Source organism: Erythranthe guttata, chromosome 4, assembly GCF_056151865.1.
Source record: "Erythranthe guttata isolate IM_541 chromosome 4, IM_541, whole genome shotgun sequence".
Classification (NCBI taxonomy): Eukaryota; Viridiplantae; Streptophyta; class Magnoliopsida; order Lamiales; family Phrymaceae; genus Erythranthe; species Erythranthe guttata.
In genome coordinates, this window is record NC_142536.1 from 15,856,131 (window position 1) to 15,914,841 (window position 58,711).

The following is a 58,711-nucleotide window of genomic DNA, read 5'->3' on the forward strand; positions in this document are numbered from 1 at the left end:
TAGATTAGTAATTTAACTTTGTAAGTTTTTCCAATATTACATATTTGCCATTTTCTGGCTGGCCAGATTCTGGCCAAGTAGCTTTATCCAATAGTTATTACTTATTAGTAATCCCCATTAATTAACTGAAATGCTAATTGTAGCGGGACTTTTACTGAAATTGGCTTATTTGCAGCGGTAGTTCTCATTTGTCAATTTTCTAACTTTCTAAAAAAACCGAAACTCTCTCAACTAAAAAAGGTCGAAAACTTAAAATTTGAAGCTCGTTCGACAAATTAAAAAACGAACAACAACTTCTTCGATGGGTAATCCGGATAACTTTTATATGGTAAAAAGAATAAAAAAAAAAAAAAAAAAACTAAAAGTTGGTGTAATCGTGCTGTGTAGCACGAAAAGTATCCAAAAAAAAGAATAAAATTGGACTTACCCGTGCTGTACAGCACGGGAACTTGGGCATCAAATTTTTTTTTTTTCTTTTTTTTTTTACTTTTTTCCTTTGTATTATTAATTTTAATAATTTGGTAGGGTGATGATGGTGATTTTGACAAAAAAAATGACGATGATGTACAAACGATTACAATATTCCGAATATGTGTTATCATATTTCTCAAATAATTACAAAATTCGATTTTTAGAAAAAAAATATTAAGAAAAGAAAATATATTAAAACTTTAAGTTCCCGTTCTGCAGAACACGGCTTCAAGTTCCCGTGTTCTGCAGAACGGGAACCTCATATTTTTTGAGTCCTCCATTCTGCAGAGCACGGGAACATGGAGATTATTCAAGTTCCCGTGTTCTACAGCACGGGTGATTCATATTTTTTTTTATTTTTATTTTTCGAAAATAAAAATTCAAAAAATCAGTTTGAAGGTCCCGTTTTCTGGAGCACGAAATTTTGAATCTACCGTTTTCTGGAGCACGGAAACTCGAAGAAAATTCGAAGTTCCCGTGCTCTGCAGAACGGAGGATTCAAGCCGTTTGAATCTCCCGTTCTGCAGAGCACGGAAACTTGAAATTTCTTCGAGTTTCCGTGCTCCAGAAAACGGGAGATTCAAATTTTTTTACGAAATTCGAATTTCTAGAGAGTGTTTGGAATAGGAGAGAGAAATTGAAAAAAAAAATTAAATGAAAAAGGTACCGCTGCAAATAAACCAATTTCAGTAAACGTCCCGCTGCAAATAACAAAACCCTTAATTAATTTATAAAAAAGGACTAATTTTTACACACTCTCTCTCTCTCTCTCTCTGTCTCTCTCTCTTAGGGTTTTTCTTTGTATGGTCTGATGTTTTAGTAATGCAATTTAATTTGTTTATTTGTTTTTACTTTTTAATTATATTTTAAACTTATACGTATGAGTATGACCAATTAATATTTGGAATTAGAATATGGAACTGATGATGTTGAAGATTTTGCTTTGATCTCACCACTTTATTTTTGGCAGTCATCTTAATTATTTATTAATTCCCAACCACCACAATTCCAGGTGTATTCAATTATATTTGTGCAGCTAATTGATTTTGCAACGATTTTTGTTAACATTTTCCACAATTTTTAGAAAAAATAAAAATAAATAAATTAAATCTCAAAATAAGACCTAATAACCAACCTTGTGTTCCATTCAATTTGTTAGAAAGAGAAACGTGAGGCTGTAATTAATGTTCCGTTAATTTATTCAAGTGGGCTAATTAAACTTTCATTCCCAGTCTTTTTTTTTTATACAAAGCTAGTCCTCACTTAACATCACCTAATTTTAATTATTTTTATAATAATATTGCAATAATGAAAACTCTCGACAAGCAAAATAGGCACCCGGTGTATATATATATAACGAGACGTAGTATCTAACTCCCGGCAAAATAAATATATATATTAAATCAGGTGGGTGGACGACAACAACCATCTAAAGTTTATTTAATTTCTCATAATAGAAAGCCTAAATTAATTAGATGGAATGTAAGACTAAAATTCAATCAAGAGAAAAATAAGACTAAAATTCAATATAATGAAGAGAAAAATAAGACTAAAATTCTAAAATTCAATCAGGAGAAAAACATAAACGACATTGAAAAGTACTGAAAACGAAAACTAGCGGTAGCACGCCTAATGAGTTAATCCTAGCCGGTTTCTACCAAATAAGAGAGGGTGATAATGACATACACCAAGATGCATACGTCGTAAATAAGCGGATAGTTGATTAAAAAAAAATTCAATTTCCAACCGTTGAGCGCCTTCAGCAAGTGGAACATGTTGCTTCCTATGTGCAGGACAGAGAAGCCAACCGTCATAGCATAAACAAACCACGTCATCATCGGGTTATTGTCAACACGATATCGACACAAAACCAAACACACCGATATAATCGATGTGAATGGCGCCACCCACAACAAACTTGTTCGATGCTTCGGTCCACCTACTCCCATTATCAATGCGATCTCTACACCCATTGTCACACATACCACAATCACCTGATTCATATAAATAATAAATAATTTTTTTTGTACAAAATTATTGAATATATATATATATATATATATATATATATATATATATATATATATATATATATATATATATATATATATATATTGATGGAATTTTTTTTTTATTTTTTTTATATAAGTAATTACTTGCAGCAAACTAAGTAAGCAGATGGCTCGTCCTCCAACTTGTGCTTCCGCAACCATCTGTGGACGCTCCCAACCAGTTTCTTCATCTCCCTCTCCTGCCATCTCTTCGATTTTTTCTCCTCTTTTTTTTTTTGATATTTTCTATTTTTTTTCGAGTACGTATTTAATTTGATTGATGATAGTAACTCAGTGTATATATATAGACCAATTTTGATTATCTGTTTTTAGGTATTATTTTGTATCTTAGGCAGCATGACCAATATTTTTGGAATGAGAACCATCAACTTGAGTAGTAGATTCTGTTTTCGATTTTTTGTTTCCTTTTTGGCATAGATTCTATCAGTGTTCTAAATAGCGGTCGTGGCGGTCGATATATCGGCCGCCATATCGGTATCGGTTATAAACCTTTACGATTTTATTGAGGCGGTTTAGAATATCGGTTTTTTACGGCGAGGCGGTTTGCGGCGGTTTTTTGGCGGGTCAAACCGATATATCGGTCAACAAATCGGTTTTGTTTTTGTTTTTGTTTTTTTTTTTAAATTTAAATTAAAATGAAAATATGTTTTGATTTTTTGTTTTTCTCCAATTCTTTCAACTTCCAAAACCAAACCAAGTACTATCCCGCAATTTATGCTTTGTTGTATTTATATTAATTGTTGATGCGAAAGACTTGCGTAGTATTTGTATTTCGTAAGAATCTTTTATTATATTATGATCTTATTATTTTTAAATTTTTGTTATTTATTGAGTAATTAGAATTATATAATAACATATGAATGATAGGATATAATTATGTTTAAATATTCGTTTATATATATTTTGAGTATTTACAAATAATATTTAGAAATATATTACACTAAATTTAAAAACTGATATATTTCCGATTTATCTCCGATAAATCACCGTCGCACCGATTTATCGTGTGGCGATCCCTAACCGCCACGTACTCGATAACCGCCTTTTAGAACCTTGGATTCTATTTCCAACAACCACAGTAGTTCTACATGAATTATATTTGGTACCTAGTTTCTTAATTTTACGCATGCATGCATGGCATGCAAATTAATATTTTTGGAAAAACCCCCCAAATCTTCTTTTGTTATACGGAAAGGTACAACACATATTTCACTATTTGATATAAACGCATACTCGCCTTTCCTTTCTTTTATAATTCCGAAATTGTTCTTTCCTCTACAAGTACACCCATCCCCGTTTTTCCTTTTTCCTTTTTTTTTTAAATTATTTTTTGGGCCCATCGAATACTTCTATTGGGCCTCCTAAATCTGGCCCAATAACTACCCTAAATAAATTAGACCAACATTAATTTCAAAAATTTCTCTCTCTTTCAGACGTGATGTGACTGCTATAGTAAAATATATATCTTCACTAAAAAACAGATAAACATCACTTTATTTTTATTTTTTTTTTCTTTTAAAATACTTTTCTTTAACACATTTAAACATGATTTGACTCCTACAGTGTATTTTGTCTCCTTCCAAAATATAAACAAATATTACTTTCATTCTCAATTCTTCCCCTAAAACATATTTCCTAAAAATGTAATCAAAATAAGTTCCGAAACGCTTCAAAACATTGTCTAAATAAACTTTCTTGGTAATATTATATATATGATTAGATCTACAGATAGCATTATAAATTGATACGTATAAATACACTATACAGATAATAACAAGTACTGAAGAATTCCTGAAATTAATAGAAATAATATAAGGGTTAAATACAAAAACACCCCTGTACTATGGAGTTTGTATCATTTACCCCTCTGTACTACACATAAATACAAAAACCCCCCTGCTATTACATTTTTTCCAAATTTTGACGAAAATACCCCTGCTAAACCTATAAATATAAGGGTTTGTTTGAGCCATTTTTCACTATATTTTTTAACATTTTCGGTCAATTTTACTTGAAAAATTTTTTATTTTTTTATTTTTTCCTTCAAAACATTTAATTACTTAGACTTTTTGTTTAATTTTCTGAATAAAAATCTTTTATTTTTGTCATTTTGAATTTCTTCATTTTTTTCTTAAATGCCTTCCGGTAGTTCAAATTCTCAACAATAATAGGATTGTAAAGATGTTTGTAATCTTAGGATGTTTGAATTAACGGAAGACATTTAAGAAAAAATAAATAAAGAAACTCAAAATGACAAAAATAAAAGGTTTTATTTAGAAAAAAAAATGTAAGCAATTAGATGTTTTTGAAGAAAAAAATATAAATACCAAAATTTTCAACATAAAATTGACTGAAAATGGTAAAATATATAGTGGAAAATGGCTAAAACTATATATATATACCCCTATGTTATAAAAACATGCTTAAAATCCCCTCTATAGTTAACGGCGTTAACTTTTAACGGAAAAGGGGATTTCGTGCACAGTAAAATGAAACGCAAGGGGATTTCACGCAAAAAAAAAATATACAAAGAATTTTGGCGCAGGTTTTCCTTAACATAGGGGGGTTTTATGTTGTTTACCCTATTATAAGTAAAAACAAATTAAATCCAATCAAGAGATAATATTTTACAATTAATGCAATGAGAATTATCTCTAACATTTAATATATATATATATATATATATATATATATATATATATATATATATATATATATATATATATATATATATATATATATATATATATATATATATATATATATATATATTAATGTTAATGTGAATCACAATTCACAATACATATTACTGGTAAAAGGATTTAGCCGTTTAATTAAAATTTTTATTTATTTATTTTTTGTTACAATTGTTTAGCTGTTTGTTATTTTGAGACAAGTTAATTGCATGTCATTTGTCGTAATGTGTCGTGTGTCTTGCACCGGTCCGTGTCGTTAAATAAATCATGAAGTAACTGGAAAATCTTAAATATTCATCTCAGGCAAAACTTATACAATCCAAAAACTGTAACCTACTGTTCTTTTTTTTTTTTAGAGAACCTACTCTTCTTTTGTAAGCAACATATATAGTAAATCAAGTGCTTAATGGTTAATTCCCATTTAATACAAATAAAAAAAAGGAAAAACGGGGATGGGTGTAGTGGAAAGAACAATTTTGGAATTATAAAGGAAGGGAAATGCGAGTATGCGTTTATATCAAATGCGAGTATGTGTTGTACCTTTCCGTATAACAAAAGAAGATTTGGGGGGTTTTTCCAAAAAAAATAATTGCCATGCCATGCATGCATAAAATTAAGAAATTACATACCAAATATTAATTATTGTGGTTGTTGGAAATAGAATCTATGCCAAAAAGGAAACAAAAAATCGAAAGCAGAATCTACTACTCAAGTTGATGGTTCTCATTCCAAAAATATTGGTCATGCTGCCTAAGATACAAAATAATACCTAAAAATAAATAATCAAAATTGGTCTATATATACATTGAATTACTATCATCAAATATCAAATTAAATACGTACTCGAAAAAAAGTAGAAACGATCGAATATCGAAGAAAAGATCGAAGAGATGTCGGGAGAGAGAGATGAAGAAGCTGGTTGGGAGCGTCCACATATGGTTGCCGACGCACAAGTTGGAGGACAAGCCATCTTCTTACTTAGTTTGCTGCAGGTAATTACTTATATAAAAAAAAATTAAAAAAAATATTCCATCAATATATATTTATATTCAATAATTTTGTACAAAAAAAAATTATTTATTATTTATATGAATCAGGTGATTGTGGCATGTGTGACAATGGGTGTGGAGATCTCACTGATAATGGGAGTAGGTGGGCCGAAGCATCGAACAAGTTTGTTGTGGGTGTCGCCGTTCACATCAATTATCTCGTTGTGTTTGGTTTTGTGTCGTTATCGAGTTGACAATAACCCGATGATGACGTGGATTGGTTATGCTATAACGGTTGGCTTCTCCGTGCTGCACATGGCTAGCAGCTCGTTCCACTTGCTGAAGGCGCTCAACGGTTGGAAATTGAAGAATTTTTTAATCAACTATCCACTTATTTACGCCGTATGCGTCTTGGTTTCTGTTATTGTCAACCTTTCTTGTTTGGTAGAAGGTGGCTAGGATTAACTCAACGATCGGCCATCTTTTGTTATGCATGCTACCGTTATTTTTCGTTTTCACTTTTCAATTTCGTTTATGTTTTTTCTCTTGGTTGAATTTTAGTTTTATTTTTCTCTTCATTATATTGAATTTTAGTCTTATTTTTCTCTTCATTATATTGAATTTTAGTCTTATTTTTCTCTCGATTAAATTTTAGTCTTACATTCCCATCTAATTTATTTACGCGTTTCTATTATGAGAAATTAAAAAAACTTTTTCCAACCATTATAATTACATCTACACACAATATAAATCGATCGATACGTAGTATAAAATAAATAATATAGACGTGACAAAATAAATCAGATACGTATACAACAAACTATATACAAATTAATAATAACAAGTACAAGAATTGCTTGGAAATAATGATATAAAAAAAATAAACAAAAATATTGGAGCAGAGTTCAATAATGAAATAATGTCTTTGGCCTCTTCACTCTGTTCTTCTATTTTTCTTCTCTGTCTGTCTAAATGTATCTATATATGTATGTATATAAGTGCACGCTAATTGTCCAGCTGTGAGTTTTTTTCCAGTGCATTACGGTGCACCAGACCGAAACTTTCCCCCCCAAATAGCTAGTGTGTCTTTTTTCAATTAATTTATATTTTTTGTAAAATAAAATTAATAATGGGCCACAGCTGTTCGGAATTGAGGACTATATTCATTGGATTATTATTCTAGAAGGGCTTGCTAATATTATGGGTGTAAAGCCCATTCATTTAGTTTATTATATTTATTCAAAAAAAACAAATATATATATATATATATATATATATATATATATATATATATATATATATATATATATATATATATATATATATATATATATATATATATATATATTTATTTATTTATTTATTTATATATATTCAATATTGATCGCCACTAACGAGGAAAATGCAATTCATTAAATCGGTTCGTATTTCCATCAGTATTAGTGTTAATATTAGTATTTAAGTGTGCCTCATTTAATTGAATTTTAGGTTAAACAAGCGTCAGCCCACCTAGAACACCGACCTGAGGTCATAGTGTAACACCTTATTGCTTGATCTCAAATCGTCGTGCGACGTAAGAGTGAAAAGACGTTTTTCTCCTTACTAGGATTTCATTTCATATGCCTTTTTAATAGAACCGGATGTTTTCCCAATTGTGTCAATGCCTATTCCCTGAACTAAAAGAAAAATCCGTGAAAAGACACTATAAGGGGTTGGTGTAAGACGAAAACAAACCTCAGAAGATTTTTGATAATTACCGAATAGATCGGGATTCTCTAAACTAAATTCATTTTTCATATGATTAAAATTTTCATCCCAACTTTTGGAATTCTGATTCCGTTTCAGAATTTTTTGTGTTGTAACTGAATCAAACATTGGATTTCAATTTATGATCAAATTTTAAATTTCGACCGATTCCACCGGTTTATTCGAAAACTACATTCAAAAAATCTATATTTAATATATAAAAAAATATGTAGTCTCAATGAATAACATGACAATTTTTGCTAATATATAATATATATAAGATGAATATTTTCTTGACAATTAGAAAATCTAACATGTAGGGATAAAGGATCGAATGCAAAAAAAAAAAAAAAAAAAAAGAAAAAAAAAAGAAAAAACACCTAATTATATATATAAGCCACAACGACCATGAGAATACTAAATTGAATTAGAGTGAATGTAAATACTATTGGGACACCACCAATTCAAGATGATTATCATGATGAGGTGTAATTACTGCAAGTGATGCTTCGTTATCTTGAATACATTCGAAAATGGCGTTGGCTTCGATATGGTCGAATAATAACCTGACCAACATGTTCCGACTCCACGCGCGCACGCAGCTTTGGCACCCACTATGGAGTAAAACCATCACAATAACTTTTTCGACGATAAGAATAAAACAAACCGTAGCCATAACAACTGCAGCGACAGCCATAGGAAGAACCTCCGGTTTTTTAAATTTTTTTACGAGAAAAGTCATAGAGCGAGCGAGAAATATCGACCCGATGAAAACCACAATCCGGATGTCCATATAAATGTAATACTCGTTCATCAACTCTTTCTTTGTATCTGAATCTGCAGTACGTACACATAAAACATCAAATTTATATATACATATTATTGTAGTGTACGTACTGTACTTGGTGCATGCATGTTTGATAGCCTCTTAATGGACATGTATACTTATTCGGTCAGCAATATCCCATTAAGCTTGTTTGGTAAGTATGTCTGAATAAAGCCATCTACTTCTTATTGATTCGGCCTAAAATTAATCACTTATTCGGTAAGAGCTTGCTCTGAATCCACTTGGGACAAATATAACCTTTCTTTTATTTTCTTCACAATGTCTTACGCCAAACTATTAAAGGCAATAAATGGGTGTCAGATGTTTCAAAAAGCCCATTTAACAAAACAATTAATGTAAATCTAATTTTTCGTTAAATTATTATTATAATGAAATATAATACACCCCCAACCCCACACACACACACACACACACACACACATATATATATATATATATATATATATATATATATATATATATATATATATATATATATATATATATATATATATATATATATATATATATATATATATATATATATATATATATATATATATATATATATATATATATATTTCCTTCCACAATTGGTATTGTGGAATTTAATTTGTTTCCTTTTTTTTCTTGTGCAATTTTTGTTAAATCTTTTAAATTATGTTGAAAATTTTATTTATTTATATTTGTCAACATTATAGGATTTGAATTTACAACTTTTATTTATGTGTAAATAAATATAATATATAATTAAAAGTTACATAGTTATTTTTTTTTTTGATCTCTTTTTAATTTAATAATTTATAATTATAGTAAATAAATATATGTTCAATAATTATGAGGGTTTATATAGTAAAATTACATTATTTAGATACAATAACGTTAATGTTATCAAACAAGCTTAAACATTCAGCATTCAGTATTCAGTATTCAGACACTGCTCTTAACGATTCAGCAATATATTCAGCATTCAGTGTTCAATGCTTAATTCAACCAAACAGGCCCTAATGACCACTGAGTTTGCTCTATTTGCTGTTGATGAGGTTTCTGTGTACGAATGAAGAATATATTAAGTAATGGTAAATGGTATATAGCTAGTGATGAGTTATAACTAGTAGATATAGTTAAATTGAATTAATTACCGTGAGACGAGCGATGTCGTCTAGTTTGGAGAATATCGTCGCGATAGACAGTGCCGTATAATAAGCTGACGAGTGTGTTCCGACTCCATGCGCTCAAGATATCAAAACGTCCAATATGTAGCAAATACGTAAAATAAGCTTTTCCGACTCCCTGAATAACACTAATCGCGGCCAACACGGTTCCGAGGGCAAGCACATAAGCATATAGTTTGTTGAATAATATTAGTCCATACACCGAAGTCGAAATAACTAGCATTGAGATCAAAAATTCCCAAAGCATGTTATACAGCATATGCCAATTCTCTTTCATTAACTCCCCTTTAGCTTTTGAATCTGCACCATCAACATAAATCCCTTTCAATAATTAATTATTAATCGTTGTTTAATTTAATTTAATTAATTAGCAATTAACGACTTACCAATCACAAGCGAGGAGGAGATTGGCCTTGTTGTTGTTATTGTAAGGTTTCCCGCCATTGTGTGTGCAGTACTGCGTGTGTTATCAAGAATTGCAGATTTTTGTTAATCTAATTTGGACAAGAAGAAAAATTATTGGATTTTCCTAGAGATTAATGGCAATCATGAACACATACAGCGTAGTATATATATATATATATATATATATATATATATATATATATATACTAGTGATGGAACACCGCGCAAGGCGCGGTGCTTGGTCAATTTTTTCGTAAGTTATAAATTTCTATCTCTCATGGCTCGTAAAGATTTAAAAGGACGAAAATTACTATTTAATAGCAACAAAGACAAAACATAAGATAAAAATCCCGTAATGGATGTGTGAAACTCCTCGGCGGCATTGTTGATGATTTGATGTGGTGCGCCGCCCTCCCCTTTCTCCTCTTGTATTTCAGTTCATGGGTAAAGAGACAACTAAACTCTCGATATGCAAATATTTTTTTAACACATTATGGTTAAAAAGTAGAAAAATCCACACAATGAAGTAGAAAAATCCCCACAATATTAAAAAGTCTACTAAGGCAGTTCAACACCAACACAACACACAACGAAGTAGAAAAATCCACACAATTTTATTGAACAAACAAGTACTCAAGGGCCTTCAACTCAGAAACTATTTCCATCTGAGTTATATATGTAATTATACGATAAAGACACGTTCTTCCATCTGAGTTATCCTTGTCCAACACCCCACACGTCAACCAGAAAAATGAAATGATAAATCACAAAAAATAATAAAAATTAACAGCTGTAACTAAATAGAAACCGATACAAGCATGTGTGGGCATGTCTCAGGAAATATAAAAAAGAATTATACGATGCCAACAATGATCACGAGAATTCTTACCACTACCAAATCAAAGTACAGTCCCAAGAAAAAAAAAAAAAAAAAGCAACAATTTAATCGTTTCATAAGATACTAAGAAGTGTGATTTTTTTTTTTTACCAAGGCATCGACCAATCATTTGGATCTATAGAAAGCATAAAGAAACTACTCACAGATTGAAATATTTACCATCACAAAAGGCTAGGGTTCAATATTCTTTAGCATACGTCAATTTACAACCTGAAATGAGTTTGACTAATCAACAGTAGGTTTCGTTTCAAGACTAAATTCGCGTGGAGTAATTAACCATGATCTCGGTCATTATCGGGTGCGGCTGGTGAAAAGTCCAAAAAGTCCTCTTGGTTGTTTATAAAGTACATTCTAATCGGGGATCTGTGTCTTTCCCGGTAAAGCCGTATCCAATCCAAACTTGACAGATTTAACGACACGAATCGTGCGCACGTTACTCGTGCCACAATATGCTACCTGTCAAAGTCAATACGTACACAAAATCGGCAAGCTGAAGTCGAAAAAATTTCGTCTTTATGATCGAACTCCTTTAACACTTGACCTCATATATTTCACACATCCCTTACACAAAGTTGAAAATCGAAAGGTTCTAATCGGGCGCCACCCCAGCAAGTCTAACTCTAGTGTTCTACAATGCATATCAAAAAACCAATAACTCAGGGATCAATAATATACATTCAGCTCAGGAATATCAGTTCGTCGTAGTATCAGTCTCGTAGCCCCGACTCGACTACACGCAAAGAAAATAAAAAACTTCTTAAATTCGTTCATATGCCATAATCAACATTGCTACACAAAAGCAAGCAATGAACACAAAATCCACCACATGCAACAAAAAGAAAAAAAAAAAAAAAAAAATCCACAGAAGAAACAGCTGAAAACACGCGGATGAATCATACCCTAACAAGAAATTAAAACGGTGTGTGAAGAGAAAATAAAACCTACCCGGTGCAATAACCACACCCGATTCGAAGTTCACATTCTCTGTGTTGTCTTCTTCCTCCTGGTTCTCCGGGGACTCTGCCCCGTAGTCGTTCCGGTCGAGATCATGAAGGCGCCCGAGTTCAAAAGCGGGTCGGGACGTCGGGTCACCAGTGGGTTTCCCGGTGGGGCGTGCCGTCGGGTCTTCAGCTTGGGGAACCGGGTCTTTGGGCTGGGGTTCGGACAATTTTTTGTAGAAATTGAGAGGAAACTGGAGAAAGGGTTACTAAGTGCGAGCGAGCAAAAACGTTTTGGAATAACGATGACAAATATCGGAGAACGGGAAAAATAGGGGAGAGATTTTCCGCGCAGGAGCTTTTGACTTTTGAGAGAAACTGAGGTGAGAAGAAAAAAAATCGAAAAGGAAAAAAAAAGAAGCAGGTGAAGCAGGAAGATTTAAAGTGAGAAAATAAAGGGAAAAGAAAAAATTGAAGGCAGCGGATTGGAAGATGGAAAGCGAACGACGTCGTTTGGTGTATAAACGGGCCAAATGGAAAAGGAAAAGAATTTGGGGGCGAAAGAAGGGGGCGATGTACATATATATATACTTTTATATATATATACTAGGGGAATCACACCGCGTCACACGCGGTACTTAATGCCCAATATAGATCACATTACATGACTCCATATAACAAGTGTAAAGAAAGAAACATTACTGACTAATACAAGTACAATTGCCAATGGCAAAATGATTTATAAAAGAATAAGAAACATATTACTACAAGATAAATTAAAAATTCAGCATTTTAATCTAACTTCTAAAGAGTTCCACCAATATGTTGTCAAAGACATGCACATCAGCAACCAAACTAACTCAGCTACATAGGAACTCAAGCTACATATTTCAGATAGCATTACATATCCAAATATATACATATAACAGATAGTATCAATAAAAAGGGAGTGAAATATACGCATAGGTCATCATGCCCGAGTAAGCACGAAGTGGTCTCTATTAGCATTTCCAAGCATATCAGCAGCAAAAGTCTAACAGAAGGCAAAATGAGCTAATGAAGCAAAAACACATATTTCTATCTAATTGGGTTTTGAGCAGATACAGATCACTGACATACTTGTGAATGTGCTTGAGCTGATTGAAACTTCTGCAAAACCAAGTTTGAAGACCCTTGTAAAAAAAAACCAAAAAAAGTTAACCATATAACAACTGTTTCGAACGTGAATTTTGAGAAATAATTTAGTCAAGGATTCGGAAGCGGATATTTATACATGCAGGTAAAAAAAGAAGAGTAAAACAACACGAAAAAAAAATTAAAATACTCATAGCACCACAAAAAAAAAAATTATTCCATAACAACTGAGATCCAAATACAGGGGTGATACCTAGAAACACCACTACAACCTTTCATTATACGTGTTTTACCTGATTTGGACGGGAGGCAGGAGACATAGTGAGAGGGTTGACGGAGGCGGAAGGAAGAACTCATCAGCCGAACATCCTACCATAAGAGCATACATACCTGCACTCAAAGCGTTTCCATCCATTAATACACAAAAAAAGAATGGACATGAAAAACAAAACATCCGATACTCAAGAAAGAAAAACACAAAATTCTATGACTCAAACTACAAAACACAAATATCTCACCAAAATGAATAGCTAAACAAGATTAATCAAGAAAGAAGTGCAAGAAAAAAATAAGGAACAAAAATTATGAAGATATACACAAATATCACACTAAAATGAATAGCTAAACAAGACTAATGGAAAAAGAAGTGCACGAAACACATAAGATTCGTGCATTGGGATCCATCAAGTGAAATGTTGAAAGACTCCGTTAAATAGTTCATTCTTTTTGTACTATGTGCAGATGTAGCCATTTATGTGACAAGAGCTACGCAATTTCAACAAAATTTCCACCCACACAAACCAAATAATTAATATAAACACAGTAGAAGAAAAACAAATTATTAACCTTGAGATGACACAAACATTGGTGAAAATAAAGTGGAAGACCTGCAATGGGAACAAACACCTAGGAAATCTAAGTACACCCTTTCTCAGAGAAGGCTATCAAAACAAGATAAAGTTTTGTTCATGTATACTCCAAAACAAAATCATGTTTTGTCCACGTATGCTGAAAAATAAATAATAAAAAATAAAATTCAAACACACAAGCAATAGTATTGAAATATAACTCTTCAACTTTCACAAAGAAGATTTAAAGTGAGAAAATAAAGGGAAAAGAAAAAATTGAAGGCAGCGGATTGGAAGATGGAAAGCGAACGACGTCGTTTGGTGTATAAACGGGCCAAATGGAAAAGGAAAAGAATTTGGGGGCGAAAGAAGGGGGCGATGTACATATATATATACTTTTATATATATATATATATATATATATATATATATATATATATATATATATATATATATATATATATATATATATATATATAGGCACATATTTTTCCTTTTGGTACGTATTTAATTTTTCATATTTAATTTTCCAAAAAACAATTCTAATTTATGCATGATAATAATATCAATTCTTACCATATAAAATAGTGAAATATGTGTTGTACCTTTCCAAAAAAAATTAATTGCCATGACATGCATGTATGCTTAAAATTAAGAAACTACGTACCAAATATAATTCACGTAGAATTATTTGTGGTTGTTGGAAATAGAATCTATGCCAAAAAGGAAACAAAAAATCGAAATCAGAATCTACTACTCAAGTTGATGGTTCTCATTCCAAAAATATTGGTCATGCTGCTTAAGATACAAAATAATACCTAAAAATAGATAATCAAAATTGGTCTATATATACACTGAATTACTATCATCAAATATCAAATTAAATACGTACTCGAAATAAAGTAGAAAATATCGAAGAAAAAAGGAGTAAAGATCGAAGAGATGGCGGGAGAGGGAGACGAGCGTCCACATATGGTTGAAGAGAACGAAGAAGCGGGTTGGGAGCGTCCATATATGGTTGAAATGGCGGGTTGGGAGCGTCCACATATGGTTGAAATGGCGAGATGGGAGCGTCCACATATGGTTGAAGAGATGGCGGGAGAGGGAGATGAAGAAGAGCGTCCACAGATGGTTGAAGAGATGGCGGGAGAGGGAGATGAAGAAGCTGGTTGGGAGCGTCCACAGATGGTTGCCGGAGCACAAGTCGGAGGACGAGCCATGTTCTTACTTAGTTTGTTGCAGGTAATTACTTATCAAAAAAAAAAAAAAATCCATCGATATATATTTATATTCAATAATTTTGTAAAATTTTTTTATTTATTATTTATATGAATCATCAGGTGATTGTGGCATGGGTGACAGTGGGTGTGGAGATCTTATTGGTAATGGGAGTAGGTGGGGCAAAGCATCGAACAAGTTTGTTATGGGTGGCGCCGTTCACATCAACTATCTCGGTGTGTTTGGTTTTGTGTCGTTATCGAGTTGACAATAACCCGATGATGACGTGGTTTGGTTATGCTATGACGGTTGGCTTCTCTATGCTGCACATAGGAAGCAGCACGTTCCACTTGCTGAAGGCGCTTAACGGTTGGAAATTGAAGAATTTTTTAATCAACTATCCGCTTATTTACGCCGTATGCGTCTTGGTTTCTGTCATTATCAACCTTTCTTGTTTGGTAGAACGCGGCTAGGATTATTAACTCAACGATCGGCCATCTGCATGTTTTTATGCGTGCTACCGTTATTTTTTCGTTTTCAGTACTTTCCAATTTCGTTTATGTTTTTCTCTTGATTGAATTTTAGTTTCATATTTTTTCTCTTGATTGAATTTTAGTCTTTTATTTTTCTCTTGATTGAATTTTTGTCTTATTTTTCTCTCGATTGAATTTTAGTCTTACATTCCATCTAATTTATTTACGCCTTTCTATGTATTATGAGAAATTAAATAAACTTTTCCCAACCATTATAATTACATCTACACACATATACGTATTTAATAAACTATATAGACATGACAGAAAGACAAGAATTGCGTGAAAATAATGATATAAAAAATTAAACAAAAATAATGGAGTAGAGTTCAAACAATACTAGAGCTGAGATAAAAAAAAAGGTTAGGAGATTTAATTTAAAAAAATACATATATATGCTCATGTAGAAAATGTTAACAAAAATCGATGCAAAATCAATTTACCTGCACAAATATAATTGAATACACCTGGAATTGTGGTGGTTGGAATTGAATAAATAATCAATTTACCTGCACCAAAAATGAAGTGAGATCAAAGCAAAATCTTCAACTTCAGTTCATATTCTGATTCCAAATATTGGTCATACTCATACGTATAAGTTTAAAACATAAAAAAGTAAGCATTAACCATATATATATATATATATATATATATATATATATATATATATATATATATATATATATACTAGGGGGGTGGCAGTTTGCCCATTATGTACGGATAACTTTGAGGGCAATGTAAGTTGGGGCTTGCAAGTTTTTAAACTGCTGTTCATGGTTGGATTATGATTGATCCAAATAATGAGTTAATCATTTTCAGCAAAGCAGAACAAAATAATGTCTCCACATATCTACGATAGAAAATTAAAACCCATAACTAAAACATTGATCAGAGGGCTCAGTTCATATCGAAGAAACACGACCCCAACCGAGTTTGAGCATATCAAACTGCATTACGTGAATACCTCGTCCCAAACTGCATTAAAATTTTCAGATGTAAGTCTATGTTAGCCTAATCAAAACACCTGTTTTGCAATGTAAATAAAATTTATATCAGTACAAAGCATACACAGAAGAACTACCTAAGTGAGCAAACATTGCATGTTGGGAATTTAAATCAATAATAAGAAGCAAATTATTCATAATTTTCAAGAATATTGCGTAACAGTCAAGAAAACGCGACGAAAAAAAACGCAATCTTTTTACGATGACCTCAAGCAATTTCGGATTACTTTCAAGCTAAAAACATTAATGGTATGAACAACCATGATAGAATACTAAATTTGCTTTAAATGCTAATAAGTCAAAAAAACATATTCAAAAGAAAAATAAATTGCTTAAATCCCAATTAAGTCATAAATTATATTCAAAAGAACAACCTCCAGCTGTTGTTCCAGTTAACTGCAATTATATATGAAAAAATATATGTATAGCTCATAAACAACAAAACAAGAAAATAAGCTTGAATTTCAGAGCAAAAAAATGGGTTTTCGAGTTTTGGTTTTCTGATTTCAGGTTTCGGATTTTCGAGGTTTTGCTTTTCGGATTTCGGGTTTTGATTTCGGTTTAGTTTCGGTGAATTTCAGATCCACAAGGCAACTCCTACTAATCGAAAAATTTGACTCTCCAACTAAAATTTGAAGGGCTCTACTCTAAATCACACTATCCTTATTGAAAAAGCAAGCCCAAAAAAAAAAAAAAAAAAAAAAATCACGAACAAGAAAAATCAAATTCTCCGATTTTCACATATGCATGAACAAGTCAAAAATCATATTCAACTCATGATTTTGGTCAAATTCTCTACCCTTTCTAAATCAACAAACAAGAACATAATCACGATTATCAAATCAACACGGCAATTCCCACTTATCGAAAAATCTAATCCTCCAACTAAAAAAAAAAATCATTTATTGGAAAACAAAAAAAAAGAAAAAAAAAAAAAAACAAGCATCTGATTTTTCACATACCCTTGCATGAATGAACTCTTCGATTCTCCCTTCATCGAACTGCCCCGACAATTTAGGCCCGAAAGAGACTTAAAAGTCTGGATTTCGTCTTCCCGATTAAAGAAAAGAAAAGATGGACAGAAAATTATGAATAATTTGCTTCTTATTTTGGAGGAAAGTAGCTGTTAGGGGGAGGGGGGAGGGGGTAGCTGGGAATTCTTGAGATGGTCGACGGAATTTCTGGAAGCGGAGGAGGAGGCGCGGCGGAGCAGGTGGAGGAAAGATGCGGTGGGAAGCGACGCTGGCGGAAGAGGCGGTGGGCGGCGACCAGGGCGGCGGACGAGGCGGCGGCGGGAGTGGAAGTGGGCGGGAGTCAACGATTGCAGGCCTCCCGCTCCCATGGCTGTGAGAATTGGACGGCAGAGGAAATCGAAATGAAAGACGAAAAAGGCTCTGAGAGAAGAAGAGGGGCGGAGCGGTGGTCAGCATTCGCATCGGAAAAGGGAGAGGAGAACACAGCTGTAGAAGCAGGAGGAAAAAGAAAGAAAAAAAGAGAGCCGGGCCCACATATTTGCATTATAGGCTTGTAAAAGAATAAAAAAACATCTGGGCCCACCGAAGATGGCCGATTGCAATCGTGCATAGTAAAATTAAATGGAAAGTAAATTAAGAAAGCCACCTGATTGGTGGAGCTTCACCGAACGGCGTCGTTTTACATGGAAGTTGGCAGAAAGAAAAAGGAAAAAACGGAAATGGAGAGTAAAATAGAGGGCTTCGACGCTTATATATATGTACTATATACTAATTTTTCGTGCATGTGTATTATCTACTTATTTTCCAGAAAAATATACAATAATACTTTTGCATGAAAAATTCAAACTATAGAACAAATATGGCATGCATGGGGAAGGTGCATGTAGTAGACGTAGTCGGTACTAATTAATACGGCATACATAATTAATTACAACACCTATTTTATTCATTTTAATTTGTGTATATATTGTAAGACCAAAACTAGTTGACTATAGTCATATTCAACTATAGTCATATTCGGCGTAGTAAATTTGTGTTGTACATACCTTTCCAAAAAAAATTAATTGCCATGCCATGCACGCATGCTTAAAATTAAGAAACTACGTACCAAATATAATTCACGTAGAACTATTTGTGGTTGTTAGAAATAGAATCTATGCCAAAAAAGAAACAAAAAATCAAAAGGAGAATCTACTATTCAAGTTGATTCAAAAAATATGGTCATGCTACCTAAGATACAAATTAATACCTAAAAATAGATAATCAAAATTGGTCTATATATATGTACTGAATTACTATCATCAAATATCAAATTAAATACGTACTCGAAAAAAAGTAGAAAAGATCGAAAAAAAAGGAGGAGAAAAGATCGAAGAGATGGCGGGAGAGGGAGATGAAGAAGCTGGTTGGGAGCGTCCACAGATGGTTGCCGAAGCACAAGCTGGAGGACGAGCCATCTTCTTACTTAGTTTGCTGCAGGTAATTACTTATCAAAGAAAAAAAAAATATTCCATCAATATATATTTATATTCAATAATTTTGTAAAAATTTTTTATTTATTATTTATATGAATCAGGTGATTGCGGCATGTGTGACAATGGGTGTGGAGATCTTACTGGTAATGGGAGTAGGTGGGCCGAAGCATCGAACGAGTTTGTTGTGGGTGGCGCCGTTTACATCATTTATATCGGTGTGTTTGGTTTTGTGTCGTTATCGAGTTGACAACAACCCGATGATGACGTGGTTTGGTTATGCTATGACGGTTGGCTTCTCTATGCTGCACATAGGAAGCAGCACGTTCCACTTGCTGAAGGCGCTTAACGGTTGGAAATTGAATTTTTTTTTAATTAACTATCCGCTTATTTACGCCGTATGCGTCTTGGTTTCTGTCATTATCAACATTTCTTGTTTGGTAGAAGGCGGCCAGGATTAACTCGACGATCGGCCATCTTTTGTTATGCGTGCTGCCGTTATTTTTCGTTTTCACTTTTCAATTTCGTTTATGTTTTTTCTCTTGGTTGAATTTTAGTTTTATTTTTGTCTTGATTGAATTTTAGTCTTATTTTTCTCTTCATTATATTGAATTTTAGTCTTATTTTTCTCTTGATTGAATTTTAGTCTGACATTCCATCTAATTTAGTTACGCCTTTCTATTATGCGAAATTAAATAAACTTTTCCCAACCATTATAATTACATCTACACACAATATAAATCGATCAATACGTATATAATAAACTATATAGACTTGACAGAATAAATCGATACGTATAAAATAAACTATATACAAATTAATAATAACAAGTACAAGAATTGCTTGGAAATAGTGATATAAAAAAATAAACAAAAATAAACAATACTAGAGCTGCAGAAACATTGATCACTTGGAAGATAAGAGAATGGCATTAAGAATTTTATAAATCTGAGTCGTTTTTTTAATCAAATCCCATAATAATGGATATAATATATATTAACACCATGTATAAGTTTAAGACATAAAAAAGTATACCATTAACCATATATAAATATATACTACTGGTCTGGTTCGAATTTGGTGCAGGTGTATTATCTACGGTTTTCGGGCGAGATTCGATCTGCCGTTGCACATTTCACACACTGAAGGTGCACAACGGTTGGAAATTTCATTTCCACTTGCGCAGCTTATGCTCTACCTTGCTTTTGTTTTATCTCACTGTTCAACTCTTAAGTAACCTAGGCCCTCGGCACTTGACCATGCTTAAATTTTAATTTGAACTCTTCTAACTAATTTCATATTATTATATTATATTATATTATATTATATTATATTATATTATATTATATTATATTATATTATATTATATTATATTATATTATATTATATTATATTATATTATATTATATTATATTATATTATATTATATTATATTATATTATATTATTCTATCTTTTTTTTTTAAATATATATATAGTTCTCCTTGTTCGAACTGTGTTGAATCTGGGATTATGTACTGTTCGATTTGGTTCATGATGTTTTTTTTTAATGGGATTTTTGGCTTACATTTTGATTTGCTCCAAAATGGTGGACATGATGACGTGTGATCCTTGGAAGATATTTTGGATGATAGCTTGTCGGGATACCGCCGGAGGGGTACCTGCAACGCCCGGAGGGGTTTCCCGGCGTAGAAGCTCCGACAATCAAGTCAGTTTTTATTCAGAGATAATTGATTGTGATATGTAAGAGAAAGCATAGAAGTGAAAGGTTGAGAGTAACTCCCTATTTATATGTGAGGATACTTGATGGGCAAGAAATAAGCAAACTTGCCATAACTCCTCTTCTTGGGTCTGATATGATTTTGGGCCTAATACAAGTGAAAACTCAATCCAAGGCCCAATAAATGATTAGGAAACCCCATGAAGACAATTTGGTCCGTATCAACTACTCTCCCCTACTCCGAAGTCTAAAAGGCGTGATTAGACTAGGAGTATTATTCACGTGTTGTCGTTTTGCGTTACATCGTTTTTTCTCTGATTGTATGACTTGTGCGCTTATCTCGCCATGTTGCTTGAATGGCTCTAGCAATTTACCTGTTTGATTTGATAAGTTATTTTTGCCCATTTTAACAACTCATTTTTGCTCGAATTAACAACTCATTTGCGTGTTTAACGCCTCGTTCTTGTGCAATTTAACGCCTCATTTTCGTGCGATTTAACGCCTCATTTTTGCTCGATTAACGACTCATTTGCTCGATTTAACGACTCATTTTGCGCGATTTAACGCCTCATTTTTGGCGATTAACGCCTCATTCTTTTCTCGATTTAAACGACTCACTTGCTCGATTTAACGACTCATTTTTTGTGATTTAACGACTCATTTTGCGCGATTTAACGCCTCATTTTTGCATGATTTGACCGCCTCATTTTTTCTCGATTAAACAACTCATTTACTCGATTTAACGACTCATTTTGCGCGATTTAACGCCTCATTTTTGGCGATTAATGCCTCATTCTTTTCTCGAATAAACAAATCATTTGCTCGATTTAACGACTCATTTTTTGCGATTTAACGACTCATTTTGTGCGATTTAACGCCTCATTTTTGCGCAATTTGACCGCCTCATTTTTTCTCTTAAAGCGCCTCAGTGTTATTTATTTCGCACAAAGTGCCTCGACGTTGCTTATCTTGCACAAAGCGCCTCAGTGTTGCTAAATGATCAACCCCTTTTAACGACTCGTATTCTTCGAAAATCAAATTTAACCGAACTCAAGGGTTTTTCACATTTGTTTATCTGACTCATTGTCCCTTACCCCACACATGTATAACTATACGTCGGACATAAATTCAAGCAACATCTCGCAAGGATATTAGAAGAGGTTCGAGCTTTCATAGATTCGTGTTCGAGGTGGAGATGCGAGCTAGGAGAGAGCCCCATTTTAAGTTAGAAATATGAGCTCCGATAAACCTGGTGGTGTTAACACTTAATCGCCTCGACTCGTAACGATCTCTTGCCGAGGTGGAAACCTCACATCGTCATAAAGATATGGCTTGTATCCTCTCTTCTCACATAATCTCCTCTCGTAATAAATGAGAGCGACAAAAAGTCCATTTACTCGAAAAAAAGTAGAAACGATCGAAAAAAAAGGAGGAGAAAAGATCGAAGAGATGTCGGGAGAGGGAGATGAAGAAGCTGGTTGGGAGCGTCCACAGATGGTTGCCGAAGCACAAGTTGGAGGACGAGCCATCTTCTTACTTAGTTTGCTGCAGGTAATTACTTATATACAAAAAAATTAAAAAAAATATTCCATCAATATATATTTATAATCAATAATTTTGTACAAAAAAAAATTATTTATTATTTATATGAATCAGGTGATTGTGGCATGTGTGACAATGGGTGTGGAGATCTCACTGATAATGGGAGTAGGTGGGCCGAAGCATCGAACAAGTTTGTTGTGGGTGTCACCGTTCACATCAATTATCTCATTGTGTTTGGTTTTGTGTCGTTATTGAGTTGACAATAACCCGATGATGACGTGGATTGGTTATGCTATGACGGTTGGCTTCTCCGTGCTGCACATGGCTAGCAGCTCGTTCCACTTGTTGAAGGCGCTCAACGGTTGGAAATTGAAGAATTTTTTAATCAACTATCCGCTTATTTACGCCGTATGCGTCTTGGTTTCTGTCATTATCAACCTTTCTTGTTTGGTAGAAGGTGGCTAGGATTAACTCAACGATCGGCCATCTTTTGTTATGCATGCTACCGTTATTGTTCGTTTTCACTTTTCAATTTCGTTTATGTTTTTTCTCTTGGTTGAATTTTAGTTGTATTTTTCTCTTCATTATATTGAATTTTAGTCTTATTTTTCTCTTCATTATATTGAATTTTAGTCTTATTTTTCTCTCGATTAAATTTTAGTCTTACATTCCCATCTAATTTATTTACGCGTTTCTATTATGAGAAATTAAATAAACTTTTTCCAACCATTATAATTACATCTACACACAATATAAATCGATCGATACGTAGTATAAAATAAATAATATAGACGTGACAAAATAAATCGGATACCTATACAACAAACTATATACAAATTAATAATAACAAGTACAATAATTGCTTGGAAATAATGATATAAAAAAATAAACAAAAATATTGGAGCAGAGTTCAATAATGAAATAATGTCTTTGGCCTCTTCACTCTGTTCTTCTATTTTTCTTCTCTGTCTGTATGTATGGATCTATATATGTCTGTATATAAGTGCACGCTAATTGTCCAGCTGTGAGTTTTTTTCCAGTGCATTACGGTGCACCAGACCGAAACTTTCCCCCCCAAATAGCTAGTGTGTCTTTTTTCAATTAATTTATTATTTTTGTAAAATAAAATTAATAATGGGCCACAGCTATTCGGAATTGAGGACTATATTCATTGGATTATTATTCTAGAAGGGCTTTCTAATATTATGGGGTGCCCCATTCATTTATTTTATTATATTTATTCAAAAAAACAAATATATATATATATATATATATATATATATATATATATATATATATATATATATATATATATATATATATATATATATATATATATATATATATATATATATTCGTATTTCCATCAGTAATAATGTTAATATTAGTATTTAAGTGTGCCTCATTTAATGGAGTTTTAGGTTAAACAAACATCAGCTCACCTAGAACACCGACCTGAGGTCATAGTGTAACACCTTATTGCTTGATCTCAAATCGTCGTGCGACGTAAGAGTGAAAAGACATTTTCTCCTTACTAGGATTTCATTTCATATGCCTTTTTAACAGAACCGGATGTTTTCCCAATTGTGTCAATGCCTATTCCCTGAATTAAAAGAAAAATCCGTGAAAAGATACTATAAGGGGTTGGTGTAAGACGAAAACAAACCTCAGAAGATTTTTGATAATTACCGAATAGATCGGGATTCTCTAAACTAAATTCATTTTTCATATGATTAAAATTTTCATCCCAACTTTTGGAATTCTGATTCCGTTTCAGAATTTTTTGTTTTGTAAACTGAATCAAACATTGGAATTCAATTTATGATCAAATTTTAAATTTCGACCGATTCCACCGGTTTATTCGAAAACTGCATTCAAAAAATCTATATTTAATATATAAAAAAATATGTAGTCTCAATGAATAACATGACAATTTTTGCTAATATATAATATATATAAGATGAATATTTTCTTGACAATTAGAAAATCTAACATGTAGGGATAAATGATCGAATGTAAAAAAACACCTAATTATATATATAAGCCACAACGATCATGAGAATACTAAATTGAATTACAGTGCATGTAAATACTATTGGGACACCACCAATTCAAGATGATTATCATGATGAGGTGTAATTATTGCAAGTGATGATGCTTCGTTATCTTGAATACGTTCGAAAATGGCGTTGGCTTCGATATGGTCGAATAATAACCTGACTAACATGTTCCGACTCCACACGCGCTATGGAGTAAAACCATCACAATAACTTTTTCGACGATCTGAATAAAACAAACCGTGGCCATAACAACTGCAGCGACAGCCATAGGAAGAACCTCCGGTTTTTTAATTTTTTTTACGAGAATAGTCATAGAGAGAGCGAGAAATATCGACCCGATGAAAACCACAATCCGGATGTCCATATAAATGTAATACTCGTTCATCAACTGTTTCTTTGTATCTGAATCTGCAATACGTACACATAAAACATCAAATTTATATATACATATTATTGTAGTGTACGTACTGTACTTGGTGCATCCATGCATGCATGTTTAACTCACCAATATTAATCACCACTGAGTTTGCTCTATTTGCTGTTGAGGCATCTGTGTACGAATGAAGAATATATTAAGTAATATGGTAAATGGTATATAGCTAGTCATGATGAGTTATAACTAGTAGATATAGTTAAATTGAATTAATTACCGTGAGACGAGCGATGTCGTCTAGTTTGGAGAATATCGTCGCGATAGACAGTGTCGTATAATAAGCTGACGAGTGTGTTCCGACTCCATGCGCTCAAGATATCAAAACGTCCAATATGTAGCAAATACGTAAAATAAGCTTTTCCGACTCCCTGAATAACACTAATCGCGGCCAACACGGTTCCGAGGGCAAGCACATAAGCATATAGTTTGTTGAATAATATTAGTCCATACACCGAAGTCGAAATAACTAGCATTGAGATCAAAAATTCCCAAAGCATGTTATACAGCATATGCCAATTCTCTTTCATTAACTCCTCTTTAGCTTTTGAATCTGCACCATCAACATAAATCCCTTTCAATAATTAATTATTAATCGTTGTTTAATTTAATTTAATTAATTAGCGATGAACGACTTACCAATCACAAGCGAGGAGGAGATTGGCCTTGTTGTTGTTATTAGGTTTCCCGCCATTGTGTGTGCAGTACTGCGTGTGTTATCAAGAATTGCAGATTTTTGTTGATCTAATATGGACAAGAAGAAAAATTATTGGATTTTCCTAGAGATTAATGGCAATCATGAACACATACAGCGTAGTATATATATATATATATATATATATATATATATATATATATATATTGGCGCATATATTTCCTTTTGGTACGTATTTAATTTCTCATATTTAATTTTCCAAAAAACAATTCTAATTTATGCATGATAATAATATCAATTCTTACCATATAAAATAGTGAAATATGTGTTGTACATACCTTTCCAAAAAAAATTAATTGCCATGCCATGCACGCATGCTTAAAATTAAGAAACTACGTACCAAATATAATTCACGTAGAACTATTTGTGGTTGTTGGAAATAGAATCTATGCCAAAAAGGAAACAAAAAATCGAAATCAGAATCTACTACTCAAGTTGATGGTTCTCATTCCAAAAATATTGGTCATGCTGCTTAAGATACAAAATAATACCTAAAAATAGATAATCAAAATTGGTCTATATATACACTGAATTACTATCATCAAATATCAAATTAAATACGTACTCGAAATAAAGTAGAAAATATCGAAGAAAAAAGGAGTAAAGATCGAAGAGAGGTCCACATATGGTTGAAATGGCGGGATGGGAGCGTCCACATATGGTTGAAGAGAACGAAGAAGCGGGTTGGGAGCGTCCACATATGGTTGAAATGGCGGGATGGGAGCGTCCACATATGGTTGAAGAGATGGCGGGAGAGGGAGATGAAGAAGAGCGTCCACAGATGGTTGAAGAGATGGCGGGAGAGGGAGATGAAGAAGCTGGTTGGAAGCGTCCACAGATGGTTGCCGGAGCACAATTCGGAGGACGAGCCATGTTCTTACTTAGTTTGTTGCAGGTAATTACTTATCAAAAAAAAAAAAAATTCCATCGATATAAATTTATATTCAATAATTTTGTAAAAAAAAATTTATTTATTATTTATATGAATCATCAGGTGATTGTGGCATGTGTGACAATGGGTGTGGAGATCTTATTGGTAATGGGAGTAGGTGGGGCAAAGCATCGAACAAGTTTGTTGTGGGTGGCGCCGTTCACATCAACTATCTCGGTGTGTTTGGTTTTGTGTCGTTATCGAGTTGACAATAACCCGATGATGACGTGGTTTGGTTATGCTATGACGGTTGGCTTCTCTGTGCTGCACATAGTAAGCAGCACGTTCCACTTGCTGAATGCGCTCAACGGTTGGAAATTGAAGAATTTTTTAATCAACTATCCGCTTATTTATGCCGTATGCGTCTTGATTTCTGTCATTATCAACCTTTCTTGTTTGGTAGAATGCGGCTAGGATTATTAACTCAACGATCGGCCATCTGCATGTTGTTATGCGTGCTACCGTTATTTTTTCGTTTTCAGTACTTTCCAATTTCGTTTATGTTTTTCTCTTGATTGAATTTTAGTTTCATATTTTTTCGCTTGATTGAATTTTTGTCTTTTATTTTTCTCTTGATTGAATTTTGGTCTTATTTTTCTCTCGATTGAATTTTAGTCTTACATTCCATCTAATTTATTTACGCCTTTCTATGTATCATGAGAAATTAAATAAACTTTTCCCAACCATTATAATTACATCTACACACACATACGTATTTAATAAACTATATAGATATGACAGAAATACAAGAATTGCGTGGAAATAATGATATAAAAAATACTAGAGCTGAGATAAAAAAAGGTTAGGAGATTTAATTTAAAAAAATACATATATATGCTCATGTGGAAAATGTTAACAAAAATCGATGCAAAATCAATTTACCTGCACAAATATAATTGAATACACCTGGAATTGTGGTGGTTGGGAATTAATAAATAATTAAGATGCCTGCCAAAAATGAAGTGAGATCAAAGCAAAATCTTCAACTTCAGTTCATATATATTCTGATTCAAAAAATTGGTCATACTCATACGTATAAGCTTAAAATATAAAAAAGTAAGCATTAACCATATATATATATATATATATATATATATATATATATATATATATATATATATATATATATATATATATGCGTTGTTATGCGTGCGTGCTACCGTTATTTTTTGTTTTCACTTTTCAATTTCGTTTATGTTTTTCTCTTGATTGAATTTTAGTCTTATTTTTCTCTTCATTGAATTTTAGTCTTACATTCCATCTAATTAATTTAGGTCTTTGTATTATGAGAAATTAAATAAACTTTCTCCAACCATTATAATTACGTCTACACACAATATAAATCGATCGATACGTATATAAAATAAATAATATAGACGTGACAAAATAAATCCATACGTATAAAATAAACTATATACAAATAATAACAAGTACTTAAGAAATTAAACAAAAATATTGGAGCAGTCCCATTACAATGGATATAATATGTATTAACACCATGCGTAATTAATTAATTAATTGCATGAAAATCATTTAATTTAATTAGTCATGCGTAAAAGCAACCACATGCGAGATTTAGAAACCCAGCCATGCCAAAAAGGAAACGAATTAAATCAAAGCAAAATCTTCATCTTCAGTTCATGATATATATTCTCATACCAATATTTGTCATGCGTAAGATTTAAGAAAAATAAAATAATAAAAAAAAAACTTGATTATCTATATATATATATATATATATATATATATATATATATATATATATATATATATATATATATATATATATTGCATTAGTAAATCAAACGTCACATCAAATACTCGATCAGACAAAACGGAAAAAAAAAAAAAAAAAGATGGCGGGAGAGGGAGATGAAGAAGCTGGTCGGCGTTGTTGTCCACGGAGGGTTGCCGTACAACAAGTTGGAGGACGACCCATCGTCTTACGCAGTTTGGTGCAAGTAATTATTAATTTATTTTTTAATCAATATTTTCATAATTTTTTTATTTTTTATTTATTTACTTTGATACACCAATGGTCAGGTTTTTGTGGCATGTTTGACATCGGCTATGGAGTTGGTACTGGTAAATGGAGTAGTAGATCATGCAAGGAAGGTTCGAGTAAGTTTGATGGTGATGGCGCCGCTGACATCAGCTATCTCGGTGTATCTGGTGTACTGGAAATACGCGTGTCGTCGTGGCATGCTCATGAAGATGGGGGTGGAAGTAAGACGTGAGTATGAGAAGTGGTCGGTATTGGGCGAGGTTTTTCCGGTTATCTTCTGTCTAGTGCAAATAGGAAGCAGCATCTTCCGGTTATTGAAGTTCTTCAAAGGTTGGAAATTTGGGAATACTTTTGACATATTTCCAGCTAGTTATGCTTTCTTCTTGTTGATTTCAATCACTTTCTACCTCATCTTCGAGGATCTACCCAATTGGATCAAGTCTAGGAAAGAATCTATCCCTTGATTTAATATAGTTACTTTGCTGCAAGTTAGATGCTACATCTCATTATATATATACGGGTGCTTATTAGCCGTAGCACCCACTGTTACGTTATATATTAGACTAAAATTCTTGATTGAATTTTCTCTTGATTGAATTTTCTCTTATTAGCCGGAGTTCTTCAAAAACACGAAGAACAATGGCAGAATCTCACCGGAGAACAACCACACTTCTCGTAACGAGCTCTTTTTACTCACGGCCTTCGTCGGGATTATGTCACGATGACACGTGTACTTTCGGTACATCAGATACACCGAGACTGCTGATGCCAGCGGCGCCGCCACCGCCATGACACTTGTTCGGAGCTCGAGCTCGGCCGAGTACTCCAGAAACAACGCCAAACATGCCACCATCACCTGCAAAAATTAGATTGAATATTATTATTATTGATGAAAAATGAAGAAAAAGAAAAAAAGAAGATTACCTGCTGCAAACCAAGAAAGAAGATGGCCCGTCCTCCAACTTTTGCCACCCCAGAGCCCACCACAACGCACAATCTCTCTCTCTCTCTCTCTCTCTCTCTCTCTCTCTCTCTCTCTCTCTCTCTCTCTCTCTCTCTCTCTCTCTCTCTCTCTCTCTCTCTCTCTCTCTCTCTCTCTCTCTCTCTCTCTCTCTCTCTCAGACTCACAAATTGTCTAATTATTGAAGGGTAATTATTGGGCCAGATTTAGGAGGCCCAATTTTAAGTATTGGCTGAGCCAAAGTCAAAGGAGAGACCGTCAATTTAGAATCATGTCTTGTTGTATAATACTTTCATCAATATATTCAATATACATTTTCGTAATATTTTTTATTTTTGGCTGTGATATCAATCAAGTGATTGTGGCATGTTTGACGTTGGTTCGGTACTGGTAAAAGGGAGTAGGTGCGCCAAATCTTCGAACAAGTTTCGTGTGGATGATGGCGGCACTGACATCGATCAGCAATCTCGGTGTTTTTAGTGTACTGGAAATACGCACGTCGTCGTGATATCATCATGATTGTTTTTTTTCCGTGTTCGTATGGAATGGTACTATTCATTTTTTTTATTTTTTTTTCCTTTTCTTTATGGAATTTTAGTTACATTCCATGTAATTAATTTAGGCCTATTATGAGAAATTAAACAAACTTTCTCCAACCATTATAATTACATCTACAGATAGCATTATAAATTGATAAATATAAAATAAACTATACAGATAATAACAAGTACTGAAGAATTGCTGAAATTAATAGAAATAATGTAATGTATATAAAAAAAACAATGGAGCAGAATTCAAACCGTAGCTGCATAAAGACAGAGAGAAGACAATGGCACAACAAAGAATTTCAAAAAACAGCAGAATTAAAATCGAGCGCAAAATATGTCGGAACAAGTACCGATATTCACAAAAAAGAAACACGATCGGAGAAAACAGACAACCTAAAGACGAAAATACAACAAAAGAATTTACAGCAAGTCCGAGAAGTCATAATCTGCTATCTCTTTTTTCATCAATGTAAACAATATATGGTCTTTCCTCAAAAGTCCTATTTCCTAAATTCATAACAACCTTCTTCTTCTTCTTCTTCTTCTTCTTATTATTATTATTATTATTATTATTATTATTATTATTATTATTATTATTATTATTATTATTATTATTATTATTATTATTATTATTATTATTATTATTATTATTATTATTATTATTATTATTATTATTATTATTATTATTATTATTATTATTATTATTATTATTATTATTATTATTATTATTATTATTATTATTATTATTATTATTATTATTATTATTATTATTATTATTATTATTATTATTATTATTATTATTATTATTATTATTATTATTATTATTATTATTATTATTATTATTATTATTATTATTATTATTATTATTATTATTATTATTATTATTATTATTATTATTATTATTATTATTATTATTATTATTATTATTATTATTATTATTATTATTATTATTATTATTATTATTATTATTATTATTATTATTATTATTATTATTATTATTATTATTATTATTATTATTATTATTATTATTATTATTATTATTATTATTATTATTATTATTATTATTATTATTATTATTATTATTATTATTATTATTATTATTATTATTATTATTATTATTATTATTATTATTATTATTATTATTATTATTATTATTATTATTATTATTATTATTATTATTATTATTATTATTATTATTATTATTATTATTATTATTATTATTATTATTATTATTATTATTATTATTATTATTATTATTATTATTATTATTATTATTATTATTATTATTATTATTATTATTATTATTATTATTATTATTATTATTATTATTATTATTATTATTATTATTATTATTATTATTATTATTATTATTATTATTATTATTACTATTATTATTATTACTATTATTATTATTATTATTATTATTATTATTATTATTATTATTATTATTATTATTATTATTATTATTATTATTATTATTATTATTATTATTATTATTATTATTATTACTATTATTATTATTATTATTATTATTATTATTATTATTATTATTATTATTATTATATTATTATTATTATTATTATTATTATTATTATTATTATTATTATTATTATTATTATTATTATTATTATTATTATTATTATTATTATTATTATTATTATTATTATTATTATTATTATTATTATTATTATTATTATTATTATTATTATTATTATTATTATTATTATTATTATTATTATTATTATTATTATTATTATTATTATTATTATTATTATTATTAATAATTTCGACTTCTATTTCATGCTTGAAGTACCTGACAGTGCACAATGTGACTCTTCAACCCGCTTCTCCCCGCAATACTCGACCACAAATTCGTTAACAAAATCCTAAAATGCCCCTTGATTGCAATATTTTCCCAAATTCCCGAACTGCCCTCCGCCCGTTTATCCGTACCCGAAACATCCACCATACTAATACTCATATTATTCCGAATAATACAGAGCTTCCCGTTAATCGGCACAAGCGCAGCTACCTCAAGAGCCCGCGAATTTCTGATATGAATCTTACTATCAATGAACCTACTCCAAGAATCCGTTTTTTCGTCATAAACACGCAGTTTACACCCATCCCTACAATCCAACGCGTAAAGCTTTCCGTTCATAGAAATACTCGGATTTCTCCATCCAGGAACCATACCATCGTTAATCGGACTCCACAAATTACTCTCCGGTGTATAAGCTTCGCTCAAAACCTCCCTATGTGCACCGACCCCTTTCAAGAACCACTTGCCGTCATAAACAACTCCGATAAACGGGACCATAGCTGTTCTCTGTATGCCTTCACATTCTCCACCAGCTACGTAGAGACAGTTGTTTATCACGCACGAGCCAAAGAAGTGTCTTTTACGAAGCATAATTCAAATATAATTCACGTAGAATAATATTTGTGGTTGTTGGAAATAGAATCTACGCCAAAAATGAAAAAAAAAAAATCGAAAGCAGAATCTACTACTCAAGTTGATGGTTTTCATTCCAAAAATATTGGTCATGCTGCCTAAGATACAAAACAATACCTAAAAATAGATAATCAAAATTGGTCTATATATACACTGAATTACTATCATCAATCATATTAAATACGTACTCGAAAAAAAAGTAGAAAAGAAAATTAGTAGAGAAAAAAAACAAATAATAATTTCAAACATGCCATTAACAAAGAAAATGAAATAACAAATAATGCGAAAGAAAAAAAATAGTAGATTAGTAAAGATTTGTTTTTGTTACTAAAATTGTATTGGGGTTACCCTTATATCGATCTATATAATCTACATGTAAAATTATTCGAGTCTATATAGATTATACTTAAAAAAATATATTTTGATTACATATTTATATATATATATATATATATATATATATATATATATATATATATATATATATATATATATATATATATATATATATATATGTCAAATTATGTACTATACAATAAAATACATCATACCATATTGGATTACTATTGAGTAAAAAGTAAATTGAGTTTATATTATATAGTTTTTTTGTGTAAATTAATGTTATAAATTATTTCTGTTATTGATTTGTAGTGACACACTATAGTATTTTATGTTATAATTTATTTATTTGATTTAATTTTGAAGAGTTATTTATATTATACTAATAAAATAGAAATATAATGAGAAATAGAAATATAAATAGGAATAGAAATAAAATAGAAATGTAAAGAGCATATAAAAAAATTTTACACAATAATAGTATAATTTATTTATATCATAATAGCATAATAATTTTATTTTTTAATTATTTATAAATTATCATAAAATATCCATTTTGTGAAAATGTATTCAAAAAATTATTTCATTCTTACAGATATCATAGACCATAAAATTAAGTGAAATTAAATAAAAATAATAATTAACGTATTTTTAAAATTCAGTAATTCAATCTTAAGTAAATGTTTTTATCGCATTATTTTTAGCTCCAACAAATGAATTACTAGTCTATTTTATCTACCTAATTTGTGGAGAGAGAATAAAAAAAAATGAGAGAGAGAAATGATGGATTGCAATAACTATCCTCGTAAGGCGTGCTGGGCATTTGTAATTGTTTGGTGAGAACACATTCAAATATAAAAGTCAGGGTATTACAATTCAGGGTAGATTAGTAATTCAACTTTGTAAGTTTTTCCAATATTACATATTTGTCATTTTCTGGCTGGCCAGATTATGACCAAGTAGCTTTATCCAATTGTTATTACTTATTAGTAATCCCCATTAATTAACTGAAATGCTAATTGTAGCGGGACTTTTACTGAAATTGGCTTATTTGCAGCGGTAGTTCTCATTTGTCAATTTTCTATCTTTCTAAAAAAACCGAAACTCTCTCAACTAAAAAAAGTCGAAAACTTAAAATTTGAAGCTCGTTCGACAAATTAAAAAACGAACAACAGCTTCTTCGATGGGTAATCCGGATAACTTTTATATGGTAAAAAGAATAAAAAAAAAAAAAAAACTAAAAGTTGGTGTAATCGTGCTGTGTAGCACGAAAAGTATCCAAAAAAAAGAATAAAATTGGACTTACCCGTGCTGTACAGCACGGGAACTTGGGCATTAATTTTTTTTTTTTTTTTTTTGTTTTTTTTTTTTTTTTTTCCTTTGTAGTATTAATTTTTATAATTTGGTAGGGTGATGATGGTGATTTTGACAAAAAAATTGACGATGATGTACAAACGATTACAATATTCCGAATATGTGTTATCATATTTCTCAAATAATTACAAAATTCGATTTTTAGAAAAAAATATTAAGAAAAAAAAATATATTAAAACTTTAAGTTCCCGTTCTGCAGAACACGGCTTCAAGTTCCCGTGTTCTGCAGAACGGGAACCTCATATTTTTTGAGTCCTCCGTTCTGCAGAGCACGGGAACATGGAGATTATTCAAGTTCCCGTGTTCTACAGCACGGGTGATTCATATTTTTTATTTATTTTTTTTTCGAAAATAAAAATTCAAAAAATCAGTTTGAAGGTCCCGTTTTCTGGAGCACGAAATTTTGAATCTCCCGTTTTTTGGAGCACGGAAACTCGAAGAAAATTCGCAGTTCCCGTGCTCTGCAGAACGGAGGATTCAAGCCGTTTGAATCTCCCGTTCTGCAGAGCACGGAAACTTGAAATTTCTTCGAGTTTCCGTGCTCCAGAAAACGGGAGATTCAAATTTTTTTACGAAATTCGAATTTCTAGAGAGTGTTTGGAATAGGAGAGATAAATTGAAAAAAAAAAATTCAATGAAAAAGGTACCGCTGCAAATAAGCCAATTTCAGTAAAAGTCCCGCTGCAAATAGCAAAACCCTTAATTAATTTATAAAAAAAGACTAATTTTTACACTCTCTCTCTCTCTCTCTCTTAGGGTTTTTCTTTGTCTGGTCTGATGTTTTAGTAATGCAATTAATATATATAGACCAATATTTAATTTGTTTATTTGTTTTTACTTTTTAATTATATTTTAAACTTATACGTATGAGTATGACCAATTAATATTTGGAATCAGAATATGAACTGATGATGTTGAAGATTTTGCTTTGATCTCACCACTTCATTTTTTGCAGTCATCTTAATTATTTATTAATTTCCAACCACCACAATTCCAGGTGTATTCAATTATATTTGTGCAGCTAATTGATTTTGCATCGATTTTTGTTAACATTTTTCCACAATTTTTTTATAAAAAAAGAAAAAAAATAATCTCAAAATAAGACCTAATAACCAACCTTGTGTTCCATTCAATTTGTTAGAAAGAGAAACGTGAGGCTGTAATTAATGTTCACTTAATTTCTTCAAGTGGGCTAATTAAACTTTCATTCCCAGCTTTTTTTTTTATACAAAGCTAGTCCTCACTTAACATCACATAATTTTAATTATTTTTATAATAATATTGCAATAATGAAAACTCTCGACAAGCAAAATAGGCACCCGGTGTATATATATATAACGAGACGTAGCATCTAACTCCCGGCAAAATAAATATATATATTAAATCAGGTGGGTGGACGACAACAACCATCTAAAGTTTATTTAATTTCTCATAATAGAAAGCCTAAATTAATTAGATGGAATGTAAGACTAACATTCAATCAAGAGAAAAATAAGACTAAAATTCAATCAAGAGAAAAAATAAGACTAAAATTCTAAAATTCAATCAGGAGAAAAACATAAACGACATTGAAAAGTACTGAAAACGAAAACTAGCGGTAGCACGCCTAATGAGTTAATCCTAGCCGGTTTCTACCAAATAAGAGAGGCTGATAATGACAGACACCAAGATGCATACGGCGTAAATAAGCGGATAGTTGATTAAAAAAAAATTCAATTTCCAACCGTTGAGCGCCTTCAGCAAGTGGAACATGCTGCTTCCTATGTGCAGGACAGAGAAGCCAACCGTCATAGCATAAACAAACCACGTCATCATCGGGTTATTGTCAACACGATATCGACACAAAACCAAACACACCGATATAATCGATGTGAATGGCGCCACCCACAACAAACTTGTTCGATGCTTCGGTCCACCTACTCCCATTATCAATGCGATCTCTACACCCATTGTCACACATACCACAATCACCTGATTCATATAAATAATAAATAATTTTTTTTGTACAAAATTATGAATATAAATATATATATATATATATATATATATATATATATATATATATATATATATATATATATATATATATATATATATATTGATGGAATATTTTTTTTAATTTTTTTTATAAACGTAATTACCTGCAGCAAACTAAGTAAGCAGATGGCTCGTCCTCCAACTTGTGCTTCCGCAACCATCTGTGGACGCTCCTAACCAGTTTCTTCATCTCCCTCTCCTGCCATCTCTTCGATCTTTTCTCCTCCTTTTTTTTGATATTTTCTATTTTTTTTCGAGTACGTATTTAATTTGATTGATGATAGTAACTCAGTGTATATATATAGACCAATTTTGATTATCTATTTTTAGGTATTATTTTGTATCTTAGGCAGCATGACCAATATTTTTGGAATGAGAACCATCAACTTGAGTAGTAGATTCTGTTTTCGATTTTTTGTTCATTTTTTGCATAGATTCTATTTCCAACAACCACAATTATTCTACGTGAATTATATTTAGTACGTAGTTTCTTAATTTTACGCATGCATGCATGCATGGCATGGCAATTAATTTTTTTTGGAAAGGTACAACACTTATTTTACTATTTGATATAAACGCATACTCACCTTTCCCGTCTTTTATAATTCCAAAGTTGTTCTCTCCACTACACCCATCCCCCTTTTTCCTTTCTATCCTTCTTTTTTCTAATTATTTTTTGGGCCCATCGAATACTTCTATTGGGCCTCATCTTCTCCATCAACCATTGCTCTCTTTCTTTCTCTCTCTCTCTCTCTCTCTCTCTCTCTCTCTCTCTCTCTCTCTCTCTCTCTCTCTCTCTCTCTCTCCTCTCTCTCTCTCTCTTTCTCTCTCTAAATCAAACAACAATGGAGTTGGTAAAACTAATAATCCAGGATAATATGTAATATCTAGAGTTTGTTCTTCTCTTTCCCACGTTTCAAGTTCCATAAAATCAAATTATTATTTTGCAATTTTATTATAATTTAATATATAACTAAAATTGAACTTCTGATACTTTTTTGTAATTAAACAAAAAAATTATATCTAAACTCAAGCCTTTTCAGTTTACCTTTCTTTCCTTCAAATATTTTTTTTTTTGTCAATAAAAAAAATAAAAAATTATCGGTTCAACTCGGAGCTGGGTGGGTTGTAAGTTGTGACCATGGTGAGTCTATTTTGTTTGATGAAGTGAGTCAACTGGTTAATGGGGTAGTGATTTTATTTTAGTAAGTAAAAATATGCACTAATGCTATTTATATTTTGGAATGATTGGAGGTTCAAAACTTTTATAATTAATTTCAATTTAGATATAGTTTTTTTTGTAAAAAATCGGAAAACAGAATTTTGGAAGTAGGAACAAAATAATTCACTTCCAACGTGTTCGGATTGAAATCGTCTGGAATTTGATTGCCACCCCTACTCACATATCCATGAGTAGATAAGTCCCTATCTAAGATGCATGATTTTTAGGGATCATTAGCAAGACCCCATTATCTAGAAAATGTAGTTAAGAAAACACCCTCTTCTAAAAATAATTAGAGAAAACCCCCTTATCTAATATTATACTAAAATCCTATTTTTATAATTCCAAAAATACCCTTAATTTCAAATCCCTAATCTCATTTTCATTTATCTCACATTCTTTCCGATTGAGATATAAATTTACCCATAAATGAGGATCTGCTTTATTCCTATAGCCCTTTGTGTGGTCTTTTCATCGTTTTCTTTTGCATTCAAAGAAAAAAAATATTGAAGCTATTTTCCTCGTTTGTTTCATTTATGGTTGTCTGCTTATTAAACTCTTATATTTATGCACTTTAATCTGAATGGTTTGCTGAGAAAGTTAGATTTGGTTATGGAGGAGTTCAGTGCATTCAGGATGGAGAAGGCGGCGGCGGCGACAGTGGAGCAAGGGTGGTGGGGGGCGGTGGTTAAGGAGGTTTCTCCAGCGGATATGGAGAATAAAAAGGAGGACGTGGGAGAATATGGATGTCGCTCTAACATTTGCACATAAAGCTGAGTGAAATGAGAAAGCCCTAACAATACTAACATATAAGAGCCCTAATTAAATACCCTACTTAAATACCCTAATGTAGTAGCTGGTAACAACCTCAGGGCTCATTAGAAAAGCACACGTATCTGCAAACAACACCGGGCACACGTATCTACGCCGAATATGACTATAGTTGAATATGACTATAGTCAACTAGTTTTGGTCTTACAATATATACACAAATTAAAATGAAGAAAATAGGTGTTTGTAATTAATTATGTATGCATGCCGTATTAATTAATTAGTACCGACTGCGTCTACTACACCTTCCCCATGCATGCCATATTTGTTCCATAGTTTGAATTTTTCATCCAAAAGTATTATTGTATATTTTTCTGGAAAATAAGTAGATAATACACCTGCACCAAAAAGTTGTATATATATATATATATATATATATATATATATATATATATATATATATATATATATATATATATATATATATATATATATATATATATATATATTCCTGATCACCATTTTCATCTGCAACCTCATGAGTTATGATGTCATCTTCGATGTCACCCTCATCTGCAACCTCAATTATGATGTCATCTTATCAAAATTGACAAGCCTCGAATATTATGGAATCGATCATGTATCAATATTTACTGATTTATCCTCGTGAAAGCGATCCATTCCACCTGGGTCCCTCCCTATTGGTCAATTGTATTTTTAATTCCTGAATAAGTTAATTATTTGTGTTTTTTTCAAACACTTCAAAGGATTAAAAAGTTTTCTACTTCTCATCCATACCATCTATACTTATTTATAATAATTCTAAAGATGTTCATTAATAAGTCAATTAGGTTTCACGGGCTGAGCCTCAGTTTTACTCCAAATTGGGCTAGCCCTTGGCCCGACATTAGCCCAAATAATTTTTCTATTTTTATGAGTTTCTTTATTTTAATTTTCTTTTAATAAAATATCAAAAAATACATTAATAAATATGTATCTTTCTTATATAATAGTTTGAAAATAATTTTAAAATTTCTAAACTCATTTTATTTAATTATATGATTTTTTTAATTATTATGCCTTGATCGAGCTCGTCGGGCCCGTCAACATAGAATGAAATGAGCTAAGGGGCCGGCCTGGGCTCATGGTGTCGCTCCCTGAGCCGGGACGGGCGGGCCCGTGAAAGGTCAGGTGGGCCGGACCATCTTCAATGGGCCGCGGCCGAGCCGGGTGGACCATTTGTTCACCACTAATTTAATCCTTCAAATAAGTATTTATCTTGAAACAAACCTCTTGCATAAATTGAAAGTACTCTAGTATTTAAAAATTATGCATCTTAGATAGGGACTTATCTACTCATGGATATGTGAGTAGGGGTGGCAATCAAATTCCCGACGATTTCAATCCGAACACTTTGGAAGTGAATTATTTTGTTCCGACTTCCAAAATTCTGCTTTCCAATTTTTTCCAAAAAAATTATGTCTAAATTGGAATTAATAATAAAAGTTTTGAACCTCCGATCATTCCAAAATATAAATAGCATTAGTGCATATTTTTACTTGCTAAAATAAAATCACTACCCCCATTAACCATTTGCCTCACTTCATCAAACAAAATAGACTCACCATGGTCACAACTTACAACCCACCCACCCAGCTATTTTCATCTCAATTTCACCAATTATTTAATTCTTTTTAACCTATAACTTAATTTTGACCATCGATGTACTTAACTTTTTTATCTGCCTCTAATTAATATTAAATAATAAATTATATATTTACTTGTCTTGTAAATATTAAAACATCCGTAAGATATTACTGTATGCAAAATCTTCGAACTAGTTTCTTGTGGGTGGCGCTGCTGACATCAATTATCTAGGCTTTTTTGGTGTACATGAAGTACGCGTATCGTCGTGACATCATCATGAAGAAGACGGTGGAAGAAAGAGCTAATTATGACAAGTGGACGGTAATGGGTGAGTTTGTACCGATTTGCTGCTCTTTGATGCAAATAGCAAGCAACACCTTTGTTTTGATCAAGGTGATCATCGGTTGGAAATTTGGGAATGTTTTTATCGATCTTTCGCTTTGTTTTGCTGTGTGGCTCTTTCTTTCTGTCATTTGGAACCTCTTCGTCGATGATCTACCCGATTGGATCCAATTAACTCGCATCCGTTCTTAGTTTTCCTTTCCGTGGTGGCCGGTGTGGTACTTGCATTGTGTTTTTTCCCTTGTTCGTATGGCACTCTAGTTTTTGTACTCTTCAATTTGGTTTATGTTTTTTACTTTATGGAATTTTAGTTACATTCCATCTAATTAATTAATTAATTTAGGCTTATTGTGAGAAATTAAACAAATTCTTTTGGACCATTATTATTACATTTAGAGACAAAATAAATTGATTCTATTAGCTATATTAATAAATATAGCGTTTTATTAGAAAACGCATTTTATACTTATTCATATACATGTAACATTTTATTAGAAAACATATTTTACCACTAGGGCAATGTATAGGGTTCGAGTCCCCCTCACCCCCTACTTCCCTTTGTAATAAACTTGAATTTACTCAAAAAAAAATGAGAAAAAAAATATACACATCCGTCTGAGCCCTTACTATCTTCATCCGTCTGACGATATTTTTTCCGTTAGAAAACATATTTTTTCCATTTCTATTTCGGTCTCGTTCACTCATCGACGATCCGTCGAGCCCTTACTATCTTCATCCGTCTGACGGATCCTGATATCGCAATTGCTCACCGAAGATAACTACGCCTCTTCGAGCCACTCCATCACTATCTCTCTCTCACCATAAAGAATATATTAGGGTTTCTCGACGGCACATTAATCATCAAATTGATAAGTACTTATTTGAGGGATTAAATCATAAAATGGTATGAACAAAACAATATTTGGTACTACGATTTATTAAAATCAAATATAAAATATTAAACTTAACCTGAGAGTAAATTTAGTACTAGAATTTTTCAAACCCACGGTAATTAAATAATTTGGAAATTTGCACGTAAGCACACTCATAGTTTTTTGACAAAAATAAAATGAGAATATATATTTTATTGCCATATCTTTGGCGTGACTAAAATAAAATAAACATTTTGGAGTGTATTATACAGGGTTTAAATAGCAATTAATTAGAGAAAATCTGGTATACAATATCCTATTATAAGGGGTAAACAGCTTAAAACCCTCTGGGTTAAGGAAAATCTGTGCCAAATCCCCTTGTGTTTTTTTCTTGCGTGAAACTCCCTTGTGTTTCATTTTACTTTGCACGAAATCCCCTTCTCCGTTAAAAGTTAACACCGTTAACTATAGAGGATTTTATGCAAGTTTTTTATAACATAGGGGGATTTGGTGCATGGTTTTGCAACACAAGGGGGTTCTACGCAAAATTAATTTATTATTTAAAATTCAAATTATTTTCTTAAATTAAGTCAAATACATATATTAATTTAAAATATGAAAAATAAAAAATGTAATATTCGAGATGGAAGATGGAACGAGTTCTCAAATTATTTATGTTATTTTGGCATATAATTAATCCATAATAAAATATAAAAATAGATGATAATTCTAGCAAAATAATTATAAATTTTATAAAATCAAAATTCTTAAATATATTAATAAATTATATCATATAAAAATTGATTTTTTTGAAAATACTTACCACACATATTAAATTTATATTTTTTACATTGTAACTGAATAAATGTGTTCGACTTAATTTAAGAAAATAATGTGAAAATTCTAAATGAATAAATTAATGTTGCATAAAATCCCCTTGTATTGTATAAATTATGCACTAAATACCCCTATGTTATAAAAAACTTGCTTAAAATCCCCTCTATAGTTAACGGTGTTAACTTTTAACGGAAAAGGGGATTTCGTGCAAAGTAAAATGAAACGCAAGGAGATTTCACGCAAAAGAAAAATATACAGAGAATTTTGGCGCAGGTTTTCTTTAACATAGGGGGGTTTTATGTTGTTTACCCTATTATAAGTAAACACAAATTAAATCCAATCAAGAGATAATATTTTACAATTAATGCAATGAGAATTATCTCTAACATTTAATATATATATATATATATATATATATATATATATATATATATATATATATATATATATATATATATATATATATATATATATATATATATATATATATATATTACAATATTAATGTTAATGTGAATCACAATTCACAATACATATTACTGGTAAAAGGATTTAGCCGTTTAATTAAAAAAATTATTTATTTATTTTTTGTTACAATTGTTTAGCTGTTTGTTATTTTGAGACAAGTTAATTGCATGTCATTTGTCGTAATGTGTCGTGTGTCTTGCACCGGTCCGTGTCGTTAAATAAATCATTAAGTAAGTGGAAAATCTTAAATATTCATCTTAGACAAAATTTATACAATCCAAAAACTGTAATCTACTCTTTTTTTTTAGAGAACTTACTCTTCTTTTGTAAGCAACATATATAGTAAATCAAGTGTTTGATGGTTAATTCCAATTTAATACAAAAAAAAAAGTAAAAACGGGGATGGGTGTAGTGGAAAGAACAATTTTGGAATTATAAAAGAAGGGAAATGCGAGTATGCGTTTATATCAAATAGTGAAATATGTGTTGTACCTTTCCGTATAACAAAAGAATATTTGGGGGGTGTAACAACAAGTTCTTATCTGCAATATAAACAAACAAGAAAAATTGAACAAAGATAATTTTTATTGAATTAAAATAAATAAATTGCGGGTTACAATCTCTATTTTAATCCTCTGATTCTTCTCTCTAGAACGATATATGGTTGACTTGAATTTTCGGAGTCGGGTCGTTGACTTGATCTTCTCCGGATTTGATTTTGGATTTGAATAACGTTTTCCGAGGGTCTTGCGACTTGAATCTCGGATCGAACGTTGAATTTTGACTAAATTTGACTTGAAGATCTTGAAATTCTTGATGGATTTGACCCTTCAATCTTCCAATGATCTTTACTTGAATTGATTAACGTTAATCCGAAGGTTTGGCACCGTTATCTCGGATCGAACGCTGGATTTGATGAAGAATGCCTTGAATTTGCTCAAGAACACCTCGAATTTGACGAAGAACACTTTGAATGTAGAGAGAGAATCTTACCTCCTACGAATTCTTCTTCCTTGCTTCTTGAGCTGTAGAGAGAATTTTGCTCCTACGGCTTCTGCTCCTTTAGTTGTGTTTGAATTGTGAAGGGAGGGTCCCTATTTATAGTGGTAGAATAAGAGTCCTTGATGGGCCTTACTGATGATGTGGCGCGATTTGATTGGCCCGATTTAAATTGATATTTATCTCTTGTAACTTGGAAGAGAAGAAACAATTCTATTGGCCAATAATTAATTGATATTTATCTCTTTATAACTTGGAAAAGAAGAAATAATTCTATTGGCCAATATATATTTAAAATCAATTATCTATTTAATTTAGGAATCAATATTAAATCCCTAAAATTAAAATAGACAAATATCAATATACGCCACTTTTCATGGCATATAATTTGATTTGATTTATATTAAAAATATCTAATTACGGGACTGCCATTGAATTTGCATGAAACTCCTTGTCCCAATAATTGCATAATTGCCCCTTTATTTTGGATAAAATTCATTTATCTACAAATGCCCCCTCGAGACTTGTTCACAGACGATACATCTTAAGGTGAATAAGTCACGAATAAATTGGAGTTTTCATTTCTAAACATAATTCGGCATCCTTATGAACACGACCCTTTGCTATTTTGATCCATGGGTCCTGTAATTTGTGAAATCAGAATGGATAAAATGGACCCGATTTTTTTTAATGAAATCGGCCCTAAAAGAAAATCCTTAAACCAACACATATACACGCCTCTTTGTGAGGAATCATGTTTTTTTTTTTTTTTTTTTTTTTTTTTTTATTATTATTTATATATATATATATATATATATATATATATATATATATATATATATATATATATATATATATATCAACTGGCCCCACTCGAAACCGAATATGACGAGAGAGACTTGGAATGCAACTTTAATTGCAATTAGAAAATTTTTGTAACAAGAAGATTTGAACAAGAACTCTTCATGCATAAGAATTCACACGGAAGTTCAAAGTAGTTACGGATTAATATTCCCATTGGACAACAATCCTTCATGTACAATACTCTGACTCTACAAAGTCAAAGTAGGGGAAAAACAATAGAATAAGTCTCTCTACGTCAACTCACATATACATGCAAAAGGATTCTTTGTCATGTAACTTGATTTCTTTAATTCAAACATGCACTACGATTCCTTGCAATAGGATAATTCCTAATCCTAATACCATTAGGATTTGTCTTTTCGTAGCTTATAAAAGGAGGTGACCCATACCAATTTTTTCATTCATCAGCTTTCAACCATCGACCTTCTTGCAAAAGGATTTTCACCTCCATCGAATTTAGCTCTTTTTTTTTTCTTTTCGGTGGTTTTGCTAATTTCTTTGGCTCGATTTCAGGTCAGTTCCATATAAACAAAAAAAACGTTTCCATATTTTTTTTTTTTTGACACTTGAACGTGCTTTTGATTCCTTTCTTTAACTCACCGGTCCTCTTTTCTTCGTTTTAGGTTTGGCCATTGGGTGGTTTTAGCACGATTCCTTGCCCTCGCTTTTTTTTTATTTTTTTTTATTTTTTATATATCTCACCACATCGAACTTATCGCTCTTTCTTTGATCTGTTTTGATAGATTTTCCGATGGTTTATTTAAAGCAAGCTTTCTCTTCTTTAGGCGACGAGCAATTGGTAATTATTGATGATCGTTACCAACCGAACGACAAAGGAACCGTCTTGACGATTTATGCCCCCCTTATCGGTCCTTACGCAAAGCAATGGCCACGTCTCACGACTCCGAATCGCATGTCCGTTTGGTCCCACGAGCATCCTCATAATAAGTACGAGTACGTGTACAGTTTGCGAGCATCAAATCATAAACCCGACAGATCCACGCTTCCGGAAGAGTCAAGCAGTCCGAGCCTTCTGCCGACTTTGGGTGGCAACATTGTGAAAGGAAAAGTCAAGTGGGGAGATACTCTCGAGCTTTCCGGCGGCTTTCAGTTCTTCAGAGGGTACTGGGAATGGACCGAAGACGTTCTCAGTCGTTGCCAGCACAAGCTAAAGTCCGCGAAGATCTATGATTCTGTATACGCCTCCCTCTTCACATACGACTACAACTCTGAAATTATGAAGGCGTTCTTCGAGGCATGGTGTCCGACTACAAATACCCTCTTGACGTCTCCTGGAGAAATGTCTATCTCTTTATGGGATTTGCACATCCTCTCCGGGCTACCGTTAACCGGGCTCTTTTACGATGAAGTTGTCCCTGCCTCTCAAGAACTCGTTGGTTCCGATGCAAAGGGTGTTCGATATTCTCACCGTTCCTGCCGACATCTATTCCATGCCTACCACTTACTTCGGAAGCGCTCTAAAGGTCCGTCCTCCAATGTCTCTGTCGAAAGCTGGATTCAGTTTTGGTCGAAGAAGCAGAAGAAATACACTCAACCTCCTCCGCGCAAAGAAAAGAAGGGTGTTCGCCCCAAGTCAACTCACAACCCTTCCGGCAATATCGAAGCACATGCAAAATGGATCAACATTGAAGAAGCTGTGTTTTCGAGCATTAGCGTTGATGTCGAACTGAGGTCCGAGACATACTTGGCGGCCCATTTGGCCTGTTGGCTTTGCACCTTCGTTCTCCCCACTGATGATGTAGGCATGATACGTCCTTCAACGTTCAAGATGGCTAGCATAATGGCGAGTGGCGAAGAAGTCTCTCTTGCAGTTCCTGTCTTAGCAAGCATCTTCAACGGCATAAATAGGATTTCTAGATCCTTGAGACCCCATCAAGAGAACTCTCCGTTTCCTATTCACTTCGTCTATAGTTGGTTGGCGCTTTATTTCAAGACCCATTGTCAAGTTCTGCAAGGCGTAGCTGTCGATGGCCCAAAGATGATATCTTATTCCGGAGAAGGAAGCGCTAGATACTACACTCCCGCGGATGCACGCAAACGGATTCACAAAGGAGATCTTATGTCTTGGACTTGCACCACGATCCCTAGGAGCGCGTCATCTTTATATGTTGATGATGGAACAACAAAAGGGTCCGAGAGAAATTATTTCATCGCCATTCGCTCGAGCTATCTCTCCTTGCGGCGTGGTAATCGTTTCGTTATTGAGCCATATAGTCCTCATCGGTTTAGCCGTCAATTTGGGTTTTACCAAGATGTGCCCGGAGTACTTGATGAAGACGTTCGCGAGGCTTCTTTAATAGATGGACTCCGTTATTGGCGTCTATGTGTTTTGCTCGAGTCCATGTCTAAAGTGATATTTTCCGTCGTTCCTCAAAATCCGAGAAAGTTTCACACGGACGGCTATAAAAGATGGTGGACTGAAGCTTACGGAACTTATCTTGAAAATAAAGCTGCGAGTTTGGTGAGTTTGGAGTTAAGTAAGATTCCACTTGAAGACAAAGAAGATGAGGCAAGAAATAGTCTCGGCAATCTTTCTCGCGAAAATGTGCTCCAAACCAAAAACCCTCCTAGAGATATAAAGAAGAGGAATGTTTTGCCTCCATCGGATGAGAGTGACGATAGCCACATAGAACGTCATTGGAAACGGCCGAAGAGGGACCCGCAATCTTCAAAACCACAAGATCTTCATATTGATAACAGTGTGGACAGTCATTCTCGAACAAATGACGATTTTGCTGAGAAGGTTGCACTTAACACTTTTTTTTTTTTTTTTTTAGTTGGAAAACGAGATAATTGACGTTGACGATCGCGAGGAATCTCAAGCTAGTCATCACTCAACTGCCAAGGCTTGCTCAATGGGTGTAGCTTCGTCGCCGACTGCTTTGATGCCTGCCAGAACATCCAAGATGAAAGAGACCGCGAAAGGGTCGTACAATGGTGCTTGTTCAGTTTTTGTGGGTGAAAATTTCCTGAAAAATCACAAGCGGGTTTTTCTTCGCCAATTATGGCAAGATCTTCGTGCGAGGATAGTACGGACTTCAATTGATTCCATTTCGTCTATTCAAGAAGATGTCCAATTAGTTCTTGGAACCATGAGGGATCTTGGTGGCTTCGACATATCTTGCATAGAGGAATTATTGAAGTCATTATTTTCCCAGGCGATTGCTTATGATAAGACGAGGTCGTCGAACTCTGAGAAGGCATCTAAAGAGATTCTAGCGCGACAATTAGATGAGGCCAAAGATCGTTTACATACTGCTCAAGCTAGAGAACACAAAGAGACTCTTCAAGTTCAAGTCACCAATAATGATTTAGAGAGTGTCAAGAGAGAGCGTGCTGCTTTGAAGGTGAGGGTGGGACAGTTGAGATCATCATTAAAACGACAACGAGAACTCCTTCATGCTGTTCAAACTGAAATTCGTGAGATTAACGAAGAGATCGCTGCCATTGAAAATACATCCCCTTTAAGTGATGATTTGGTAGAAGAATTGCGCGCTTCTGCCGAGCTTTTAGAAGATGCCAAAGAAAAGTTGAACGATTTAGACCCTTTCGCTTGAGCTAGATTTAGATTTTTTTTTTTTGTTTATTTCACTTTTATGATTCATGAAATAAATAAATAAAATTATCCTTTTCTATCTTGCTTCCTTAGTATACTGCACTTATATTTTCAACGATATCTTTTTTTTTTTTTTTTTTTTTTTTTTTTTAGGAAAGGACTGAACTTAGAGAATATCTAAGCTGCCTACGTACCCCGAATGGGATCAAGTCATAACGTAGTTCAAAGAAAAAAAGATAGATTTTTTTTTGTTTTTAGGGAAAGGACTGAACTTAGAGAATATCTAAGCTGCCTACGTACCCCGAATGGGATCAAGTCATAACGTAGTTCAAAGAAAAAAAGATAGATTTTTTTTTTTTAGGAGAGGACTGAACTTAGAGAATATCCAAGCTGCCTACGTACCCCGAATGGGATCAAGTCATAACGTAGTTCAAAGAAAAAAAGATAGATTTTTTTTTTTTTTTTAGGAGAGGACTGAACTTAGAGAATATCCAAGCTGCCTACGTACCCCGAATGGGATCAAGTCATAACGTAGTTCAAAGAAAAAAGATAGATTTTTTTTTTTTTAGGAGAGGACTGAACTTAGAGAATATCCAAGCTGCCTACGTACCCCGAATGGGATCAAGTCATAACGTAGTTTAAAGAAAAAAAGATAGATTTTTTTTTTTTTTTTTTTTTTTTTTTTTGCCGTGCACAGTTTTAACTCATGCGGGCCAGGAGCCTTCTCCTCCACTTCATGCATAGTACCGCTTCAAGAACTTTCCATTTATCGGACCAATTCTTAAACCATCTTCGGCAACCAACTTGTACGCCCCATTTGTGTATGCTTCTTTGACGACATAAGGACCATCCCACTTTGAAGTAAATTTATTTCCCGTTTTATGAGTGACGATGATGGGCCTCCTTACGGCAAGTACCAAATCTCCAACTTGAAACGATCTCGGCCGCACCTTCTTGTTAAATGCCCTAGAAAGACGAGCTTGGTAGCATTCAATACTTTGTTGTGCCTCTAATCTTTTCTCGTCAAGAGCTTCCAATTCTGCAAGACGCAAACGGGCATTTTCTTCTTGAGTGAGTTCTTCTTGTATAGCTATCCTCAATGATGGAATTTGTTTTTCAAGAGGCAAGACCGCTTCCACACCGTACACCAACGCATATGGAGTGGCTTGAGTAGGTGTTCTATACGTTGTTCTATAAGCACATAAAGCTTCTCCCATCCTTTCATGCCAATCGCGTTTTGACTTGGCGATCACTTTCTTCAGCAAATTACATAAAGTCTTGTTGAAGGCCTCGGCGAGTCCATTGGCAGCAGCGTTGTACATTGAAGACTTTCTTTGCTTGAAGCCAAACTTTTCACAAAGTTTGTCTATCACACCGTTGCAGAATGGCTTTCCGTTGTCTGTGATCACATATCGAGGAACTCCGTAACGGTAGATGATGTTGATGCGGATGAAATCAGCAACGTTCTCCTTCTTTACTTCTCGAAGAGGCACTGCTTCAGCCCATTTGGAAAAGTAGTCTGTTGCTGCCAAGATATAGAGATGTCCAGCAGAAGATTTCGTCATAGGTCCAACCACATCCAAGCCCCAAGCATCAAAGGGCCATGAGGCAACAGTAGGGTGTAATGGCTCCGGCGGTTGATGAATAAAGTTTGCATGAAATTGACAAGGTTGACATTTTTGGGCATACTCCATGCAATCCTTTACCATAGATGGCCAATAATAACCCATTCTTTTTATTCGGAAATGTAGTTTGGGTCCTGACTGATGGGCGCCGCAAATTCCGGAATGAGCTTCTTCCATGGCTTGAACGGCTTCGTCATCACCTAAACATCTCAAGAAGACTCCATCAAATGAACGTCTGTAAAGTGTATCTTTGTAGTAGATGAAACGAGCCGCACGACGTCGTATATCAACTCTTTGACGTGGATCATTAGGCAACTTTTCGTACTTTAAATAATCCACAAATGATTGACGCCAATCTTCTTTCTCGACTTCAAACACGTAAAATACTCGAGTTTCGTCTTCTTCAATTTCTTCATGTTCAAAGATTGGTGGTACGACCCACCTCTTGAAAATTGGTATATGATTTCCGTCTTCGGGCATGGCTAAAGTAGAAGCAAGTTTTGCCAATGCATCTGCTTGTTTGTTATCTTTTCTTGGCACATGCTCTATCATCACATTACCAAGGTATCCGATAAGTTTTTTAGCATAATCCACATAAGGAAGTAAATCGAGCTTCTTTACTTCGTACGATCCGAGTATCTGATTAATCACCAACTTGGAGTCTCCATATACCTCCAAATTTAGTTGCTTTATGTCAACTGCCATTTCTAGTCCAAGGATAAGGGCTTGATACTCAGCAACATTGTTAGAGCAATTTTGTGTTAAGGTAAAAGAGTGAGGCAACACTTCGCCGTTGGATGTGACGAATACTACTCCGGCGCCCGCTCCTTCTCTGTGAGACGCTCCATCAAAATACATTTTCCAAGGAAGACCAGCTTCAATCACAAGAACATCTTCATCGGGTAGATCATCGGATAACTCCCACTCTGCAGGGATAGGGTGATCTGCCAAGAAATCGGCTAGAATTTGTCCTTTCACAGCCTTTTGTGGAATATATGTTATGTCAAATTGCTGCAATTGCAGGTACCACCTTGCGAGTCTGTCGGATAGGACGGGTTTTGACATGACATACTTTAGAGGATTCATCCTTGAGATCAGACGGACAACATGTGCTTGAAAATAATGCTTCAACTTTTGAATTGCAAAAATGAGCGCTAAGACTGTCTTTTCGATTGGCGAGTAGTTCAATTCATTTGGTGTCATTGTTCTACTCAAGTAGTATAAGGCGCTCTCTTTTCCATCATCATTCTCCTGGGCCAGTAAAGCTCCGACAGATCGTTCTTGAGCAGCAATGTAGAGTATTAACGATCGTCCGGGCACTGGTGCAATCAACACGGGAGGCTTCGTTAAATATGATTTTATGCTTTCGAATGCACTAGTGCAAGCTTCATCCCATTCAAAGGGAACATCTTTCTTCATAAGTCGGCTGAATGGTTGACATCGACCGGCTAAGTTCGAAATGAACCTTCTTAGGTATGCCAACTTTCCTTGCAAACTTTTGAGTTCATGAATGTTCCTAGGCTCGCGAATCTTTAAGATTGCATCAATCTTGGCTTGTTCGATTTCTATGCCTCGGTGACGAACTACGAATCCAAGAAACTTCCCCGAAGTAACACCAAATGCACATTTCAATGGATTCATCTTCAATTGGTACCTTCTCAAGCGCTCGAAGACTTTTCTCAAATTTTGGAGATGATCTTCCCTTCTTTTGGATTTAACCACCAAGTCATCCACATAACATTCAACATCTTTATGGAGCATGTCATCAAATATCTTCTGCATGGCTCTTTGGTATGTAGCACCGGCATTTTTCAAGCCAAATGGCATCACTTTATAGCAATAGATGCCCTTAGGAGTGCGAAAGGCTGTTAATTCTTCATCTCTCGGCGCCATTCGTATTTGATTGTATCCGGACGATCCATCCATAAATGATAATGCTTCGTGGCCCGTAGTAGCATCAATCATTAGTTCGGCTATTGGCATTGGAAAGTCGTCCTTAGGGCATGCTTCGTTCAAATCTCTAAAGTCAACACACACACGAATTTGTCCATTCTTCTTTCTAACAGGGACGATGCTTGAAATCCATGTCGGGTATTTGACTTCTCGGATGAAACCAACCTCAATAAGTTTATTCACTTCAGCCTCAATTGCAGGGACTAATTCAGGTCTAAATCTACGTTGGCCTTGCTTTACAGGGCGAGCTCCTTTCTTCACGGAGAGATGATGTATTGCCACTTTTGGGTCCAATCCGGGCATTTCTTTATAAGACCATGCAAACACATCCTTGAACTCGTGCAACAATTCAATATAAGTCTCCTCTTCGTTGACAGCCAGTAAAGCGCTAATGTAGATTGGTCGAGGATTCTCCGCATCTCCTAAATTAATTTCCTTTAACTCATCGATGGTGGCTTTGACTCCTTCTTCAAGCTCGGGTGGAGCAATTTCAGCGTCTTCCTCCTCAATCACGTCTATTTCACTTAAAGTGATATGATACGATGATGCCACACTTTCTCTGTCATCTTCCTCGTCATCTTGGATTTTTGTAAAGACGACAGTTCGCATTTTCGCCTTCAACTCTTCACCACATGATATGGTCAAATAAGTACGTCGTTTCATGCGAGATGGAATTGAACTTCGAATCCTTCGTGCTTTGGTGATTTTAGTATTAGAGACACCCACATCTTGCTTGTTCTTTCTGTTATGCCCCCACTTTCTAAGTGGTCCAAGCCTATCAAAGACGGATGGCGTAAGTCTATCAAACCCTCGTTTGTCGCCTTTTTCATGCCCCCACTCTCTAAGTGGTCCAAGCCTATCAAAGACGGATGGCGCAAGTCTGTCGAAGACAGATGGTGTAAGCCTATCAAAGACGGATGTCCTTCTCACTTTTGTTCTACTTTCAAGAAAATCTTCTGTTGATGAGAATTCATCTTCGATTATGTAATTACTGGTGACTCTATTGATAGCAATACGAATTGGCTTTTGTGGAACAAATCCAAGACCAACTCTAGGACTTTGAATAGCATGTCCCTTTTCTTTCAACATTATCTGAGTAGTATTGAGGCCATGCACTCTTTTGCCAACAACTTCGGCAGGAAGCCTTCCAAGCGTGGAATCTTCACGTGGGTTGAAACCAGCTTTCACTAAGAGTTTATAAGCATTTGGGCCAAAACATTTTGTTATTTGAGACTCGGAGAATTCTTCGCATTCCTCTTGGGTTCCTTCTGTGGGATGAACAAATCCTTTAGGTGGTTGAGAAGTTGATCGCTTCTCGTCAATTGGTGTTAGGGGAAACATCAAATCTTTCAAAGCCTCACACGCTAAAGGAGCATTGTCTTGATTATTTCTTCGCTTTGGTTCTTCAACTGGTAGAATTTCTTTGGCCTTTACCGTCTTCTCATCGTCAAGATAGTATTTAGCATCGGCAAAGTGGGCTTATGCCTCGGTGAACGTTTTATCATCGGCGAGTATTATTTTAACTACTCCGTCTCGACAATACTTGAAACATTGGTGCCAAGATGAAGGAACCACATTATTCTCATGTATCCAAGGTCGCCCGAGAAGCATGCGATATGAGGTTCTTGCGTCAATGACATGGAACAGTGGAGTGGACAACATATCATCCATTAACAACTCTATCCTTATGATACCAAGGGCCCTTTGTCCTTCTTGATTAAATCCTTGGATCATCAATCGACTAGTTTTGAGCTCCTCTGTGGAGATCCCCAATTCCTTTAAAGTGTGCAACGGCAAAATATTGACTGCAGAACCTCCGTCGATTAAAATTCTATTCACCTTCTGCTCACGAGCGTAGCCGGCAACAAACAATGGCCTATTGTGTAGTTTGGAACCAAGAAGTAAATCTTCATCAGCGAAAGTCATCGTTGACATGCATTTACCAATCACGGTACAAACTTCATTTGGAGACGGAGTCGTTTCACTAGCAGCGGTCTCCTTTTCACTTATCGCGTTGCATGAGATGTTGATACAATCATCATCTCCTCCGTGTACGTTCGTTGTTGTCATGTCAAGGGACTCAAAAGTGCTGACGATAAAATTTGTAGTGGCGCTGATCTCTTCAAGTGATATCTTCCCTTGGCGAGCTAGCTGCATAACTTTATCTTTGAATACGAAGCAATCATGAATTGGGTGTCCGACCAACCGATGATACTTGCAGTATTTTGGGTCATCGGTCTTGTTAGCTTCTTCGGGGCGCTTCATTTCAGGCAACTCGATAAGTTTTAAACCTAGCAAATCGTCAAATATTCCAGCCACATCAGTGTCGAGGAATGGATATTCCCTTGCCTGCATTTCTTTTAGAGTAAGTCTTCTTTTTTCTTGGGAAAAATCTTGTTTTTCCTCATTGTTTCCGTTCACTTTTCCTTGAAATTTGATAGGGGTCGCATTCACTGCCAAAGATTCTTTGCTTGAGGTTTTGGAGAAAACTCTACCCCCCTTCCGAAAGTCCTGTTTTTCTTTCAACTGTCGAGGCTCTTGAACTGGTGGTCCCTCAACTCCACTAGCCATAATGCTCAACTCCATGTCGTGCGCTCTAGTGGCCAACTCTTCAAAACTCTTAGGTTGAATCCCTTGCAGGATATATCGGAGTCCCCATTGCATTCCTTGGATGCACATCTCGATAGCTGAAGCCTCTGACAATCGGTCCTTGCAATTCAGGCTTAAATTCCTCCAACGGTTAATATAGTCAATGACGGCCTCTTCTTCCACTGGCGAGAGTTTGTGAGCTCGATCATGCTTACTGTTCTTCGGGTGCTGTAGAAGCGATTCAGAAACTCTTGTTCCATCTGACTCCAACTGTCAATTGAGTTCGGTTCTAGGTCTGTATACCAATCGAAAGCATTCCCCTTCAATGATCGGACGAATTGTTTAACGAGATAGTCTCCGAAAGTCCCGGCGTTGTTACAAGTTTCAACAAAGTGTGCCACATGCTGTTTTGGGTTACCCTTGCCATCAAATTGCTGAAATTTCGGGGGTTGGTAACCAGTTGGCATCTTCAAGTCGTCTACTCTTAGAGTGTATGGCTTGGTATATGTTGACGACGGTTTTGAACCCTCATTGAATTTGTCTTTGATAGTCCCCATGATGAACTCCTTCAATTGGTGTATAGGAATCAACCCCTCTGACGAAATCTGGAATTCTTCAGCCGGGCTCTTCTCCCTTTCGATTGGATGTCGCCTTGCAGAAGTTTCAGTTTCGGTGTGATTTTCGCCTTGTTTACCCATGTCGTGACTACCGTCAACCTTGTTTCGCAACATCGCAATTTGGGAGTCTTGTTCTTGAATGTGCTTTGTTAGCCCTTCAATGGCCTTGGTCAAGATCGCCATCTGCTCTTCCATGGTCGTAGCATGTGTCGTCATGACGGGAGCCACTTCAGAGTAGTTTGATGCTGAAAGGGACGTGGATGACGAAGCTTCTCCTCTAGATCCTTCCACGCCTCCACCTGTGTTGACGAGAGGTGACGAGCCTTTTTCGATGATTTGGGGCGTTGAGCTAGTCTCGGAGGATGTCTGCAGCTTCTTAGCCATACTCCTTGTAACTACGCCCATGCTTGATGAATTTGAAGTAGCAGCCTTCATCGTGAACGTAGAACAGCTACTAGGATCTTTGAGAGAGAGAAGAGATGAGAGGTAGAGAGGTCCCACCGGGCGTGCCAAAATTTGTAACAACAAGTTCTTATCTGCAATATAAACAAACAAGAAAAATTGAACAAAGATAATTTTTATTGAATTAAAATAAATAAATTGCGGGTTACAATCTCTATTTTAATCCTCTGATTCTTCTCTCTAGAACGATATATGGTTGACTTGAATTTTCGGAGTCGGGTCGTTGACTTGATCTTCTCCGGATTTGATTTTGGATTTGAATAACGTTTTCCGAGGGTCTTGCGACTTGAATCTCGGATCGAACGTTGAATTTTGACTAAATTTGACTTGAAGATCTTGAAATTCTTGATGGATTTGACCCTTCAATCTTCCAATGATCTTGACTTGAATTGATTAACGTTAATCCGAAGGTTTGGCACCGTTATCTCGGATCGAACGCTGGATTTGATGAAGAATGCCTTGAATTTGCTCAAGAACACCTCGAATTTGACGAAGAACACTTTGAATGTAGAGAGAGAATCTTAACTCCTACGAATTCTTCTTCCTTGCTTCTTGAGCTGTAGAGAGAATTTTGCTCCTACGGCTTCTGCTCCTTTAGTTGTGTTTGAATTGTGAAGGGAGGGTCCCTATTTATAGTGGTAGAATAAGAGTCCTTGATGGGCCTTACTGATGATGTGGCGCGATTTGATTGGCCCGATTTAAATTGATATTTATCTCTTGTAACTTGGAAGAGAAGAAACAATTCTATTGGCCAATAATTAATTGATATTTATCTCTTTATAACTTGGAAAAGAAGAAATAATTCTATTGGCCAATATATATTTAAAATCAATTATCTATTTAATTTAGGAATCAATATTAAATCCCTAAAATTAAAATAGACAAATATCAATATACGCCACTTTTCATGGCATATAATTTGATTTGATTTATATTCAAAATATCTAATTACGGGACTGCCATTGAATTTGCATGAAACTCCTTGTCCCAATAATTGCATAATTGCCCTTTATTTTGGATAAAATTCATTTATCTACAGGGGGTTTTTCCAAAAAAATTAATTGCCATGGCATGCATGCATGCATAAAATTAAGAAACTACGTACTAAATATAAATTATTGTGGTTGTTGGAAATAGAATCTATGCCCAAAAGGAAACAAAAAATCAAAAGCACAATCTACTACTCAGGATGTTGGTTCTCATTCCAAAAATATTGGTCATGCTACCTAAGATACAAAATAATATCTAAAAATAAATAATCAAATTGGTCTATATATACATTGAATTACTATCATCAAATATAAAATTAAATACGTACTCGAAAAAAAGTAGAAACGATTGAATATCGAAGAAAAGATCGAAGAGATGTCGGGAGAGAGAGATGAAGAAGCTGGTTGGGAGCGTCCACATATGGTTGCCGACGCACAAGTTGGAGGACGAGCCATCTTCTTATTTAGTTTGCTGCAGGTAATTACTTATATAAGAAAAAATTAAAAAAAAAAATTCCATCAATATATATTTATATTCAATAATTTTGTACAAAAAAAAATTATTTATTATTTATATGAATCAGGTGATTGTGGCATGTGTGACAATGGGTGTGGAGATCTCACTGATAATGGGAGTAGGTGGGCCGAAGCATCGAACAAGTTTGTTGTGGGTGTCGCCGTTCACATCAATTATCTCATTGTGTTTGGTTTTGTGTCGTTATCGAGTTGACAATAACCCGATGATGGCGTGGATTGGTTATGCTATGACGGTTGGCTTCTCTGTGCTGCACATGGCTAGTAGCTCGTTCCACTTGCTGAAGGCGCTCAACGGTTGGAAATTGAAGAATTTTTTTATCAACTATCCGCTTATTTACGCCGTATGCGTCTTGGTTTCTGTCATTATCAACATTTCTTGTTTGGTAGAAGACGGCTAGGATTAACTCAACGATCGGCCATCTTTTGTTATGCATGCTACCGTTATTTTTCGTTTTCACTTTTCAATTTCGTTTATGTTTTTTCTCTTGGTTGAATTTTAGTTTTATTTTTCTCTTCATTATATTGAATTTTAGTCTTATTTTTCTCTTTATTATATTGAATTTTAGTCTTATTTTTCTCTTTATTGAGTTTTAGTCTTACATTCCATCTAATTTATTTACGCGTTTCTATTATGAGAAATTAAATAAACTTTTTCCAACCATTATAATTACATCTACACACAATATAAATCGATCGATACGTAGTATAAAATAAATAATATAGACGTGACAAAATAAATCGGATACGTATACAACAAACTATATACAAATTAGTAATAACAAGTACAAGAATTGCTTGGAAATAATGATATAAAAAAATAAACAAAAATATTGGAGCAGAGTTCAATAATGAAATAATGTCTTTGGCCTCTTCACTCTGTTCTTCTATTTTTCTTCTCTGTCTGTATATAAGTGCATGCTAATTGTCCAGCTGTGAGTTTTTTTCCAGTGCATTACGGTGCACCAGACCGAAACTTTCCCCCCCAAATAGCTAGTGTGTCTTTTTTTAATTAATTTATTATTTTTTTAAAATAAAATTAATATGGGCCACAGCTGTTCGGAATTCAAGACCATATTGATTGGATTATTATTCTAGAAGGGCTTGCTAATATTATGGGCTGTAAAGCCCATTCATTTAGTTTATTATATTTATTTAAAAAAAAAAATATATATATATATATATATATATATATATATATATATATATATATATATATATATATATATATATATATATATATATATATATATATATATATATATATATATATATATATATATATATTTATTTATTTGTTTATTTATATATATTCAATATTGATCGCTACAAACGAAGAAAATTCAATTCATTAAATCGGTTCGTATTTCCATCAGTATTAGTGTTAGTGTTAATATTAGTATTTAAGTGTGCCTCATTTAATGGAGTTTTAGGTTAAACAAGCGTCAGCTCACCTAGAACACCGAGCTGAGGTCATAGTGTAACACCTTATTGCTTGATCTCAAATCGTCGTGTGACGTAAGAGTGAAAAGACGTTTTCTCCTTACTAGGATTTCATTTCATATGCCTTTTTAATAGAACCGGACGTTTTCCCAATTGTGTCAATGCCTATTCCCTGAACTAAAAAAATCCGTGAAAGGACACTATAAGGGATTGATGTAAGACGGAAACAAACCTCAGAGGATTTTTGATAATTACGAATAGATCGGGATTCTCTAAACTAAATTCATTTTTCTTATGATTAAAATTTTCATCCCAACTTTTGGAATTCTGATTCCGTTTCAGAATTTTTTGTGTTGTAAACTGAATCAAACATTGGATTTCAATT

The 58,711-nt window shown here is 33.4% G+C and overlaps 2 protein-coding genes, 3 long non-coding RNA genes and 1 pseudogene across 7 annotated transcripts; 1 reads left to right on the forward strand and 5 right to left on the reverse strand.

Moving 5' to 3' along the window:
* Positions 1-8,313: 8,313 nt before the first annotated feature.
* Positions 8,314-12,758, reverse strand: LOC148771260 (uncharacterized). Of its 2 annotated transcripts, XM_088817010.1 has the most exons (5): positions 12,224-12,758; positions 10,362-10,432; positions 9,943-10,275; positions 9,813-9,847; positions 8,314-8,811 (listed from the first exon to the last, which is right to left on the reverse strand). In XM_088817010.1, exons 2-5 carry the CDS (start codon positions 10,417-10,419, stop codon positions 8,788-8,790), a joined length of 450 nt encoding a protein of 149 aa, XP_088673136.1. In that variant the 5' UTR covers positions 10,420-10,432; positions 12,224-12,758; the 3' UTR covers positions 8,314-8,787. The 2 variants fall into 2 exon arrangements, with proteins under 2 accessions (XP_088673136.1, XP_088673135.1); XM_088817009.1 differs by lacking the exon at positions 9,813-9,847.
* A 140-nt stretch (positions 12,759-12,898) lies between these two features.
* Positions 12,899-14,388, reverse strand: LOC148771261 (uncharacterized). 2 transcript variants are annotated; one of them, XR_016030916.1, is made up of 3 exons: positions 14,197-14,388; positions 13,644-13,740; positions 12,899-13,365 (listed from the first exon to the last, which is right to left on the reverse strand). It is a non-coding gene; the product is annotated as an uncharacterized LOC148771261 (long non-coding RNA). The 2 variants fall into 2 exon arrangements; XR_016030915.1 differs by having other exon boundaries at positions 12,899-13,388; positions 14,197-14,387.
* Positions 14,389-16,719: 2,331 nt separating this feature from the next.
* LOC148771262 (uncharacterized) lies at positions 16,720-18,625 on the reverse strand. The gene is made up of 2 exons (XR_016030917.1): positions 17,916-18,625; positions 16,720-16,924 (listed from the first exon to the last, which is right to left on the reverse strand). It is a non-coding gene; the product is annotated as an uncharacterized LOC148771262 (long non-coding RNA).
* A 6,403-nt stretch (positions 18,626-25,028) lies between these two features.
* Positions 25,029-25,676, reverse strand: LOC148771263 (uncharacterized). Its single transcript, XR_016030918.1, has 3 exons — positions 25,371-25,676; positions 25,226-25,270; positions 25,029-25,128 (listed from the first exon to the last, which is right to left on the reverse strand). It is a non-coding gene; the product is annotated as an uncharacterized LOC148771263 (long non-coding RNA).
* Positions 25,677-32,100: 6,424 nt separating this feature from the next.
* On the reverse strand, positions 32,101-32,723 carry LOC148771264 (F-box/kelch-repeat protein At1g55270 pseudogene; annotated as a pseudogene).
* Positions 32,724-38,349: 5,626 nt separating this feature from the next.
* Positions 38,350-48,121, forward strand: LOC148771265 (uncharacterized). Its single transcript, XM_088817563.1, has 3 exons — positions 38,350-38,485; positions 45,281-47,301; positions 47,336-48,121. The coding sequence occupies exons 1-3, from the start codon at positions 38,350-38,352 to the stop codon at positions 48,113-48,115; spliced, it is 2,937 nt and encodes a 978-aa protein (XP_088673689.1). The 3' UTR covers positions 48,116-48,121.
* The last annotated feature ends 10,590 nt before the right edge of the window (positions 48,122-58,711 follow it).

What these genes read in the sequence shown, in the direction of transcription:
- LOC148771260 (XM_088817009.1), bottom strand. Translation starts at nt 10,419, where the DNA reads ATGGCGGGAAACCTTACAATAACAACAACAAGGCCAATCTCCTCCTCG. An exon ending in CTCCTCCTCGCTTGTGATTG is followed by an intron (nt 10,276 to 10,361) that starts GTAAGTCGTTAA and finishes TTGATGGTGCAG; the next exon opens with ATTCAAAAGCTAAAGGGGAG. An exon ending in ACGACATCGCTCGTCTCACG is followed by an intron (nt 8,812 to 9,942) that starts GTAATTAATTCA and finishes TACGTACTGCAG; the next exon opens with ATTCAGATACAAAGAAAGAG.
- LOC148771265 (XM_088817563.1), top strand. Translation starts at nt 38,350, where the DNA reads ATGGAGGAGTTCAGTGCATTCAGGATGGAGAAGGCGGCGGCGGCGACA. An exon ending in GGACGTGGGAGAATATGGAT is followed by an intron (nt 38,486 to 45,280) that starts GTCGCTCTAACA and finishes CTGTTTTGATAG; the next exon opens with ATTTTCCGATGGTTTATTTA. An exon ending in ATGACGATTTTGCTGAGAAG is followed by an intron (nt 47,302 to 47,335) that starts GTTGCACTTAAC and finishes TTTTTTTTTTAG; the next exon opens with TTGGAAAACGAGATAATTGA.